Source organism: Oncorhynchus nerka, linkage group LG27 (genome assembly GCF_034236695.1).
Source record: "Oncorhynchus nerka isolate Pitt River linkage group LG27, Oner_Uvic_2.0, whole genome shotgun sequence".
NCBI classification, from domain to species: Eukaryota; Metazoa; Chordata; class Actinopteri; order Salmoniformes; family Salmonidae; genus Oncorhynchus; species Oncorhynchus nerka.
The window spans coordinates 82,332,693-82,400,618 of NC_088422.1; positions in this window are offsets into that span (position 1 = coordinate 82,332,693).

The window sequence follows — 67,926 nt, forward strand, 5'->3', positions numbered from 1 at the left end:
TGGCTTCTGGAAGGAGAGGTTAGTGTTGTTGTGTTTATCAGTCTAGTCATGGCTTCTGGAAGGAGAGGTTAGTGTTGTTGTGTTTATCAGTCTAGTCATGGCTTCTGGAAGGAGAGGTTAGTGTTGTTGTGTTTATCAGTCTAGTCATGGCTTCTGGAAGGAGAGGTTAGTGTTGTTGTGTTTATCAGTCTAGTCATGGCTTCTGGAAGGAGAGGTTAGTGTTGTTGTGTTTATCAGTCTAGTCATGGCTTCTGGAAGGAGAGGTTAGTGTTGTTGTGTTTATCAGTCTAGTCATGGCTTCTGGAAGGAGAGGTTAGTGTTGTTGTGTTTATCAGTCTAGTCATGGCTTCTGGAAGGAGAGGTTAGTGTTGTTGTGTTTATCAGTCTAGTCATGGCTTCTGGAAGGAGAGGTTTGTCTTGTTGTGTTTATCAGTCTAGTCATGGCTTCTGGAAGGAGAGGTTAGTCTTGTTGTGTTTATCAGTCTAGGCATGGCTTCTGGAAGGAGAGGTTAGTGTTGTTGTGTTTATCAGTCTAGTCATTTCTGGAAGGAAAGGTTAGTGTTGTTGTGTTTATCAGTCATGGCTTCTGGAAGGAGAGGTTAGTGTTGATGTGTTTATCAGTCTAGTCATGGCTTCTGGAAGGAGAGGTTAGTGTTGTTGTGTTTATCAGTCTAGTCATGGCTTCTGGAAGGAGAGGTTAGTGTTGTTATGTTTATCAGTCTAGTCATGGTTTCTGGAAGGAGAGGTTAGTGTTGTTGTGTTTATCAGTCTAGTCATGGCTTCTGGAAGGAGAGGTTAGTGTTGATGTGTTTATCAGTCTAGTCATGGCTTCTGGAAGGAGAGGTAAGTGTTTTGTGTTATATCAGTCTAGTCATGGCTTCTGGAAGGAGAGGTTAGTGTTGTTGTGTTTATCAGTCATGTCATGGCTTCTGGAAGAAGAGGTTAGTGTTGTTGTGTTTATCAGTCTAGTCATGGCTTCTGGAAGGAGAGGTTACTGTTGTTGTGTTTATCAGTCTAGTCATGGCTTCTGGAAGGAGAGGTTAGTGTTGTTGTGTTTATCAGTCTAGTCATGGCTTCTGGAAGGAGAGGTTAGTGTTGTTGTGTTTATCAGTCTAGTCATGGCTTCTGGAAGGAGAGGTTAGTGTTGTTGTGTTTATCAGTCTAGTCATGGCTTCTGGGAGGAGAGGTTAGTGTTGTTGTGTTTATCAGTCTTGTCATGGCTTCTGGAAGGAGAGGTTAGTGTTGTTGTGTTTATCAGTCTAGTCATGGTTTCTGGAAGGAGAGGTTAGTGTTGTTGTGTTTATCAGTCTAGTCATGACCTCTGGAAGGAGAGATTAGTGTTGTTGTGTTTATCAGTCTAGTCATGGTTTCTGGAAGGAGAGGTTAGTGTTGTTGTGTTTATCAGTCTAGTCTTGGCTTCTGGAAGGAGAGGTTGGTGTTGTTGTGTTTATCAGTCATCATGGCTTCTGGAAGGAGAGGTTAGTGTTGTTGTGTTTATCAGTCTAGTCATGGCTTCTGGAAGGAGAGGTTAGTGTTGTTGTGTTTATGTTTATCAGTCTAGTCATGGCTTCTGGAAGGAGAGGTTAGTGTTGTTGTGTTTATCAGTCTAGTCATGGCTTCTGGAAGGAGAGGTTAGTGTTGTTATGTTTATCAGTCTAGTCATGGTTTCTGGAAGGAGAGGTTAGTGTTGTTGTGTTTATCAGTCTAGTCATGGCTTCTGGAAGGAGAGGTTAGTGTTGTTGTGTTTATCAGTCATGGCTTCTGGAAGGAGAGGTTAGTGTTGATGTGTTTATCAGTCTAGTCATGGCTTCTGGAAGGAGAGGTTAGTGTTGTTGTGTTTATCAGTCTAGTCATGGCTTCTGGAAGGAGAGGTTAGTGTTGTTGTGTTTATCAGTCTTGTCATGGCTTCTGGAAGGAGAGGTTAGTGTTGTTGTGTTTATCAGTCTTGTCATGGCTTCTGGAAGGAGAGGTTAGTGTTGTTATGTTTATCAGTCTAGTCATGGCTTCTGGAAGGAGAGGTTAGTGTTAGTGTTTTATCAGTCTAGTGTTTATCAGTTTATCTCTAGTCATGGCTTCTGGAAGGAGAGGTTAGTGTTGTTGTGTTTATCAGTCTAGTCATGGCTTCTGGAAGGAGAGGTTAGTGTTGTTGTGTTTATCAGTCTAGTCATGGCTTCTGGAAGGAGAGGTTAGTGTTGTTGTGTTTATCAGTCTAGTCATGGCTTCTGGAAGGAGAGGTTAGTGTTGTTGTGTTTATCAGTCTAGTCATGGCTTCTGGAAGGAGAGGTTAGTGTTGTTGTGTTTATCAGTCTAGTCATGGCTTCTGGAAGGAGAGGTTAGTGTTGTTGTGTTTATCAGTCTAGTCATGGCTTCTGGAAGGAGAGGTTAGTGTTGTTGTGTTTATCAGTCTAGTCATGGCTTCTGGAAGGAGAGGTTAGTGTTGTTGTGTTTATCAGTCTAGTCATGGCTTCTGGAAGGAGAGGTTAGTGTTGTTGTGTTTATCAGTCTAGTCATGGCTTCTGGAAGGAGAGGTTAGTGTTGTTGTGTTTATCAGTCTAGTCATGGCTTCTGGAAGGAGAGGTTAGTGTTGTTGTGTTTATCAGTCTAGTCATGGCTTCTGGAAGGAGAGGTTAGTGTTGTTGTGTTTATCAGTCTAGTCATGGCTTCTGGAAGGAGAGGTTAGTTTTGCAGTCTAGTCATGGCTTCTGGAAGGAGAGGTTAGTGTTGTTGTGTTTATCAGTCTAGTCATGGCTTCTGGAAGGAGAGGTTAGTGTTGTTGTGTTTATCAGTCTAGTCATGGCTTCTGGAAGGAGAGGTTAGTGTTGTTGTGTTTATCAGTCTAGTCATGGCTTCTGGAAGGAGAGGTTAGTGTTGTTGTGTTTATCAGTCTAGTCATGGCTTCTGGAAGGAGAGGTTAGTGTTGTTGTGTTTATCAGTCTAGTCATGGCTTCTGGAAGGAGAGGTTAGTGTTGTTGTGTTTATCAGTCTAGTCATGGCTTCTGGAAGGAGAGGTTAGTGTTGTTGTGTTTATCAGTCTAGTCATGGCTTCTGGAAGGAGAGGTTTGTGTTGTTGTGTTTATCAGTCTAGTCATGGCTTCTGGAAGGAGAGGTTAGTGTTGTTGTGTTTATCAGTCTAGTCATGGCTTCTGGAAGGAGAGGTTAGTGTTGTTGTGTTTATCAGTCTAGTCATGGCTTCTGGAAGGAGAGGTTAGTGTTGTTGTGTTTATCAGTCTAGTCATGGCTTCTGGAAGGAGAGGTTAGTGTTGTTGTGTTTATCAGTCTAGTCATGGCTTCTGGAAGGAGAGGTTAGTGTTGTTGTGTTTATCAGTCTAGTCATGGCTTCTGGAAGGAGAGGTTAGTGTTGTTGTGTTTATCAGTCTAGTCATGGCTTCTGGAAGTTAGTGTTGTTGTGTTTATCATCATGGCTTCTGGAAGGAGAGGTTAGTGTTGTTGTGTTTATCAGTCTAGTCATGGCTTCTGGAAGGAGAGGTTAGTGTTGTTGTGTTTATCAGTCTAGTCATGGCTTCTGGAAGGAGAGGTTAGTGTTGTTGTGTTTATCAGTCTAGTCATGGCTTCTGGAAGGAGAGGTTAGTGTTGTTGTGTTTATCAGTCTAGTCATGGCTTCTGGAAGGAGAGGTTAGTTTTGATTGATTTATCAGTCTAGTCATGGCTTCTGGAAGTTAGTGTTGTTGTGTTTATCAGTCTAGTCATGGCTTCTGGAAGGAGATTAGTGTTGTTGTGTTTATCAGTCTAGTCATGGCTTCTGGAAGGAGAGGTTAGTGTTGTTGTGTTTATCAGTCTAGTCATGGCTTCTGGAAGGAGAGGTTAGTGTTGTTGTGTTTATCAGTCTAGTCATGGCTTCTGGAAGGAGAGGTTAGTGTTGTTTGTTTATCAGTCTAGTCATGGCTTCTGGAAGGAGAGGTTAGTGTTGTTGTGTTTATCAGTCTAGTCATGGCTTCTGGAAGGAGAGGTTAGTGTTGTTGTGTTTATCAGTCTAGTCATGGCTTCTGGAAGGAGAGGTTAGTGTTGTTGTGTTTATCAGTCTAGTCATGGCTTCTGGAAGGAGAGGTTAGTGTTGTTGTGTTTATCAGTCTAGTCATGGCTTCTGGAAGGAGAGGTTAGTGTTGTTGTGTTTATCAGTCTAGTCATGGCTTCTGGAAGGAGAGGTTAGTGTTGTTGTGTTTATCAGTCTAGTCATGGCTTCTGGAAGGAGAGGTTAGTGTTGTTGTGTTTATCAGTCATGGCTTCTGGAAGGAGAGGTTAGTGTTGTTGTGTTTATCAGTCTAGTCATGGCTTCTGGAAGGAGAGGTTAGTGTTGTTGTGTTTATCAGTCTAGTCATGGCTTCTGGAAGGAGAGGTTAGTGTTGTTGTGTTTATCAGTCTAGTCATGGCTTCTGGAAGGAGAGGTTAGTGTTGTTGTGTTTATCAGTCTAGTCATGGCTTCTGGAAGGAGAGGTTAGTGTTGTTGTGTTTATCAGTCTAGTCATGGCTTCTGGAAGGAGAGGTTAGTGTTGTTGTGTTTATCAGTCTAGTCATGGCTTCTGGAAGGAGAGGTTAGTGTTGTTGTGTTTATCAGTCATGGCTTCTGGAAGGAGAGGTTAGTGTTGTTGTGTTTATCAGTCTAGTCATGGCTTCTGGAAGGAGAGGTTAGTGTTGTTGTGTTTATCAGTCTTGTCATGGCTTCTGGAAGGAGAGGTTAGTGTTGTTGTGTTTATCAGTCTTCATGGCTTCTGGAAGGAGATGTTAGTGTTGTTATGTTTATCAGTCTAGTCATGGCTTCTGGAAGGAGAGGTTAGTGTTGTTGTGTTTATCAGTCTAGTCATGGCTTCTGGAAGGAGAGGTTAGTTGTTGTTTTATCAGTCATGGCTTCTGTTTATCAGTCTTGTCATGGCTTCTGGAAGGAGAGGTTAGTGTTGTTGTGTTTATCAGTCTAGTCATGGCTTCTGGAAGGAGAGGTTAGTGTTGTTGTGTTTATCAGTCTAGTCATGGCTTCTGGAAGGAAGGTTAGTGTTGTTGTGTTTATCAGTCATGGCTTCTGGAAGGAGAGGTTAGTGTTGTTGTGTTTATCAGTCTAGTCATGGCTTCTGGAAGGAGAGGTTAGTGTTGTTGTGTTTATCAGTCTAGTCATGGCTTCTGGAAGGAGAGGTTAGTGTTGTTGTGTTTATCAGTCTAGTCATGGCTTCTGGAAGGAGAGGTTAGTGTTGTTGTGTTTATCAGTCTAGTCATGGCTTCTGGAAGGAGAGGTTAGTGTTGTTGTGTTTATCAGTCTAGTCATGGCTTCTGGAAGGAGAGGTTAGTGTTGTTGTGTTTATCAGTCTAGTCATGGCTTCTGGAAGGAGAGGTTAGTGTTGTTGTGTTTATCAGTCTAGTCATGGCTTCTGGAAGGAGAGGTTAGTGTTGTTGTGTTTATCAGTCTAGTCATGGCTTCTGGAAGGAGAGGTTAGTGTTGTTGTGTTTATCAGTCTAGTCATGGCTTCTGGAAGGAGAGGTTAGTGTTGTTGTGTTTATCAGTCTAGTCATGGCTTCTGGAAGGAGAGGTTAGTGTTGTTGTGTTTATCAGTCTAGTCATGGCTTCTGGAAGGAGAGGTTAGTGTTGTTGTGTTTATCAGTCTAGTCATGGCTTCTGGAAGGAGAGGTTAGTGTTGTTGTGTTTATCAGTCTAGTCATGGCTTCTGAAGGAGAGGTTAGTGTTGTTGTGTTTATCAGTCTAGTCATGGCTTCTGGAAGGAGAGGTTAGTGTTGTTGTGTTTATCAGTCATGGCTTCTGGAAGGAGAGGTTAGTGTTGTTGTGTTTATCAGTCTAGTCATGGCTTCTGGAAGGAGAGGTTAGTGTTGTTGTGTTTATCAGTCTAGTCATGGCTTCTGGAAGGAGAGGTTAGTGTTGTTGTGTTTATCAGTCTTGTCATGGCTTCTGGAAGGAGAGGTTAGTGTTGTTGTGTTTATCAGTCTTGTCATGGCTTCTGGAAGGAGATGTTAGTGTTGTTATGTTTATCAGTCTAGTCATGGCTTCTGGAAGGAGAGGTTAGTGTTGTTGTGTTTATCAGTCTAGTCATGGCTTCTGGAAGGAGAGGTTGGTGTTGTTGTTTTATCAGTCATGGCTTCTGTTAGTGTTTTGTGTTTATCAGTCTTGTCATGGCTTCTGGAAGGAGAGGTTAGTGTTGTTGTGTTTATCAGTCTAGTTGGCTTCTGGAAGGAGAGGTTAGTGTTGTTGTGTTTATCAGTCTAGTCATGGCTTCTGGAAGGAGAGGTTAGTGTTGTTGTGTTTATCAGTCTAGTCATGGCTTCTGGAAGGAGAGGTTAGTGTTGTTGTGTTTATCAGTCTAGTCATGGCTTCTGGAAGGAGAGGTTAGTGTTGTTGTGTTTATCAGTCTAGTCATGGCTTCTGGAAGGAGAGGTTAGTGTTGTTGTGTTTATCAGTCTAGTCATGGCTTCTGGAAGGAGAGGTTAGTGTTGTTGTGTTTATCAGTCTAGTCATGGCTTCTGGAAGGAGAGGTTAGTGTTGTTGTGTTTATCAGTCTAGTCATGGCTTCTGGAAGGAGAGGTTAGTGTTGTTGTGTTTATCAGTCATGGCTTCTGGAAGGAGAGGTTAGTGTTGTTGTGTTTATCAGTCTAGTCATGGCTTCTGGAAGGAGAGGTTAGTGTTGTTGTGTTTATCAGTCTTGTCATGGCTTCTGGAAGGAGAGGTTAGTGTTGTTGTGTTTATCAGTCTAGTCATGGCTTCTGGAAGGAGAGATTAGTGTTGTTGTGTTTATCAGTCTAGTCATGGCTTCTGGAAGGAGAGGTTAGTGTTGTTGTGTTTATCAGTCTAGTCATGGCTTCTGGAAGGAGAGGTTAGTGTTGTTGTGTTTATCAGTCTAGTCATGGCTTCTGGAAGGAGAGGTTAGTGTTGTTGTGTTTATCAGTCTAGTCATGGCTTCTGGAAGGAGAGGTTAGTGTTGTTGTGTTTATCAGTCTAGTCATGGCTTCTGGAAGGAGAGGTTAGTGTTGTTGTGTTTATCAGTCTTGTCATGGCTTCTGGAAGGAGAGGTTAGTGTTGTTGTGTTTATCAGTCTTGTCATGGCTTCTGGAAGGAGACGTTAGTGTTGTTATGTTTATCAGTCTAGTCATGGCTTCTGGAAGGAGAGGTTAGTGTTGTTGTGTTTATCAGTCTAGTCATGGCTTCTGGAAGGAGAGGTTGGTGTTGTTGTGTTTATCAGTCATGGCTTCTGGAAGGAGAGGTTAGTGTTGTTGTGTTTATCAGTCTTGTCATGGCTTCTGGAAGGAGAGGTTAGTGTTGTTGTGTTTATCAGTCTAGTCATGGCTTCTGGAAGGAGAGGTTAGTGTTGTTGTGTTTATCAGTCTAGTCATGGCTTCTGGAAGGAGAGGTTAGTGTTGTTGTGTTTATCAGTCATCATGGCTTCTGGAAGGAGAGGTTAGTGTTGTTGTGTTTATCAGTCTAGTCATGGCTTCTGGAAGGAGAGGTTAGTGTTGTTGTGTTTATCAGTCTAGTCATGGCTTCTGGAAGGAGAGGTTAGTGTTGTTGTGTTTATCAGTCTAGTCATGGCTTCTGGAAGGAGAGGTTAGTGTTGTTGTGTTTATCAGTCTAGTCATGGCTTCTGGAAGGAGAGGTTAGTGTTGTTGTGTTTATCAGTCATGGCTTCTGGAAGGAGAGGTTAGTGTTGTTGTGTTTATCAGTCTAGTCATGGCTTCTGGAAGGAGAGGTTAGTGTTGTTGTGTTTATCAGTCTAGTCATGGCTTCTGGAAGGAGAGGTTAGTGTTGTTGTGTTTATCAGTCTAGTCATGGCTTCTGGAAGGAGAGGTTAGTGTTGTTGTGTTTATCAGTCTAGTCATGGCTTCTGGAAGGAGAGGTTACTGTTGTTGTGTTTATCAGTCTAGTCATGGCTTCTGGAAGGAGAGGTTAGTGTTGTTGTGTTTATCAGTCTAGTCATGGCTTCTGGAAGGAGAGGTTAGTGTTGTTGTGTTTATCAGTCTAGTCATGGCTTCTGGAAGGAGAGGTTAGTGTTGTTGTGTTTATCAGTCTAGTCATGGCTTCTGGAAGGAGAGGTTAGTGTTGTTGTGTTTATCAGTCTAGTCATGGCTTCTGGAAGGAGAGGTTAGTGTTGTTGTGTTTATCAGTCTAGTCATGGCTTCTGGAAGGAGAGGTTAGTGTTGTTGTGTTTATCAGTCTAGTCATGGCTTCTGGAAGGAGAGGTTAGTGTTGTTGTGTTTATCAGTCTAGTCATGGCTTCTGGAAGGAGAGGTTAGTGTTGTTGTGTTTATCAGTCATCATGGCTTCTGGAAGGAGAGGTTAGTGTTGTTGTGTTTATCAGTCTAGTCATGGCTTCTGGAAGGAGAGGTTAGTGTTGTTGTGTTTATCAGTCTTGTCATGGCTTCTGGAAGGAGAGGTTAGTGTTGTTGTGTTTATCAGTCTAGTCATGGCTTCTGGAAGGAGAGGTTAGTGTTGTTGTGTTTATCAGTCTAGTCATGGCTTCTGGAAGGAGAGGTTAGTGTTGTTGTGTTTATCAGTCTAGTCATGGCTTCTGGAAGGAGAGGTTAGTGTTGTTGTGTTTATCAGTCTAGTCATGGCTTCTGGAAGGAGAGGTTAGTGTTGTTGTGTTTATCAGTCTAGTCATGGCTTCTGGAAGGAGAGGTTAGTGTTGTTGTGTTTATCAGTCTATCAAGTAGTGTTGTTGTGTTTATCAGTCTTGTCATGGCTTCTGGAAGGAGAGGTTAGTGTTGTTGTGTTTATCAGTCTAGTCATGGCTTCTGGAAGGAGAGGTTAGTGTTGTTGTGTTTATCAGTCTAGTCATGGCTTCTGGAAGGAGAGGTTAGTGTTGTTGTGTTTATCAGTCATGGCTTCTGGAAGGAGAGGTTAGTGTTGTTGTGTTTATCAGTCTTGTCATGGCTTCTGGAAGGAGAGGTTAGTGTTGTTGTGTTTATCAGTCTAGTCATGGCTTCTGGAAGGAGAGGTTAGTGTTGTTGTGTTTATCAGTCTAGTCATGGCTTCTGGAAGGAGAGGTTAGTGTTGTTGTGTTTATCAGTCATCATGGCTTCTGGAAGGAGAGGTTAGTGTTGTTGTGTTTATCAGTCTAGTCATGGCTTCTGGAAGGAGAGGTTAGTGTTGTTGTGTTTATCAGTCTAGTCATGGCTTCTGGAAGGAGAGGTTAGTGTTGTTGTGTTTATCAGTCTAGTCATGGCTTCTGGAAGGAGAGGTTAGTGTTGTTGTGTTTATCAGTCTAGTCATGGCTTCTGGAAGGAGAGGTTAGTGTTGTTGTGTTTATCAGTCTAGTCATGGCTTCTGGAAGGAGAGGTTAGTGTTGTTGTGTTTATCAGTCTAGTCATGGCTTCTGGAAGGAGAGGTTAGTGTTGTTGTGTTTATCAGTCTAGTCATGGCTTCTGGAAGGAGAGGTTAGTGTTGTTGTGTTTATCAGTCTAGTCATGGCTTCTGGAAGGAGAGGTTAGTGTTGTTGTGTTTATCAGTCTAGTCATGGCTTCTGGAAGGAGAGGTTAGTGTTGTTGTGTTTATCAGTCTAGTCATGGCTTCTGGAAGGAGAGGTTAGTGTTGTTGTGTTTATCAGTCTAGTCATGGCTTCTGGAAGGAGAGGTTAGTGTTGTTGTGTTTATCAGTCTAGTCATGGCTTCTGGAAGGAGAGGTTAGTGTTGTTGTGTTTATCAGTCTTGTCATGGCTTCTGGAAGGAGAGGTTAGTGTTGTTGTGTTTATCAGTCTAGTCATGGCTTCTGGAAGGAGAGATTAGTGTTGTTGTGTTTATCAGTCTAGTCATGGCTTCTGGAAGGAGAGGTTAGTGTTGTTGTGTTTATCAGTCTAGTCATGGCTTCTGGAAGGAGAGGTTAGTGTTGTTGTGTTTATCAGTCTAGTCATGGCTTCTGGAAGGAGAGGTTAGTGTTGTTGTGTTTATCAGTCATGGCTTCTGGAAGGAGAGGTTAGTGTTGTTGTGTTTATCAGTCTAGTCATGGCTTCTGGAAGGAGAGGTTAGTGTTGTTGTGTTTATCAGTCTTGTCATGGCTTCTGGAAGGAGAGGATAGTGTTGTTGTGTTTATCAGTCTTGTCATGGCTTCTGGAAGGAGATGTTAGTGTTGTTATGTTTATCAGTCTAGTCATGGCTTCTGGAAGGAGAGGTTAGTGTTGTTGTGTTTATCAGTCTAGTCATGGCTTCTGGAAGGAGAGGTTGGTGTTGTTGTGTTTATCAGTCATGGCTTCTGGAAGGAGAGGTTAGTGTTGTTGTGTTTATCAGTCTTGTCATGGCTTCTGGAAGGAGAGGTTAGTGTTGTTGTGTTTATCAGTCTAGTCATGGCTTCTGGAAGGAGAGGTTAGTGTTGTTGTGTTTATCAGTCTAGTCATGGCTTCTGGAAGGAGAGGTTAGTGTTGTTGTGTTTATCAGTCATGGCTTCTGGAAGTTAGTGTTGTTGTGTTTATCAGTCTAGTCATGGCTTCTGGAAGGAGAGGTTAGTGTTGTTGTGTTTATCAGTCTAGTCATGGCTTCTGGAAGGAGAGGTTAGTGTTGTTGTGTTTATCAGTCTAGTCATGGCTTCTGGAAGGAGAGGTTAGTGTTGTTGTGTTTATCAGTCTAGTCATGGCTTCTGGAAGGAGAGGTTAGTGTTGTTGTGTTTATCAGTCATGGCTTCTGGAAGGAGAGGTTAGTGTTGTTGTGTTTATCAGTCTAGTCATGGCTTCTGGAAGGAGAGGTTAGTGTTGTTGTGTTTATCAGTCTAGTCATGGCTTCTGGAAGGAGAGGTTAGTGTTGTTGTGTTTATCAGTCTAGTCATGGCTTCTGGAAGGAGAGGTTAGTGTTGTTGTGTTTATCAGTCTTGTCATGGCTTCTGGAAGGAGAGGTTAGTGTTGTTGTGTTTATCAGTCTAGTCATGGCTTCTGGAAGGAGAGGTTAGTGTTGTTGTGTTTATCAGTCTAGTCATGGCTTCTGGAAGGAGAGGTTAGTGTTGTTGTGTTTATCAGTCATGTTGTTAGTGTTTTGTGTTTATCAGTCTAGTCATGGCTTCTGGAAGGAGAGGTTAGTGTTGTTGTGTTTATCAGTCTAGTCATGGCTTCTGGAAGGAGAGGTTAGTGTTGTTGTGTTTATCAGTCTAGTCATGGCTTCTGGAAGGAGAGGTTAGTGTTGTTGTGTTTATCAGTCTAGTCATGGCTTCTGGAAGGAGAGGTTAGTGTTGTTGTGTTTATCAGTCTAGTCATGGCTTCTGGAAGGAGAGGTTAGTGTTGTTGTGTTTATCAGTCTAGTCATGGCTTCTGGAAGGAGAGGTTAGTGTTGTTGTGTTTATCAGTCTAGTCATGGCTTCTGGAAGGAGAGGTTAGTGTTGTTGTGTTTATCAGTCATGGCTTCTGGAAGGAGAGGTTAGTCATGGCTTCTGGAAGGAGAGGTTAGTGTTGTTGTGTTTATCAGTCTAGTCATGGCTTCTGGAAGGAGAGGTTAGTGTTGTTGTGTTTATCAGTCTTGTCATGGCTTCTGGAAGGAGAGGTTAGTGTTGTTGTGTTTATCAGTCTTGTCATGGCTTCTGGAAGGAGATCAGTCTAGTCATGGCTTCTGGAAGGAGAGGTTAGTGTTGTTGTGTTTATCAGTCTAGTCATGGCTTCTGGAAGGAGAGGTTAGTGTTGTTGTGTTTATCAGTCATCATGGCTTCTGGAAGGAGAGGTTAGTGTTGTTGTGTTTATCAGTCTTGTCATGGCTTCTGGAAGGAGAGGTTAGTGTTGTTGTGTTTATCAGTCTAGTCATGGCTTCTGGAAGGAGAGGTTAGTGTTGTTGTGTTTATCAGTCTAGTCATGGCTTCTGGAAGGAGAGGTTAGTGTTGTTGTGTTTATCAGTCTAGTCATGGCTTCTGGAAGGAGAGGTTAGTGTTGTTGTGTTTATCAGTCTAGTCATGGCTTCTGGAAGGAGAGGTTAGTGTTGTTGTGTTTATCAGTCTAGTCATGGCTTCTGGAAGGAGAGGTTAGTGTTGTTGTGTTTATCAGTCTAGTCATGGCTTCTGGAAGGAGAGGTTAGTGTTGTTGTGTTTATCAGTCTAGTCATGGCTTCTGGAAGGAGAGTTAGTGTTGTTGTGTTTATCAGTCATGGCTTCTGGAAGGAGAGGTTAGTGTTGTTGTGTTTATCAGTCTAGTCATGGCTTCTGGAAGGAGAGGTTAGTGTTGTTGTGTTTATCAGTCTAGTCATGGCTTCTGGAAGGAGAGGTTAGTGTTGTTGTGTTTATCAGTCTAGTCATGGCTTCTGGAAGGAGAGGTTAGTGTTGTTGTGTTTATCAGTCTAGTCATGGCTTCTGGAAGGAGAGGTTAGTGTTGTTGTGTTTATCAGTCTAGTCATGGCTTCTGGAAGGAGAGGTTAGTGTTGTTGTGTTTATCAGTCTAGTCATGGCTTCTGGAAGGAGAGGTTAGTGTTGTTGTGTTTATCAGTCTAGTCATGGCTTCTGGAAGGAGAGGTTAGTGTTGTTGTGTTTATCAGTCTAGTCATGGCTTCTGGAAGGAGAGGTTAGTGTTGTTGTGTTTATCAGTCTAGTCATGGCTTCTGGAAGGAGAGGTTAGTGTTGTTGTGTTTATCAGTCTAGTCATGGCTTCTGGAAGGAGAGGTTAGTGTTGTTGTGTTTATCAGTCTAGTCATGGCTTCTGGAAGGAGAGGTTAGTGTTGTTGTGTTTATCAGTCTAGTCATGGCTTCTGGAAGGAGAGGTTAGTGTTGTTGTGTTTATCAGTCATGGCTTCTGGAAGGAGAGGTTAGTGTTGTTGTTTTATCAGTCTAGTCATGGCTTCTGGAAGGAGAGGTTAGTGTTGTTGTGTTTATCAGTCTAGTCATGGCTTCTGGAAGGAGAGGTTAGTGTTGTTGTGTTTATCAGTCTAGTCATGGCTTCTGGAAGGAGAGGTTAGTGTTGTTGTGTTTATCAGTCTAGTCATGGCTTCTGGAAGGAGAGGTTAGTGTTGTTGTGTTTATCAGTCTAGTCATGGCTTCTGGAAGGAGAGGTTAGTGTTGTTGTGTTTATCAGTCTAGTCATGGCTTCTGGAAGGAGAGGTTAGTGTTGTTGTGTTTATCAGTCTAGTCATGGCTTCTGGAAGGAGAGGTTAGTGTTGTTGTGTTTATCAGTCTAGTCATGGCTTCTGGAAGGAGAGGTTAGTGTTGTTGTGTTTATCAGTCTAGTCATGGCTTCTGGAAGGAGAGGTTAGTGTTGTTGTGTTTATCAGTCTAGTCATGGCTTCTGGAAGGAGAGGTTAGTGTTGTTGTGTTTATCAGTCTAGTCATGGCTTCTGGAAGGAGAGGTTAGTGTTGTTGTGTTTATCAGTCTAGTCATGGCTTCTGGAAGGAGAGGTTAGTGTTGTTGTGTTTATCAGTCTAGTCATGGCTTCTGGAAGGAGAGGTTAGTGTTGTTGTGTTTATCAGTCAGTCAGTGTTGTTGTGTTTATCAGTCTAGTCATGGCTTCTGGAAGGAGAGGTTAGTGTTGTTGTGTTTATCAGTCTAGTCATGGCTTCTGGAAGGAGAGGTTAGTGTTGTTGTGTTTATCAGTCTAGTCATGGCTTCTGGAAGGAGAGGTTAGTGTTGATGTGTTTAGCAGTCTAGTCATGAGCTCTGGAAGGAGAGATTAGTGTTGTTGTGTTTATCAGTCTAGTCATGGTTTCTGGAAGGAGAGGTTAGTGTTGTTGTGTTTATCAGTCTAGTCATGGCTTCTGGAAGGAGAGGTTACTGTTGTTGTGTTTATCAGGCTAGTCATGGCTTCTGGAAGGAGACGTTAGTTTTGATTGATTTATCAGTCTAGTCATGGCTTCTGGAAGGAGAGGTTAGTGTTGTTGTGTTTATCAGTCTTGTCATGGCTTCTGGAAGGAGAGGTTAGTGTTGTTGTGTTTATCAGTCTAGTCATGGCTTCTGGAAGGAGAGATTAGTGTTGTTGTGTTTATCAGGCTAGTCATGGCTTCTGGAAGGAGAGGTTAGTGTTGTTGTGTTTATCAGTCTAGTCATGGCTTCTGGAAGGAGAGGTTAGTGTTGTTGTGTTTATCAGTCTAGTCATGGCTTCTGGAAGGAGAGGTTAGTTTTGATTGATTTATCAGTCTAGTCATGGCTTCTGGAAGGAGAGGTTAGTGTTGTTGTGTTTATCAGTCTAGTCATGGCTTCTGGAAGGAGAGGTTAGTGTTGTTGTGTTTATCAGTCTAGTCATGGCTTCTGGAAGGAGAGGTTAGTGTTGTTGTGTTTATCAGTCTAGTCATGGCTTCTGGAAGGAGAGGTTAGTGTTGTTGTGTTTATCAGTCTAGTCATGGCTTCTGGAAGGAGAGGTTAGTGTTGTTGTGTTTATCAGTCTAGTCATGGCTTCTGGAAGGAGAGGTTAGTGTTGTTGTGTTTATCAGTCTAGTCATGGCTTCTGGAAGGAGAGGTTAGTGTTGTTGTGTTTATCAGTCTAGTCATGGCTTCTGGAAGGAGAGGTTAGTGTTGTTGTGTTTATCAGTCTAGTCATGGCTTCTGGAAGGAGAGGTTAGTGTTGTTGTGTTTATCAGTCTAGTCATGGCTTCTGGAAGGAGAGGTTAGTGTTGTTGTGTTTATCAGTCTAGTCATGGCTTCTGGAAGGAGAGGTTAGTGTTGTTGTGTTTATCAGTCTAGTCATGGCTTCTGGAAGGAGAGGTTAGTGTTGTTGTGTTTATCAGTCTAGTCATGGCTTCTGGAAGGAGAGGTTAGTGTTGTTGTGTTTATCAGTCTAGTCATGGCTTCTGGAAGGAGAGGTTAGTGTTGTTGTGTTTATCAGTCATCATGGCTTCTGGAAGGAGAGGTTAGTGTTGTTGTGTTTATCAGTCTAGTCATGGCTTCTGGAAGGAGAGGTTAGTGTTGTTGTGTTTATCAGTCTTGTCATGGCTTCTGGAAGGAGAGGTTAGTGTTGTTGTGTTTATCAGTCTAGTCATGGCTTCTGGAAGGAGAGGTTAGTGTTGTTGTGTTTATCAGTCTAGTCATGGCTTCTGGAAGGAGAGGTTAGTGTTGTTGTGTTTATCAGTCTAGTCATGGCTTCTGGAAGGAAGGTTGGTGTTGTTGTGTTTAGTCAGGGAGAGGTTAGTGTTGTTGTGTTTATCAGTCTTGTCATGGCTTCTGGAAGGAGAGGTTAGTGTTGTTGTGTTTATCAGTCTAGTCATGGCTTCTGGAAGGAGAGGTTAGTGTTGTTGTGTTTATCAGTCTAGTCATGGCTTCTGGAAGGAGAGGTTAGTGTTGTTGTGTTTATCAGTCTAGTCATGGCTTCTGGAAGGAGAGGTTAGTGTTGTTGTGTTTATCAGTCTAGTCATGGCTTCTGGAAGGAGAGGTTAGTGTTGTTGTGTTTATCAGTCTAGTCATGGCTTCTGGAAGGAGAGGTTAGTGTTGTTGTGTTTATCAGTCTAGTCATGGCTTCTGGAAGGAGAGGTTAGTGTTGTTGTGTTTATCAGTCTAGTCATGGCTTCTGGAAGGAGAGGTTAGTGTTGTTGTGTTTATCAGTCATGTTCTGTTAGTGTTGTTGTGTTTATCAGTCTAGTCATGGCTTCTGGAAGGAGAGGTTAGTGTTGTTGTGTTTATCAGTCTAGTCATGGCTTCTGGAAGGAGAGGTTAGTGTTGTTGTGTTTATCAGTCTAGTCATGGCTTCTGGAAGGAGAGGTTAGTGTTGTTGTGTTTATCAGTCTAGTCATGGCTTCTGGAAGGAGAGGTTAGTGTTGTTGTGTTTATCAGTCTAGTCATGGCTTCTGGAAGGAGAGGTTAGTGTTGTTGTGTTTATCAGTCTAGTCATGGCTTCTGGAAGGAGAGGTTAGTGTTGTTGTGTTTATCAGTCTAGTCATGGCTTCTGGAAGGAGAGGTTAGTGTTGTTGTGTTTATCAGTCTAGTCATGGCTTCTGGAAGGAGAGGTTAGTGTTGTTGTGTTTATCAGTCTAGTCATGGCTTCTGGAAGGAGAGGTTAGTTTTGATTGATTTATCAGTCTAGTCATGGCTTCTGGAAGGAGAGGTTAGTGTTGTTGTGTTTATCAGTCTAGTCATGGCTTCTGGAAGGAGAGGTTAGTGTTGTTGTGTTTATCAGTCTAGTCATGGCTTCTGGAAGGAGAGGTTAGTGTTGTTGTGTTTATCAGTCTAGTCATGGCTTCTGGAAGGAGAGGTTAGTGTTGTTGTGTTTATCAGTCTAGTCATGGCTTCTGGAAGGAGAGGTTAGTGTTGTTGTGTTTATCAGTCTTGTCATGGCTTCTGGAAGGAGAGGTTAGTGTTGTTGTGTTTATCAGTCTAGTCATGGCTTCTGGAAGGAGAGGTTAGTGTTGTTGTGTTTATCAGTCTAGTCATGGCTTCTGGAAGGAGAGGTTAGTGTTGTTGTGTTTATCAGTCTAGTCATGGCTTCTGGAAGGAGAGGTTAGTGTTGTTGTGTTTATCAGTCTAGTCATGGCTTCTGGAAGGAGAGGTTAGTGTTGTTGTGTTTATCAGTCTAGTCATGGCTTCTGGAAGGAGAGGTTAGTGTTGATGTGTTTAGCAGTCTAGTCATGAGCTCTGGAAGGAGAGATTAGTGTTGTTGTGTTTATCAGTCTAGTCATGGCTTCTGGAAGGAGAGGTTACTGTTGTTGTGTTTATCAGGCTAGTCATGGCTTCTGGAAGGAGAGGTTAGTTTTGATTGATTTATCAGTCTAGTCATGGCTTCTGGAAGGAGAGGTTAGTGTTGTTGTGTTTATCAGTCTAGTCATGGCTTCTGGAAGGAGAGGTTAGTGTTGTTGTGTTTATCAGTCTAGTCATGGCTTCTGGAAGGAGAGGTTAGTGTTGTTGTGTTTATCAGTCTAGTCATGGCTTCTGGAAGGAGAGGTTAGTGTTGTTGTGTTTATCAGTCTAGTCATGGCTTCTGGAAGGAGAGGTTAGTGTTGTTGTGTTTATCAGTCTAGTCATGGCTTCTGGAAGGAGAGGTTAGTGTTGTGTTCATCAGTCTAGTCATGGCTTCTGGAAGGAGAGGTTAGTGTTGTTGTGTTTATCAGTCTAGTCATGGCTTCTGGAAGGAGAGGTTAGTGTTGTTGTGTTTATCAGTCTAGTCATGGCTTCTGGAAGGAGAGGTTAGTGTTGTTGTGTTTATCAGTCTAGTCATGGCTTCTGGAAGGAGAGGTTAGTGTTGTTGTGTTTATCAGTCTAGTCATGGCTTCTGGAAGGAGAGGTTAGTGTTGTTGTGTTTATCAGTCTAGTCATGGCTTCTGGAAGGAGAGGTTAGGTTAGTCATGTTTAGTTTGTGTTTATCAGTCTAGTCATGGCTTCTGGAAGGAGAGGTTAGTGTTGTTGTGTTTATCAGTCTAGTCATGGCTTCTGGAAGGAGAGGTTAGTGTTGTTGTGTTTATCAGTCTAGTCATGGCTTCTGGAAGGAGAGGTTAGTGTTGTTGTGTTTATCAGTCTAGTCATGGCTTCTGGAAGGAGAGGTTAGTGTTGTTGTGTTTATCAGTCTAGTCATGGCTTCTGGAAGGAGAGGTTAGTGTTGTTGTGTTTATCAGTCTAGTCATGGCTTCTGGAAGGAGAGATTAGTGTTGTTGTGTTTATCAGTCTAGTCATGGCTTCTGGAAGGAGAGGTTAGTGTTGTTGTGTTTATCAGTCTAGTCATGGCTTCTGGAAGGAGAGGTTAGTGTTGTTGTGTTTATCAGTCTAGTCATGGCTTCTGGAAGGAGAGGTTAGTGTTGTTGTGTTTATCAGTCTTGTCATGGCTTCTGGAAGGAGAGGTTAGTGTTGTTGTGTTTATCAGTCTTGTCATGGCTTCTGGAAGGAGATGTTTGTTGTTATGTTTATCAGTCTAGTCATGGCTTCTGGAAGGAGAGGTTAGTGTTGTTGTGTTTATCAGTCTAGTCATGGCTTCTGGAAGGAGAGGTTGGTGTTGTTGTGTTTATCAGTCATGGCTTCTGGAAGTTAGTGTTGTTGTGTTTATCAGTCTTGTCATGGCTTCTGGAAGGAGAGGTTACTGTTGTTGTGTTTATCAGTCTAGTCATGGCTTCTGGAAGGAGAGGTTAGTGTTGTTGTGTTTATCAGTCTAGTCATGGCTTCTGGAAGGAGAGGTTAGTGTTGTTGTGTTTATCAGTCATGGCTTCTGGAAGGAGAGGTTAGTGTTGTTGTGTTTATCAGTCTAGTCATGGCTTCTGGAAGGAGAGGTTAGTGTTGTTGTGTTTATCAGTCTAGTCATGGCTTCTGGAAGGAGAGGTTAGTGTTGTTGTGTTTATCAGTCTAGTCATGGCTTCTGGAAGGAGAGGTTAGTGTTGTTGTGTTTATCAGTCTAGTCATGGCTTCTGGAAGGAGAGGTTAGTGGAAGGGCTTCTGGAAGGAGAGGTTAGTGTTGTTGTGTTTATCAGTCTAGTCATGGCTTCTGGAAGGAGAGGTTAGTGTTGTTGTGTTTATCAGTCTAGTCATGGCTTCTGGAAGGAGAGGTTAGTGTTGTTGTGTTTATCAGTCTAGTCATGGCTTCTGGAAGGAGAGGTTAGTGTTGTTGTGTTTATCAGTCTAGTCATGGCTTCTGGAAGGAGAGGTTAGTGTTGTTGTGTTTATCAGTCTAGTCATGGCTTCTGGAAGGAGAGGTTAGTGTTGTTGTGTTTATCAGTCTAGTCATGGCTTCTGGAAGGAGAGGTTAGTGTTGTTGTGTTTATCAGTCTAGTCATGGCTTCTGGAAGGAGAGGTTAGTGTTGTTGTGTTTATCAGTCTAGTCATGGCTTCTGGAAGGAGAGGTTAGTGTTGTTGTGTTTATCAGTCTAGTCATATTCTGGAGTCAGTCATGGCTTCTGGAAGGAGAGGTTAGTGTTGTTGTGTTTATCAGTCTAGTCATGGCTTCTGGAAGGAGAGGTTAGTGTTGTTGTGTTTATCAGTCTAGTCATGGCTTCTGGAAGGAGAGGTTAGTGTTGTTGTGTTTATCAGTCTTGTCATGGCTTCTGGAAGGAGAGGATAGTGTTGTTGTGTTTATCAGTCTTGTCATGGCTTCTGGAAGGAGATGTTAGTGTTGTTATGTTTATCAGTCTAGTCATGGCTTCTGGAAGGAGAGGTTAGTGTTGTTGTGTTTATCAGTCTAGTCATGGCTTCTGGAAGGAGAGGTTGGTGTTGTTGTGTTTATCAGTCATGGCTTCTGGAAGGAGAGGTTAGTGTTGTTGTGTTTATCAGTCTTGTCATGGCTTCTGGAAGGAGAGGTTACTGTTGTTGTGTTTATCAGTCTAGTCATGGCTTCTGGAAGGAGAGGTTAGTGTTGTTGTGTTTATCAGTCTAGTCATGGCTTCTGGAAGGAGAGGTTAGTGTTGTTGTGTTTATCAGTCTAGTCATGGCTTCTGGAAGGAGAGGTTAGTGTTGTTGTGTTTATCAGTCTAGTCATGGCTTCTGGAAGGAGAGGTTAGTGTTGTTGTGTTTATCAGTCTAGTCATGGCTTCTGGAAGGAGAGGTTAGTGTTGTTGTGTTTATCAGTCTAGTCATGGCTTCTGGAAGGAGAGGTTAGTGTTGTTGTGTTTATCAGTCTAGTCATGGCTTCTGGAAGGAGAGGTTAGTGTTGTTGTGTTTATCAGTCTAGTCATGGCTTCTGGAAGGAGAGGTTAGTGTTGTTGTGTTTATCAGTCTAGTCATGGCTTCTGGAAGGAGAGGTTAGTGTTGTTGTGTTTATCAGTCTAGTCATGGCTTCTGGAAGGAGAGGTTAGTGTTGTTGTGTTTATCAGTCTAGTCATGGCTTCTGGAAGGAGAGGTTACTGTTGTTGTGTTTATCAGTCTAGTCATGGCTTCTGGAAGGAGAGGTTACTGTTGTTGTGTTTATCAGTCTAGTCATGGCTTCTGGAAGGAGAGGTTAGTGTTGTTGTGTTTATCAGTCTAGTCATGGCTTCTGGAAGGAGAGGTTAGTGTTGTTGTGTTTATCAGTCTAGTCATGGCTTCTGGAAGGAGAGGTTAGTGTTGTTGTGTTTATCAGTCTAGTCATGGCTTCTGGAAGGAGAGGTTAGTGTTGTTGTGTTTATCAGTCTAGTCATGGCTTCTGGAAGGAGAGGTTAGTGTTGTTGTGTTTATCAGTCTAGTCATGGCTTCTGGAAGGAGAGGTTAGTGTTGTTGTGTTTATCAGTCTAGTCATGGCTTCTGGAAGGAGAGGTTAGTGTTGTTGTGTTTATCAGTCTAGTCATGGCTTCTGGAAGGAGAGGTTAGTGTTGTTGTGTTTATCAGTCTAGTCATGGCTTCTGGAAGGAGAGGTTAGTGTTGTTGTGTTTATCAGTCTAGTCATGGCTTCTGGAAGGAGAGGTTAGTGTTGTTGTGTTTATCAGTCTAGTCATGGCTTCTGGAAGGAGAGGTTAGTGTTGTTGTGTTTATCAGTCTTGTCATGGCTTCTGGAAGGAGAGGTTAGTGTTGTTGTGTTTATCAGTCTAGTCATGGCTTCTGGAAGGAGAGGTTAGTGTTGTTGTGTTTATCAGTCTAGTCATGGCTTCTGGAAGGAGAGGTTAGTGTTGTTGTGTTTATCAGTCTAGTCATGGCTTCTGGAAGGAGAGGTTAGTGTTGTTGTGTTTATCAGTCTAGTCATGGCTTCTGGAAGGAGAGGTTAGTGTTGTTGTGTTTATCAGTCTAGTCATGGCTTCTGGAAGGAGAGGTTAGTGTTGTTGTGTTTATCAGTCTAGTCATGGCTTCTGGAAGGAGAGGTTAGTGTTGTTGTGTTTATCAGTCTAGTCATGGCTTCTGGAAGGAGAGGTTAGTGTTGTTGTGTTTATCAGTCTAGTCATGGCTTCTGGAAGGAGAGGTTAGTGTTGTTGTGTTTATCAGTCTAGTCATGGCTTCTGGAAGGAGAGGTTAGTGTTGTTGTGTTTATCAGTCTAGTCATGGCTTCTGGAAGGAGAGGTTAGTGTTGTTGTGTTTATCAGTCTAGTCATGGCTTCTGGAAGGAGAGGTTAGTGTTGTTGTGTTTATCAGTCTAGTCATGGCTTCTGGAAGGAGAGGTTAGTGTTGTTGTGTTTATCAGTCTAGTCATGGCTTCTGGAAGGAGAGGTTAGTGTTGTTGTGTTTATCAGTCATGGCTTCTGGAAGGAGAGGTTAGTGTTGTTGTGTTTATCAGTCTAGTCATGGCTTCTGGAAGGAGAGGTTAGTGTTGTTGTGTTTATCAGTCTAGTCATGGCTTCTGGAAGGAGAGGTTAGTGTTGTTGTGTTTATCAGTCTAGTCATGGCTTCTGGAAGGAGAGGTTAGTGTTGTTGTGTTTATCAGTCTAGTCATGGCTTCTGGAAGGAGAGATTAGTGTTGTTGTGTTTATCAGTCTAGTCATGGTTTCTGGAAGGAGAGGTTAGTGTTGTTGTGTTTATCAGTCTAGTCATGGCTTCTGGAAGGAGAGGTTAGTGTTGTTGTGTTTATCAGTCTAGTCATGGCTTCTGGAAGGAGAGGTTAGTTTTGATTGATTTATCAGTCTAGTCATGGCTTCTGGAAGGAGAGGTTAGTGTTGTTGTGTTTATCAGTCTAGTCATGGCTTCTGGAAGGAGAGGTTAGTGTTGTTGTGTTTATCAGTCTAGTCATGGCTTCTGGAAGGAGAGGTTAGTGTTGTTGTGTTTATCAGTCTAGTCATGGCTTCTGGAAGGAGAGGTTAGTGTTGTTGTGTTTATCAGTCTTGTCATGGCTTCTGGAAGGAGAGGTTAGTGTTGTTGTGTTTATCAGTCTAGTCATGGCTTCTGGAAGGAGAGGTTAGTGTTGTTGTGTTTATCAGTCTAGTCATGGCTTCTGGAAGGAGAGGTTAGTGTTGTTGTGTTTATCAGTCTAGTCATGGCTTCTGGAAGGAGAGATTAGTGTTGTTGTGTTTATCAGTCTAGTCATGGCTTCTGGAAGGAGAGGTTAGTGTTGTTGTGTTTATCAGTCTAGTCATGGCTTCTGGAAGGAGAGGTTAGTGTTGTTGTGTTTATCAGTCTAGTCATGGCTTCTGGAAGGAGAGGTTAGTGTTGTTGTGTTTATCAGTCTTGTCATGGCTTCTGGAAGGAGAGGTTAGTGTTGTTGTGTTTATCAGTCTTGTCATGGCTTCTGGAAGGAGATGTTAGTGTTGTTATGTTTATCAGTCTAGTCATGGCTTCTGGAAGGAGAGGTTAGTGTTGTTGTGTTTATCAGTCTAGTCATGGCTTCTGGAAGGAGAGGTTGGTGTTGTTGTGTTTATCAGTCATGGCTTCTGGAAGGAGAGGTTAGTGTTGTTGTGTTTATCAGTCTAGTCATGGCTTCTGGAAGGAGAGGTTAGTGTTGTTGTGTTTATCAGTCTAGTCATGGCTTCTGGAAGGAGAGGTTAGTGTTGTTGTGTTTATCAGTCTAGTCATGGCTTCTGGAAGGAGAGGTTAGTGTTGTTGTGTTTATCAGTCTAGTCATGGCTTCTGGAAGGAGAGGTTAGTGTTGTTGTGTTTATCAGTCTAGTCATGGCTTCTGGAAGGAGAGGTTAGTGTTGTTGTGTTTATCAGTCTAGTCATGGCTTCTGGAAGGAGAGGTTAGTGTTGTTGTGTTTATCAGTCTAGTCATGGCTTCTGGAAGGAGAGGTTAGTGTTGTTGTGTTTATCAGTCTAGTCATGGCTTCTGGAAGGAGAGGTTAGTGTTGTTGTGTTTATCAGTCTATGGCTTCTGGAAGGAGAGGTTAGTGTTGTTGTGTTTATCAGTCTAGTCATGGCTTCTGGAAGGAGAGGTTAGTGTTGTTGTGTTTATCAGTCTAGTCATGGCTTCTGGAAGGAGAGGTTAGTGTTGTTGTGTTTATCAGTCTAGTCATGGCTTCTGGAAGGAGAGGTTAGTGTTGTTGTGTTTATCAGTCTAGTCATGGCTTCTGGAAGGAGAGGTTACTGTTGTTGTGTTTATCAGTCTAGTCATGGCTTCTGGAAGGAGAGGTTAGTGTTGTTGTGTTTATCAGTCTAGTCATGGCTTCTGGAAGGAGAGGTTAGTGTTGTTGTGTTTATCAGTCTAGTCATGGCTTCTGGAAGGAGAGGTTAGTGTTGTTGTGTTTATCAGTCTAGTCATGGCTTCTGGAAGGAGAGGTTAGTGTTGTTGTGTTTATCAGTCTAGTCATGGCTTCTGGAAGGAGAGGTTAGTGTTGTTGTGTTTATCAGTCTAGTCATGGCTTCTGGAAGGAGAGGTTAGTGTTGTTGTGTTTATCAGTCTAGTCATGGCTTCTGGAAGGAGAGGTTAGTGTTGTTGTGTTTATCAGTCTAGTCATGGCTTCTGGAAGGAGAGGTTAGTGTTGTTGTGTTTATCAGTCTTGTCATGGCTTCTGGAAGGAGAGGTTAGTGTTGTTGTGTTTATCAGTCTTGTCATGGCTTCTGGAAGGAGATGTTAGTGTTGTTGTGTTTATCAGTCTAGTCATGGCTTCTGGAAGGAGAGGTTAGTGTTGTTGTGTTTATCAGTCTAGTCATGGCTTCTGGAAGGAGAGGTTAGGTGTTGTTGTGTTTATCAGTCATGGCTTCTGGAAGGAGAGGTTAGTGTTGTTGTGTTTATCAGTCTTGTCATGGCTTCTGGAAGGAGAGGTTAGTGTTGTTGTGTTTATCAGTCTAGTCATGGCTTCTGGAAGGAGAGGTTAGTGTTGTTGTGTTTATCAGTCTAGTCATGGCTTCTGGAAGGAGAGGTTAGTGTTGTTGTGTTTATCAGTCTAGTCATGGCTTCTGGAAGGAGAGGTTAGTGTTGTTGTGTTTATCAGTCTAGTCATGGCTTCTGGAAGGAGAGGTTAGTGTTGTTGTGTTTATCAGTCTAGTCATGGCTTCTGGAAGGAGAGGTTAGTGTTGTTGTGTTTATCAGTCTAGTCATGGCTTCTGGAAGGAGAGGTTAGTGTTGTTGTGTTTATCAGTCTAGTCATGGCTTCTGGAAGGAGAGGTTAGTGTTGTTGTGTTTATCAGTCTAGTCATGGCTTCTGGAAGGAGAGGTTAGTGTTGTTGTGTTTATCAGTCTAGTCATGGCTTCTGGAAGGAGAGGTTAGTGTTGTTGTGTTTATCAGTCTAGTCATGGCTTCTGGAAGGAGAGGTTAGTGTTGTTGTGTTTATCAGTCTAGTCATGGCTTCTGGAAGGAGAGGTTAGTGTTGTTGTGTTTATCAGTCTAGTCATGGCTTCTGGAAGGAGAGGTTAGTGTTGTTGTGTTTATCAGTCTAGTCATGGCTTCTGGAAGGAGAGGTTAGTGTTGTTGTGTTTATCAGTCTAGTCATGGCTTCTGGAAGGAGAGGTTAGTGTTGTTGTGTTTATCAGTCTAGTCATGGCTTCTGGAAGGAGAGGTTAGTGTTGTTGTGTTTATCAGTCTAGTCATGGCTTCTGGAAGGAGAGGTTAGTGTTGTTGTGTTTATCAGTCTAGTCATGGCTTCTGGAAGGAGAGGTTAGTGTTGTGGTTTATCAGTCATGGCTTCTGGAAGGAGAGGTTAGTGTTGTTGTGTTTATCAGTCTAGTCATGGCTTCTGGAAGGAGAGGTTAGTGTTGTTGTGTTTATCAGTCTTGTCATGGCTTCTGGAAGGAGAGGTTAGTGTTGTTGTGTTTATCAGTCTTGTCATGGCTTCTGGAAGGAGAGGTTAGTGTTGTTGTGTTTATCAGTCTAGTCATGGCTTCTGGAAGGAGAGGTTAGTGTTGTTGTGTTTATCAGTCTAGTCATGGCTTCTGGAAGGAGAGGTTGGTGTTGTTGTGTTTATCAGTGTTCTGGAAGGAGAGGTTAGTGTTGTTGTGTTTATCAGTCTAGTCATGGCTTCTGGAAGGAGAGGTTAGTGTTGTTGTGTTTATCAGTCTAGTCATGGCTTCTGGAAGGAGAGGTTAGTGTTGTTGTTTTATCAGTCTAGTCATGGCTTCTGGAAGGAGAGGTTAGTGTTGTTGTGTTTATCAGTCATGGCTTCTGGAAGGAGAGGTTAGTGTTGTTGTGTTTATCAGTCTAGTCATGGCTTCTGGAAGGAGAGGTTAGTGTTGTTGTGTTTATCAGTCTAGTCATGGCTTCTGGAAGGAGAGGTTAGTGTTGTTGTGTTTATCAGTCTAGTCATGGCTTCTGGAAGGAGAGGTTAGTGTTGTTGTGTTTATCAGTCTAGTCATGGCTTCTGGAAGGAGAGGTTAGTGTTGTTGTGTTTATCAGTCATGGCTTCTGGAAGGAGAGGTTAGTGTTGTTGTGTTTATCAGTCTAGTCATGGCTTCTGGAAGGAGAGGTTAGTGTTGTTGTGTTTATCAGTCTAGTCATGGCTTCTGGAAGGAGAGGTTAGTGTTGTTGTGTTTATCAGTCTAGTCATGGCTTCTGGAAGGAGAGGTTAGTGTTGTTGTGTTTATCAGTCTAGTCATGGCTTCTGGAAGGAGAGGTTAGTGTTGTTGTGTTTATCAGTCTAGTCATGGCTTCTGGAAGGAGGGTTAGTGTTGTTGTGTTTATCAGTCTAGTCATGGCTTCTGGAAGGAGAGGTTAGTGTTGTTGTGTTTATCAGTCTAGTCATGGCTTCTGGAAGGAGAGGTTAGTGTTGTTGTGTTTATCAGTCTAGTCATGGCTTCTGGAAGGAGAGGTTAGTGTTGTTGTGTTTATCAGTCTAGTCATGGCTTCTGGAAGGAGAGGTTAGTGTTGTTGTGTTTATCAGTCTAGTCATGGCTTCTGGAAGGAGAGGTTAGTGTTGTTGTGTTTATCAGTCTAGTCATGGCTTCTGGAAGGAGAGGTTAGTGTTGTTGTGTTTATCAGTCTAGTCATGGCTTCTGGAAGGAGAGGTTAGTGTTGTTGTGTTTATCAGTCTAGTCATGGCTTCTGGAAGGAGAGGTAGTGTTGTTGTGTTTATCAGTCTAGTCATGGCTTCTGGAAGGAGAGGTTAGTGTTGTTATGTTTATCAGTCTAGTCATGGCTTCTGGAAGGAGAGGTTAGTGTTGTTGTGTTTATCAGTCTAGTCATGGCTTCTGGAAGGAGAGGTTAGTGTTGTTGTGTTTATCAGTCTAGTCATGGCTTCTGGAAGGAGAGGTTAGTGTTGTTGTGTTTATCAGTCTAGTCATGGCTTCTGGAAGGAGAGGTTAGTGTTGTTGTGTTTATCAGTCTAGTCATGGCTTCTGGAAGGAGAGGTTAGTGTTGTTGTGTTTATCAGTCTAGTCATGGCTTCTGGAAGGAGAGGTTAGTGTTGTTGTGTTTATCAGTCTAGTCATGGCTTCTGGAAGGAGAGGTTAGTGTTGTTGTGTTTATCAGTCTAGTCATGGCTTCTGGAAGGAGAGGTTAGTGTTGTTGTGTTTATCAGTCTAGTCATGGCTTCTGGAAGGAGAGGTTAGTGTTGTTGTGTTTATCAGTCTAGTCATGGCTTCTGGAAGGAGAGGTTAGTGTTGTTGTGTTTATCAGTCTAGTCATGGCTTCTGGAAGGAGAGGTTAGTGTTGTTGTGTTTATCAGTCATGGCTTCTGGAAGGAGAGGTTAGTGTTGTTGTGTTTATCAGTCTAGTCATGGCTTCTGGAAGGAGAGGTTAGTGTTGTTGTGTTTATCAGTCTAGTCATGGCTTCTGGAAGGAGAGGTTAGTGTTGTTGTGTTTATCAGTCTAGTCATGGCTTCTGGAAGGAGAGGTTAGTGTTGTTGTGTTTATCAGTCTAGTCATGGCTTCTGGAAGGAGAGGTTAGTGTTGTTGTGTTTATCAGTCTAGTCATGGCTTCTGGAAGGAGAGGTTAGTGTTGTTGTGTTTATCAGTCTAGTCATGGCTTCTGGAAGGAGAGGTTAGTGTTGTTGTGTTTATCAGTCTAGTCATGGCTTCTGGAAGGAGAGGTTAGTGTTGTTGTGTTTATCAGTCTAGTCATGGCTTCTGGAAGGAGAGGTTAGTGTTGTTGTGTTTATCAGTCTAGTCATGGCTTCTGGAAGGAGAGGTTAGTGTTGTTGTGTTTATCAGTCTAGTCATGGCTTCTGGAAGGAGAGGTTAGTGTTGTTGTGTTTATCAGTCTAGTCATGGCTTCTGGAAGGAGAGGTTAGTGTTGTTGTGTTTATCAGTCTAGTCATGGCTTCTGGAAGGAGAGGTTAGTGTTGTTGTGTTTATCAGTCTAGTCATGGCTTCTGGAAGGAGAGGTTAGTGTTGTTGTGTTTATCAGTCTAGTCATGGCTTCTGGAAGGAGAGGTTAGTGTTGTTGTGTTTATCAGTCTAGTCATGGCTTCTGGAAGGAGAGGTTAGTGTTGTTGTGTTTATCAGTCTTGTCATGGCTTCTGGAAGGAGAGGTTAGTGTTGTTGTGTTTATCAGTCTAGTCATGGCTTCTGGAAGGAGAGGTTAGTGTTGTTGTGTTTATCAGTCTAGTCATGGCTTCTGGAAGGAGAGGTTAGTGTTGTTGTGTTTATCAGTCTAGTCATTGCTTCTGGAAGGAGAGGTTAGTGTTGTTGTGTTTATCAGTCTAGTCATGGCTTCTGGAAGGAGAGGTTAGTGTTGTTGTGTTTATCAGTCTAGTCATGGCTTCTGGAAGGAGAGGTTAGTGTTGTTGTGTTTATCAGTCTAGTCATGGCTTCTGGAAGGAGAGGTTAGTGTTGTTGTGTTTATCAGTCTAGTCATGGCTTCTGGAAGGAGAGGTTAGTGTTGTTGTGTTTATCAGTCTAGTCATGGCTTCTGGAAGGAGAGGTTAGTGTTGTTGTGTTTATCAGTCTAGTCATGGCTTCTGGAAGGAGAGGTTAGTGTTGTTGTGTTTATCAGTCTTGTCATGGCTTCTGGAAGGAGAGGTTAGTGTTGTTGTGTTTATCAGTCTAGTCATGGCTTCTGGAAGGAGAGGTTAGTGTTGTTGTGTTTATCAGTCTAGTCATGGCTTCTGGAAGGAGAGGTTAGTGTTGTTGTGTTTATCAGTCTAGTCATGGCTTCTGGAAGGAGAGGTTAGTGTTGTTGTGTTTATCAGTCATGGCTTCTGGAAGGAGAGGTTAGTGTTGTTGTGTTTATCAGTCTAGTCATGGCTTCTGGAAGGAGAGGTTAGTGTTGTTGTGTTTATCAGTCTAGTCATGGCTTCTGGAAGGAGAGGTTAGTGTTGTTGTGTTTATCAGTCTAGTCATGGCTTCTGGAAGGAGAGGTTAGTGTTGATGTGTTTATCAGTCTAGTCATGGCTTCTGGAAGGAGAGGTTAGTGTTGTTGTGTTTTATCAGTCTAGTCATGGCTTCTGGAAGGAGAGGTTAGTGTTGTTGTGTTTATCAGTCTTGTCATGGCTTCTGGAAGGAGAGGTTAGTGTTGTTGTGTTTATCAGTCTAGTCATGGCTTCTGGAAGGAGAGGTTAGTGTTGTTGTGTTTATCAGTCTAGTCATGGCTTCTGGAAGGAGAGGTTAGTGTTGTTGTGTTTATCAGTCTAGTCATGGCTTCTGGAAGGAGAGGTTAGTGTTGTTGTGTTTATCAGTCTAGTCATGGCTTCTGGAAGGAGAGGTTAGTGTTGTTGTGTTTATCAGTCTAGTCATGGCTTCTGGAAGGAGAGGTTAGTGTTGTTGTGTTTATCAGTCTAGTCATGGCTTCTGGAAGGAGAGGTTAGTGTTGTTGTGTTTATCAGTCTAGTCATGGCTTCTGGAAGGAGAGGTTAGTGTTGTTGTGTTTATCAGTCTAGTCATGGCTTCTGGAAGGAGAGGTTAGTGTTGTTGTGTTTATCAGTCTAGTCATGGCTTCTGGAAGGAGAGGTTAGTGTTGTTGTGTTTATCAGTCTAGTCATGGCTTCTGGAAGGAGAGGTTAGTGTTGTTGTGTTTATCAGTCTAGTCATGGCTTCTGGAAGGAGAGGTTAGTGTTGTTGTGTTTATCAGTCTAGTCATGGCTTCTGGAAGGAGAGGTTAGTGTTGTTGTGTTTATCAGTCTAGTCATGGCTTCTGGAAGGAGAGGTTAGTGTTGTTGTGTTTATCAGTCTAGTCATGGCTTCTGGAAGGAGAGGTTAGTGTTGTTGTGTTTATCAGTCTAGTCATGGCTTCTGGAAGGAGAGGTTAGTGTTGTTGTGTTTATCAGTCTAGTCATGGCTTCTGGAAGGAGAGGTTAGTGTTGTTGTGTTTATCAGTCTAGTCATGGCTTCTGGAAGGAGAGGTTAGTGTTGTTGTGTTTATCAGTCTAGTCATGGCTTCTGGAAGGAGAGGTTAGTGTTGTTGTGTTTATCAGTCTAGTCATGGCTTCTGGAAGGAGAGGTTAGTGTTGTTGTGTTTATCAGTCTAGTCATGGCTTCTGGAAGGAGAGGTTAGTGTTGTTGTGTTTATCAGTCTAGTCATGGCTTCTGGAAGGAGAGGTTAGTGTTGTTGTGTTTATCAGTCTAGTCATGGCTTCTGGAAGGAGAGGTTAGTGTTGTTGTGTTTATCAGTCTAGTCATGGCTTCTGGAAGGAGAGGTTAGTGTTGTTGTGTTTATCAGTCTAGTCATGGCTTCTGGAAGGAGAGGTTAGTGTTGTTGTGTTTATCAGTCTAGTCATGGCTTCTGGAAGGAGAGGTTAGTGTTGTTGTGTTTATCAGTCTAGTCATGGCTTCTGGAAGGAGAGGTTAGTGTTGTTGTGTTTATCAGTCTAGTCATGGCTTCTGGAAGGAGAGGTTAGTGTTGATTGTGTTTATCAGTCTAGTCATGGCTTCTGGAAGGAGAGGTTAGTGTTGTTGTGTTTATCAGTCTAGTCATGGCTTCTGGAAGGAGAGGTTAGTGTTGTTGTGTTTATCAGTCTAGTCATGGCTTCTGGAAGGAGAGGTTAGTGTTGTTGTGTTTATCAGTCTAGTCATGGCTTCTGGAAGGAGAGGTTAGTGTTGTTGTGTTTATCAGTCTAGTCATGGCTTCTGGAAGGAGAGGTTAGTGTTGTTGTGTTTATCAGTCTAGTCATGGCTTCTGGAAGGAGAGGTTAGTGTTGTTGTGTTTATCAGTCTAGTCATGGCTTCTGGAAGGAGAGGTTAGTGTTGTTGTGTTTATCAGTCTAGTCATGGCTTCTGGAAGGAGAGGTTAGTGTTGTTGTGTTTATCAGTCTAGTCATGGCTTCTGGAAGGAGAGGTTAGTGTTGTTGTGTTTATCAGTCTTGTCATGGCTTCTGGAAGGAGAGGTTAGTGTTGTTGTGTTTATCAGTCTAGTCATGGCTTCTGGAAGGAGAGGTTAGTGTTGTTGTGTTTATCAGTCTAGTCATGGCTTCTGGAAGGAGAGGTTAGTGTTGTTGTGTTTATCAGTCTAGTCATGGCTTCTGGAAGGAGAGGTTAGTGTTGTTGTGTTTATCAGTCTAGTCATGGCTTCTGGAAGGAGAGGTTAGTGTTGTTGTGTTTATCAGTCTAGTCATGGCTTCTGGAAGGAGAGGTTAGTGTTGTTGTGTTTATCAGTCTAGTCATGGCTTCTGGAAGGAGAGGTTAGTGTTGTTGTGTTTATCAGTCTAGTCATGGCTTCTGGAAGGAGAGGTTAGTGTTGTTGTGTTTATCAGTCTAGTCATGGCTTCTGGAAGGAGAGGTTAGTGTTGTTGTGTTTATCAGTCTAGTCATGGCTTCTGGAAGGAGAGGTTAGTGTTGTTGTGTTTATCAGTCTAGTCATGGCTTCTGGAAGGAGAGGTTAGTGTTGTTGTGTTTATCAGTCTAGTCATGGCTTCTGGAAGGAGAGGTTAGTGTTGTTGTGTTTATCAGTCTTGTCATGGCTTCTGGAAGGAGAGGTTAGTGTTGTTGTGTTTATCAGTCTAGTCATGGCTTCTGGAAGGAGAGGTTAGTGTTGTTGTGTTTATCAGTCTAGTCATGGCTTCTGGAAGGAGAGGTTAGTGTTGTTGTGTTTATCAGTCTAGTCATGGCTTCTGGAAGGAGAGGTTAGTGTTGTTGTGTTTATCAGTCTAGTCATGGCTTCTGGAAGGAGAGGTTAGTGTTGTTGTGTTTATCAGTCTAGTCATGGCTTCTGGAAGGAGAGGTTAGTGTTGTTGTGTTTATCAGTCTAGTCATGGCTTCTGGAAGGAGAGGTTAGTGTTGTTGTGTTTATCAGTCTAGTCATGGCTTCTGGAAGGAGAGGTTAGTGTTGTTGTGTTTATCAGTCTAGTCATGGCTTCTGGAAGGAGAGGTTAGTGTTGTTGTGTTTATCAGTCTAGTCATGGCTTCTGGAAGGAGAGGTTAGTGTTGTTGTGTTTATCAGTCTAGTCATGGCTTCTGGAAGGAGAGGTTAGTGTTGTTGTGTTTATCAGTCTAGTCATGGCTTCTGGAAGGAGAGGTTAGTGTTGTTGTGTTTATCAGTCTAGTCATGGCTTCTGGAAGGAGAGGTTAGTGTTGTTGTGTTTATCAGTCTAGTCATGGCTTCTGGAAGGAGAGGTTAGTGTTGTTGTGTTTATCAGTCTAGTCATGGCTTCTGGAAGGAGAGGTTAGTGTTGTTGTGTTTATCAGTCTAGTCATGGCAGTTCTGGAAGGAGAGGTTAGTGTTGTTGTGTTTATCAGTCTAGTCATGGCTTCTGGAAGGAGAGGTTAGTGTTGTTGTGTTTATCAGTCTAGTCATGGCTTCTGGAAGGAGGTTAGTGTTGTTGTGTTTATCAGTCTAGTCATGGCTTCTGGAAGGAGAGGTTAGTGTTGTTGTGTTTATCAGTCTTGTCATGGCTTCTGGAAGGAGAGGTTAGTGTTGTTGTGTTTATCAGTCTTGTCATGGCTTCTGGAAGGAGAGTTAGTGTTGTTGTGTTTATCAGTCTAGTCATGGCTTCTGGAAGGAGAGGTTAGTGTTGTTGTGTTTATCAGTCTAGTCATGGCTTCTGGAAGAGAGGTTAGTGTTGTTGTGTTTATCAGTCTAGTCATGGCTTCTGGAAGGAGAGGTTAGTGTTGTTGTGTTTATCAGTCTAGTCATGGCTTCTGGAAGGAGAGGTTAGTGTTGTTGTGTTTATCAGTCTAGTCATGGCTTCTGGAAGGAGAGGTTAGTGTTGTTGTGTTTATCAGTCTAGTCATGGCTTCTGGAAGGAGAGGTTAGTGTTGTTGTGTTTATCAGTCTAGTCATGGCTTCTGGAAGGAGAGGTTAGTGTTGTTGTGTTTATCAGTCTAGTCATGGCTTCTGGAAGGAGAGGTTAGTGTTGTTGTGTTTATCAGTCTAGTCATGGCTTCTGGAAGGAGAGGTTAGTGTTGTTGTGTTTATCAGTCTAGTCATGGCTTCTGGAAGGAGAGGTTAGTGTTGTTGTGTTTATCAGTCTAGTCATGGCTTCTGGAAGGAGAGGTTAGTGTTGTTGTGTTTATCAGTCTAGTCATGGCTTCTGGAAGCAGAGGTTAGTGTTGTTGTGTTTATCAGTCTAGTCATGGCTTCTGGAAGGAGAGTTTGTGTTGTTGTGTTTATCAGTCTTGTCATGGCTTCTGGAAGGAGAGGTTAGTGTTGTTGTGTTCAACAGTCTAGTCAAGGCTGCTGGAAGGACAGGTTAGTGTTGCTGTGTTTATCAGTCTAGTCATGGCTTCTGGAAGGAGAGGTTAGTGTTGTTGTGTTTATCAGTCTAGTCATGGCTTCTGGAAGGAGAGGTTAGTGTTGTTGTGTTTATCAGTCTAGTCATGGCTTCTGGAAGGAGAGGTTAGTGTTGTTGTGTTTATCAGTCTAGTCATGGCTTCTGGAAGGAGAGGTTAGTGTTGTTGTGTTTATCAGTCTAGTCATGGCTTCTGGAAGGAGAGGTTAGTGTTGTTGTGTTTATCAGTCTAGTCATGGCTTCTGGAAGGAGAGGTTAGTGTTGTTGTGTTTATCAGTCTAGTCATGGCTTCTGGAAGGAGAGGTTAGTGTTGTTGTGTTTATCAGTCTAGTCATGGCTTCTGGAAGGAGAGGTTAGTGTTGTTGTGTTTATCAGTCTAGTCATGGCTTCTGGAAGGAGAGGTTAGTGTTGTTGTGTTTATCAGTCTAGTCATGGCTTCTGGAAGGAGAGGTTAGTGTTGTTGTGTTTATCAGTCTAGTCATGGCTTCTGGAAGGAGAGGTTAGTGTTGTTGTGTTTATCAGTCTAGTCATGGCTTCTGGAAGGAGAGGTTAGTGTTGTTGTGTTTATCAGTCTAGTCATGGCTTCTGGAAGGAGAGGTTAGTGTTGTTGTGTTTATCAGTCTTGTCATGGCTTCTGGAAGGAGAGTTAGTGTTGTTGTGTTTATCAGTCTAGTCATGGCTTCTGGAAGGAGAGGTTAGTGTTGTTGTGTTTATCAGTCTAGTCATGGCTTCTGGAAGGAGAGGTTAGTGTTGTTGTGTTTATCAGTCTAGTCATGGCTTCTGGAAGGAGAGGTTAGTGTTGTTGTGTTTATCAGTCTAGTCATGGCTTCTGGAAGGAGAGGTTAGTGTTGTTGTGTTTATCAGTCTAGTCATGGCTTCTGGAAGGAGAGGTTAGTGTTGTTGTGTTTATCAGTCTAGTCATGGCTTCTGGAAGGAGAGGTTAGTGTTGTTGTGTTTATCAGTCTAGTCATGGCTTCTGGAAGGAGAGGTTAGTGTTGTTGTGTTTATCAGTCTAGTCATGGCTTCTGGAAGGAGAGGTTAGTGTTGTTGTGTTTATCAGTCTAGTCATGGCTTCTGGAAGGAGAGGTTAGTGTTGTTGTGTTTATCAGTCTAGTCATGGCTTCTGGAAGGAGAGGTTAGTGTTGTTGTGTTTATCAGTCTAGTCATGGCTTCTGGAAGGAGAGGTTAGTGTTGTTGTGTTTATCAGTCTAGTCATGGCTTCTGGAAGGAGAGGTTAGTGTTGTTGTGTTTATCAGTCTAGTCATGGCTTCTGGAAGGAGAGGTTAGTGTTGTTGTGTTTATCAGTCTAGTCATGGCTTCTGGAAGGAGAGGTTAGTGTTGTTGTGTTTATCAGTCTAGTCATGGCTTCTGGAAGGAGAGGTTAGTGTTGTTGTGTTTATCAGTCTAGTCATGGCTTCTGGAAGGAGAGGTTAGTGTTGTTGTGTTTATCAGTCTAGTCATGGCTTCTGGAAGGAGAGGTTAGTGTTGTTGTGTTTATCAGTCTAGTCATGGCTTCTGGAAGGAGAGGTTAGTGTTGTTGTGTTTATCAGTCTAGTCATGGCTTCTGGAAGGAGAGGTTAGTGTTGTTGTGTTTATCAGTCTAGTCATGGCTTCTGGAAGGAGAGGTTAGTGTTGTTGTGTTTATCAGTCTAGTCATGGCTTCTGGAAGGAGAGGTTAGTGTTGTTGTGTTTATCAGTCTAGTCATGGCTTCTGGAAGGAGAGGTTAGTGTTGTTGTGTTTATCAGTCTAGTCATGGCTTCTGGAAGGAGAGGTTAGTGTTGTTGTGTTTATCAGTCTAGTCATGGCTTCTGGAAGGAGAGGGTTGTGTTGTTGTGTTTATCAGTCTAGTCATGGCTTCTGGAAGGAGAGGTTAGTGTTGTTGTGTTTATCAGTCTAGTCATGGCTTCTGGAAGGAGAGGTTAGTGTTGTTGTGTTTATCAGTCTAGTCATGGCTTCTGGAAGGAGAGGTTAGTGTTGTTGTGTTTATCAGTCATGGCTTCTGGAAGGAGAGGTTAGTGTTGTTGTGTTTATCAGTCTAGTCATGGCTTCTGGAAGGAGAGGTTAGTGTTGTTGTGTTTATCAGTCTAGTCATGGCTTCTGGAAGGAGGTTAGTGTTGTTGTGTTTATCAGTCTAGTCATGGCTTCTGGAAGGAGAGGTTAGTGTTGATGTGTTTATCAGTCTAGTCATGGCTTCTGGAAGGAGAGGTTAGTGTTGTTGTGTTTATCAGTCTAGTCATGGTTTCTGGAAGGAGAGGTTAGTGTTGTTGTGTTTATCAGTCTAGTCATGGCTTCTGGAAGGAGAGGTTAGTGTTGTTGTGTTTATCAGTCTAGTCATGGCTTCTGGAAGGAGAGGTTAGTGTTGTTATGTTTTATCAGTCTAGTCATGGCTTCTGGAAGGAGAGGTTAGTGTTGTTGTGTTTATCAGTCTTGTCATGGCTTCTGGAAGGAGAGGTTAGTGTTGTTGTGTTTATCAGTCTAGTCATGGCTTCTGGAAGGAGAGGTTAGTGTTGTTGTGTTTATCAGTCTAGTCATGGCTTCTGGAAGGAGAGGTTAGTGTTGTTGTGTTTATCAGTCTAGTCATGGCTTCTGGAAGGAGAGGTTAGTGTTGTTGTGTTTATCAGTCTAGTCATGGCTTCTGGAAGGAGAGGTTAGTGTTGTTGTGTTTATCAGTCTAGTCATGGCTTCTGGAAGGAGAGGTTAGTGTTGTTGTGTTTATCAGTCTAGTCATGGCTTCTGGAAGGAGAGGTTAGTGTTGTTGTGTTTATCAGTCTAGTCATGGCTTCTGGAAGGAGAGGTTAGTGTTGTTGTGTTTATCAGTCTAGTCATGGCTTCTGGAAGGAGAGGTTAGTGTTGTTGTGTTTATCAGTCTATCATGGCTTCTGGAAGGAGAGGTTAGTGTTGTTGTGTTTATCAGTCTAGTCATGGCTTCTGGAAGGAGAGGTTAGTGTTGTTGTGTTTATCAGTCTAGTCATGGCTTCTGGAAGGAGAGGTTAGTGTTGTTGTGTTTATCAGTCTAGTCATGGCTTCTGGAAGGAGAGGTTAGTGTTGTTGTGTTTATCAGTCTAGTCATGGCTTCTGGAAGGAGAGGTTAGTGTTGTTGTGTTTATCAGTCTAGTCATGGCTTCTGGAAGGAGAGGTTAGTGTTGTTGTGTTTATCAGTCTAGTCATGGCTTCTGGAAGGAGAGGTTAGTGTTGTTGTGTTTATCAGTCTAGTCATGGCTTCTGGAAGGAGAGGTTAGTGTTGTTGTGTTTATCAGTCTAGTCATGGCTTCTGGAAGGAGAGGTTAGTGTTGTTGTGTTTATCAGTCTAGTCATGGCTTCTGGAAGGAGAGGTTAGTGTTGTTGTGTTTATCAGTCTAGTCATGGCTTCTGGAAGGAGAGGTTAGTGTTGTTGTGTTTATCAGTCTAGTCATGGCTTCTGGAAGGAGAGGTTAGTGTTGTTGTGTTTATCAGTCAGTCATGGCTTCTGGAAGGAGAGGTTAGTGTTGTTGTGTTTATCAGTCTAGTCATGGCTTCTGGAAGGAGAGGTTAGTGTTGTTGTGTTTATCAGTCTAGTCATGGCTTCTGGAAGGAGAGGTTAGTGTTGTTGTGTTTATCAGTCTAGTCATGGCTTCTGGAAGGAGAGGTTAGTGTTGTTGTGTTTATCAGTCTAGTCATGGCTTCTGGAAGGAGAGGTTAGTGTTGTTGTGTTTATCAGTCTTGTCATGGCTTCTGGAAGGAGAGGTTAGTGTTGTTGTGTTTATCAGTCTAGTCATGGCTTCTGGAAGGAGAGGTTAGTGTTGTTGTGTTTATCAGTCTAGTCATGGCTTCTGGAAGGAGAGGTTAGTGTTGTTGTGTTTATCAGTCTTGTCATGGCTTCTGGAAGGAGATGTTAGTGTTGTTATGTTTATCAGTCTAGTCATGGCTTCTGGAAGGAGAGGTTAGTGTTGTTGTGTTTATCAGTCTAGTCATGGCTTCTGGAAGGAGAGGTTATCAGTGTCATGTTCTGGAAGGAGAGGTTAGTGTTGTTGTGTTTATCAGTCTAGTCATGGCTTCTGGAAGGAGAGGTTAGTGTTGTTGTGTTTATCAGTCTAGTCATGGCTTCTGGAAGGAGAGGTTAGTGTTGTTGTGTTTATCAGTCTAGTCATGGCTTCTGGAAGGAGAGGTTAGTGTTGTTCTGTTTATCAGTCTAGTCATGGCTTCTGGAAGGAGAGGTTAGTGTTGTTGTGTTTATCAGTCTAGTCATGGCTTCTGGAAGGAGAGGTTAGTGTTGTTGTGTTTATCAGTCTAGTCATGGCTTCTGGAAGGAGAGGTTAGTGTTGTTGTGTTTATCAGTCTAGTCATGGCTTCTGGAAGGAGAGGTTAGTGTTGTTGTGTTTATCAGTCTAGTCATGGCTTCTGGAAGGAGAGGTTAGTGTTGTTGTGTTTATCAGTCTAGTCATGGCTTCTGGAAGGAGAGGTTAGTGTTGTTGTGTTTATCAGTCTAGTCATGGCTTCTGGAAGGAGAGGTTAGTGTTGTTGTGTTTATCAGTCTAGTCATGGCTTCTGGAAGGAGAGGTTAGTGTTGTTGTGTTTATCAGTCTAGTCATGGCTTCTGGAAGGAGAGGTTAGTGTTGTTGTGTTTATCAGTCTAGTCATGGCTTCTGGAAGGAGAGGTTAGTGTTGTTGTGTTTATCAGTCTAGTCATGGCTTCTGGAAGGAGAGGTTAGTGTTGTTGTGTTTATCAGTCTAGTCATGGCTTCTGGAAGGAGAGGTTAGTGTTGTTGTGTTTATCAGTCTAGTCATGGCTTCTGGAAGGAGAGGTTAGTGTTGTTGTGTTTATCAGTCTAGTCATGGCTTCTGGAAGGAGAGGTTAGTGTTGTTGTGTTTATCAGTCTAGTCATGGCTTCTGGAAGGAGAGGTTAGTGTTGTTGTGTTTATCAGTCTAGTCATGGCTTCTGGAAGGAGAGGTTAGTGTTGTTGTGTTTATCAGTCTAGTCATGGCTTCTGGAAGGAGAGGTTAGTGTTGTTGTGTTTATCAGTCTAGTCATGGCTTCTGGAAGGAGAGGTTAGTGTTGTTGTGTTTATCAGTCTAGTCATGGCTTCTGGAAGGAGAGGTTAGTGTTGTTGTGTTTATCAGTCTAGTCATGGCTTCTGGAAGGAGAGGTTAGTGTTGTTGTGTTTATCAGTCTTGTCATGGCTTCTGGAAGGAGAGGTTAGTGTTGTTGTGTTTATCAGTCTAGTCATGGCTTCTGGAAGGAGAGGTTAGTGTTGTTGTGTTTATCAGTCATGGCTTCTGGAAGGAGAGGTTAGTGTTGTTGTGTTTATCAGTCTAGTCATGGCTTCTGGAAGGAGAGGTTAGTGTTGTTGTGTTTATCAGTCTAGTCATGGCTTCTGGAAGGAGAGGTTAGTGTTGTTGTGTTTATCAGTCTAGTCATGGCTTCTGGAAGGAGAGGTTAGTGTTGTTGTGTTTATCAGTCTAGTCATGGCTTCTGGAAGGAGAGGTTAGTGTTGTTGTGTTTATCAGTCTAGTCATGGCTTCTGGAAGGAGAGGTTAGTGTTGTTGTGTTTATCAGTCTAGTCATGGCTTCTGGAAGGAGAGGTTAGTGTTGTTGTGTTTATCAGTCTAGTCATGGCTTCTGGAAGGAGAGGTTAGTGTTGTTGTGTTTATCAGTCTAGTCATGGCTTCTGGAAGGAGAGGTTAGTGTTGTTGTGTTTATCAGTCTAGTCATGGCTTCTGGAAGGAGAGGTTAGTGTTGTTGTGTTTATCAGTCATGGCTTCTGGAAGGAGAGGTTAGTGTTGTTGTGTTTATCAGTCTAGTCATGGCTTCTGGAAGGAGAGGTTAGTGTTGTTGTGTTTATCAGTCTAGTCATGGCTTCTGGAAGGAGAGGTTAGTGTTGTTGTGTTTATCAGTCTAGTCATGGCTTCTGGAAGGAGAGGTTAGTGTTGTTGTGTTTATCAGTCTAGTCATGGCTTCTGGAAGGAGAGGTTAGTGTTGTTGTGTTTATCAGTCTAGTCATGGCTTCTGGAAGGAGAGGTTAGTGTTGTTGTGTTTATCAGTCTAGTCATGGCTTCTGGAAGGAGAGGTTAGTGTTGTTGTGTTTATCAGTCTAGTCATGGCTTCTGGAAGGAGAGGTTAGTGTTGTTGTGTTTATCAGTCTAGTCATGGCTTCTGGAAGGAGAGGTTAGTGTTGTTGTGTTTATCAGTCTTGTCATGGCTTCTGGAAGGAGAGGTTAGTGTTGTTGTGTTTATCAGTCTTGTCATGGCTTCTGGAAGGAGATGTTAGTGTTGTTGTGTTTATCAGTCTAGTCATGGCTTCTGGAAGGAGAGGGTTAGTGTTGTTGTGTTTATCAGTCTAGTCATGGCTTCTGGAAGGAGAGGTTGGTGTTGTTGTGTTTATCAGTCATCATGGCTTCTGGAAGGAGAGGTTAGTGTTGTTGTGTTTATCAGTCTAGTCATGGCTTCTGGAAGGAGAGGTTAGTGTTGTTGTGTTTATCAGTCTAGTCATGGCTTCTGGAAGGAGAGGTTAGTGTTGTTGTGTTTATCAGTCTAGTCATGGCTTCTGGAAGGAGAGGTTAGTGTTGTTGTGTTTATCAGTCTAGTCATGGCTTCTGGAAGGAGAGGTTAGTGTTGTTGTGTTTATCAGTCTAGTCATGGCTTCTGGAAGGAGAGGTTAGTGTTGTTGTGTTTATCAGTCTAGTCATGGCTTCTGGAAGGAGAGGTTAGTGTTGTTGTGTTTATCAGTCTAGTCATGGCTTCTGGAAGGAGAGGTTAGTGTTGTTGTGTTTATCAGTCTAGTCATGGCTTCTGGAAGGAGAGGTTAGTGTTGTTGTGTTTATCAGTCATCATGGCTTCTGGAAGGAGAGGTTAGTGTTGTTGTGTTTATCAGTCTAGTCATGGCTTCTGGAAGGAGAGGTTAGTGTTGTTGTGTTTATCAGTCTAGTCATGGCTTCTGGAAGGAGAGGTTAGTGTTGTTGTGTTTATCAGTCTAGTCATGGCTTCTGGAAGGAGAGGTTAGTGTTGTTGTGTTTATCAGTCTAGTCATGGCTTCTGGAAGGAGAGGTTAGTGTTGTTGTGTTTATCAGTCTAGTCATGGCTTCTGGAAGGAGAGGTTAGTGTTGTTGTGTTTATCAGTCTAGTCATGGCTTCTGGAAGGAGAGGTTAGTGTTGTTGTGTTTATCAGTCTAGTCATGGCTTCTGGAAGGAGAGGTTAGTGTTGTTGTGTTTATCAGTCTAGTCATGGCTTCTGGAAGGAGAGGTTAGTGTTGTTGTGTTTATCAGTCTAGTCATGGCTTCTGGAAGGAGAGGTTAGTGTTGTTGTGTTTATCAGTCTAGTCATGGCTTCTGGAAGGAGAGGTTAGTGTTGTTGTGTTTATCAGTCTAGTCATGGCTTCTGGAAGGAGAGGTTAGTGTTGTTGTGTTTATCAGTCTAGTCATGGCTTCTGGAAGGAGAGGTTAGTGTTGTTGTGTTTATCAGTCTTGTCATGGCTTCTGGAAGGAGAGGTTAGTGTTGTTGTGTTTATCAGTCTAGTCATGGCTTCTGGAAGCAGAGGTTAGTGTTGTTGTGTTTATCAGTCTAGTCATGGCTTCTGGAAGGAGAGTTTGTGTTGTTGTGTTTATCAGTCTAGTCATGGCTTCTGGAAGGAGAGGTTAGTGTTGTTGTGTTTATCAGTCTAGTCATGGCTTCTGGAAGGAGGTTAGTGTTGTTGTGTTTATCAGTCTAGTCATGGCTTCTGGAAGGAGAGGTTAGTGTTGTTGTGTTTATCAGTCTAGTCATGGCTTCTGGAAGGAGAGGTTAGTGTTGTTGTGTTTATCAGTCTAGTCATGGCTTCTGGAAGGAGAGGTTAGTGTTGTTGTGTTTATCAGTCTAGTCATGGCTTCTGGAAGGAGAGGTTAGTGTTGTTGTGTTTATCAGTCTAGTCATGGCTTCTGGAAGGAGAGGTTAGTGTTGTTGTGTTTATCAGTCTAGTCATGGCTTCTGGAAGGAGAGGTTAGTGTTGTTGTGTTTATCAGTCTAGTCATGGCTTCTGGAAGGAGAGGTTAGTGTTGTTGTGTTTATCAGTCTAGTCATGGCTTCTGGAAGGAGAGGTTAGTGTTGTTGTGTTTATCAGTCTAGTCATGGCTTCTGGAAGGAGAGGTTAGTGTTGTTGTGTTTATCAGTCTAGTCATGGCTTCTGGAAGGAGAGGTTAGTGTTGTTGTGTTTATCAGTCTAGTCATGGCTTCTGGAAGGAGAGGTTAGTGTTGTTGTGTTTATCAGTCTAGTCATAGCTTCTGGAAGGAGAGGTTAGTGTTGTTGTGTTTATCAGTCTAGTCATGGCTTCTGGAAGGAGAGGTTAGTGTTGTTGTGTTTATCAGTCTAGTCATGGCTTCTGGAAGGAGAGGTTAGTGTTGTTGTGTTTATCAGTCTAGTCATGGCTTCTGGAAGGAGAGGTTAGTGTTGTTGTGTTTATCAGTCTAGTCATGGCTTCTGGAAGGAGAGGTTAGTGTTGTTGTGTTTATCAGTCTAGTCATGGCTTCTGGAAGGAGAGGTTAGTGTTGTTGTGTTTATCAGTCTTGTCATGGCTTCTGGAAGGAGAGGTTAGTGTTGTTGTGTTTATCAGTCTAGTCATGGCTTCTGGAAGGAGAGGTTAGTGTTGTTGTGTTTATCAGTCTAGTCATGGCTTCTGGAAGGAGAGGTTAGTGTTGTTGTGTTTATCAGTCTAGTCATGGCTTCTGGAAGGAGAGGTTAGTGTTGTTGTGTTTATCAGTCTAGTCATGGCTTCTGGAAGGAGAGGTTAGTGTTGTTGTGTTTATCAGTCTAGTCATGGCTTCTGGAAGGAGAGGTTAGTGTTGTTGTGTTTATCAGTCTAGTCATGGCTTCTGGAAGGAGAGGTTAGTGTTGTTGTGTTTATCAGTCTAGTCATGGCTTCTGGAAGGAGAGGTTAGTGTTGTTGTGTTTATCAGTCTGGTCATGGCTTCTGGAAGGAGAGGTTAGTGTTGTTGTGTTTATCAGTCTAGTCATGGCTTCTGGAAGGAGAGGTTAGTGTTGTTGTGTTTATCAGTCTAGTCATGGCTTCTGGAAGGAGAGGTTAGTGTTGTTGTGTTTATCAGTCTAGTCATGGCTTCTGGAAGGAGAGGTTAGTGTTGTTGTGTTTATCAGTCTAGTCATGGCTTCTGGAAGGAGAGGTTAGTGTTGTTGTGTTTATCAGTCTAGTCATGGCTTCTGGAAGGAGAGGTTAGTGTTGTTGTGTTTATCAGTCTAGTCATGGCTTCTGGAAGGAGAGGTTAGTGTTGTTGTGTTTATCAGTCTAGTCATGGCTTCTGGAAGGAGAGGTTAGTGTTGTTGTGTTTATCAGTCTAGTCATGGCTTCTGGAAGGAGAGGTTAGTGTTGTTGTGTTTATCAGTCTAGTCATGGCTTCTGGAAGGAGAGGTTAGTGTTGTTGTGTTTATCAGTCTAGTCATGGCTTCTGGAAGGAGAGGTTAGTGTTGTTGTGTTTATCAGTCTAGTCATGGCTTCTGGAAGGAGAGGTTAGTGTTGTTGTGTTTATCAGTCTAGTCATGGCTTCTGGAAGGAGAGGTTAGTGTTGTTGTGTTTATCAGTCTAGTCATGGCTTCTGGAAGGAGAGGTTAGTGTTGTTGTGTTTATCAGTCTAGTCATGGCTTCTGGAAGGAGAGGTTAGTGTTGTTGTGTTTATCAGTCTTGTCATGGCTTCTGGAAGGAGAGGTTAGTGTTGTTGTGTTTATCAGTCTAGTCATGGCTTCTGGAAGGAGAGGTTAGTGTTGTTGTGTTTATCAGTCTTGTCATGGCTTCTGGAAGGAGATGTTAGTGTTGTTATGTTTATCAGTCTAGTCATGGCTTCTGGAAGGAGAGGTTAGTGTTGTTGTGTTTATCAGTCTAGTCATGGCTTCTGGAAGGAGAGGTTAGTGTTGTTGTGTTTATCAGTCTAGTCATGGCTTCTGAAGGAGAGGTTAGTGTTGTTGTGTTTATCAGTCTAGTCATGGCTTCTGGAAGGAGAGGTTAGTGTTGTTGTGTTTATCAGTCTAGTCATGGCTTCTGGAAGGAGAGGTTAGTGTTGTTGTGTTTATCAGTCTAGTCATGGCTTCTGGAAGGAGAGGTTAGTGTTGTTGTGTTTATCAGTCTAGTCATGGCTTCTGGAAGGAGAGGTTAGTGTTGTTGTGTTTATCAGTCTAGTCATGGCTTCTGGAAGGAGAGGTTAGTGTTGTTGTGTTTATCAGTCTAGTCATGGCTTCTGGAAGGAGAGGTTAGTGTTGATTGTGTTTATCAGTCTAGTCATGGCTTCTGGAAGGAGAGGTTAGTGTTGTTGTGTTTATCAGTCTAGTCATGGCTTCTGGAAGGAGAGGTTAGTGTTGTTGTGTTTATCAGTCTAGTCATGGCTTCTGGAAGGAGAGGTTAGTGTTGTTGTGTTTATCAGTCTAGTCATGGCTTCTGGAAGGAGAGGTTAGTGTTGTTGTGTTTATCAGTCTAGTCATGGCTTCTGGAAGGAGAGGTTAGTGTTGTTGTGTTTATCAGTCTTGTCATGGCTTCTGGAAGGAGAGGTTAGTGTTGTTGTGTTTATCAGTCTAGTCATGGCTTCTGGAAGGAGAGGTTAGTGTTGTTGTGTTTATCAGTCTAGTCATGGCTTCTGGAAGGAGAGGTTAGTGTTGTTGTGTTTATCAGTCTAGTCATGGCTTCTGGAAGGAGAGGTTAGTGTTGTTGTGTTTATCAGTCTAGTCATGGCTTCTGGAAGGAGAGGTTAGTGTTGTTGTGTTTATCAGTCTAGTCATGGCTTCTGGAAGGAGAGGTTAGTGTTGTTGTGTTTATCAGTCTAGTCATGGCTTCTGGAAGGAGAGGTTAGTGTTGTTGTGTTTATCAGTCTAGTCATGGCTTCTGGAAGGAGAGGTTAGTGTTGTTGTGTTTATCAGTCTAGTCATGGCTTCTGGAAGGAGAGGTTAGTGTTGTTGTGTTTATCAGTCTAGTCATGGCTTCTGGAAGGAGAGGTTAGTGTTGTTGTGTTTATCAGTCTAGTCATGGCTTCTGGAAGGAGAGGTTAGTGTTGTTGTGTTTATCAGTCTAGTCATGGCTTCTGGAAGGAGAGGTTAGTGTTGTTGTGTTTATCAGTCTAGTCATGGCTTCTGGAAGGAGAGGTTAGTGTTGTTGTGTTTATCAGTCTTGTCATGGCTTCTGGAAGGAGAGGTTAGTGTTGTTGTGTTTATCAGTCTAGTCATGGCTTCTGGAAGGAGAGGTTAGTGTTGTTGTGTTTATCAGTCTAGTCATGGCTTCTGGAAGGAGAGGTTAGTGTTGTTGTGTTTATCAGTCTAGTCATGGCTTCTGGAAGGAGAGGTTAGTGTTGTTGTGTTTATCAGTCTAGTCATGGCTTCTGGAAGGAGAGGTTAGTGTTGTTGTGTTTATCAGTCTAGTCATGGCTTCTGGAAGGAGAGGTTAGTGTTGTTGTGTTTATCAGTCTAGTCATGGCTTCTGGAAGGAGAGGTTAGTGTTGTTGTGTTTATCAGTCTAGTCATGGCTTCTGGAAGGAGAGGTTAGTGTTGTTGTGTTTATCAGTCTTGTCATGGCTTCTGGAAGGAGAGGTTAGTGTTGTTGTGTTTATCAGTCTAGTCATGGCTTCTGGAAGGAGAGGTTAGTGTTGTTGTGTTTATCAGTCTTGTCATGGCTTCTGGAAGGAGAGGTTAGTGTTGTTGTGTTTATCAGTCTAGTCATGGCTTCTGGAAGGAGAGGTTAGTGTTGTTGTGTTTATCAGTCTAGTCATGGCTTCTGGAAGGAGAGGTTAGTGTTGTTGTGTTTATCAGTCTAGTCATGGCTTCTGGAAGGAGAGGTTAGTGTTGTTGTGTTTATCAGTCATGGCTTCTGGAAGGAGAGGTTAGTGTTGTTGTGTTTATCAGTCTAGTCATGGCTTCTGGAAGGAGAGGTTAGTGTTGTTGTGTTTATCAGTCTAGTCATGGCTTCTGGAAGGAGAGGTTAGTGTTGTTGTGTTTATCAGTCTAGTCATGGCTTCTGGAAGGAGAGGTTAGTGTTGTTGTGTTTATCAGTCTAGTCATGGCTTCTGGAAGGAGAGGTTAGTGTTGTTGTGTTTATCAGTCTAGTCATGGCTTCTGGAAGGAGAGGTTAGTGTTGTTGTGTTTATCAGTCTAGTCATGGCTTCTGGAAGGAGAGGTTAGTGTTGTTGTGTTTATCAGTCTAGTCATGGCTTCTGGAAGGAGAGGTTAGTGTTGTTGTGTTTATCAGTCTAGTCATGGCTTCTGGAAGGAGAGGTTAGTGTTGTTGTGTTTATCAGTCTAGTCATGGCTTCTGGAAGGAGAGGTTAGTGTTGTTGTGTTTATCAGTCTAGTCATGGCTTCTGGAAGGAGAGGTTTGTTGTTGTGTTTATCAGTCTAGTCATGGCTTCTGGAAGGAGAGGTTAGTGTTGTTGTGTTTATCAGTCTAGTCATGGCTTCTGGAAGGAGAGGTTAGTGTTGTTGTGTTTATCAGTCTAGTCATGGCTTCTGGAAGGAGAGGTTAGTGTTGTTGTGTTTATCAGTCTAGTCATGGCTTCTGGAAGGAGAGGTTAGTGTTGTTGTGTTTATCAGTCTAGTCATGGCTTCTGGAAGGAGAGGTTAGTGTTGTTGTGTTTATCAGTCTAGTCATGGCTTCTGGAAGGAGAGGTTAGTGTTGTTGTGTTTATCAGTCTAGTCATGGCTTCTGGAAGGAGAGGTTAGTGTTGTTGTGTTTATCAGTCTTGTCATGGCTTCTGGAAGGAGAGGTTAGTGTTGTTGTGTTTATCAGTCTAGTCATGGCTTCTGGAAGGAGAGGTTAGTGTTGTTGTGTTTATCAGTCTAGTCATGGCTTCTGGAAGGAGAGGTTAGTGTTGTTGTGTTTATCAGTCATGGTCATGGCTTCTGGAAGAAGAGGTTAGTGTTGTTGTGTTTATCAGTCTTGTCATGGCTTCTGGAAGGAGAGGTTAGTGTTGTTGTGTTTATCAGTCTAGTCATGGCTTCTGGAAGGAGAGGTTAGTGTTGTTGTGTTTATCAGTCTAGTCATGGCTTCTGGAAGGAGAGGTTAGTGTTGTTGTGTTTATCAGTCTAGTCATGGCTTCTGGAAGGAGAGGTTAGTGTTGTTGTGTTTATCAGTCTAGTCATGGCTTCTGGAAGGAGAGGTTAGTGTTGTTGTGTTTATCAGTCTAGTCATGGCTTCTGGAAGGAGAGGTTAGTGTTGTTGTGTTTATCAGTCTAGTCATGGCTTCTGGAAGGAGAGTTAGTGTTGTTGTGTTTATCAGTCTAGTCATGGCTTCTGGAAGGAGAGGTTAGTGTTGTTGTGTTTATCTCATGGCTTCTGGAAGGAGAGGTTAGTGTTGTTGTGTTTATCAGTCTAGTCATGGCTTCTGGAAGGAGAGGTTAGTGTTGTTGTGTTTATCAGTCTAGTCATGGCTTCTGGAAGGAGAGGTTAGTGTTGTTGTGTTTATCAGTCTAGTCATGGCTTCTGGAAGGAGAGGTTAGTGTTGTTGTGTTTATCAGTCTAGTCATGGCTTCTGGAAGGAGAGGTTAGTGTTGTTGTGTTTATCAGTCTAGTCATGGCTTCTGGAAGGAGAGGTTAGTGTTGTTGTGTTTATCAGTCTAGTCATGGCTTCTGGAAGGAGAGGTTAGTGTTGTTGTGTTTATCAGTCTAGTCATGGCTTCTGGAAGGAGAGGTTAGTGTTGTTGTGTTTATCAGTCTAGTCATGGCTTCTGGAAGGAGAGGTTAGTGTTGTTGTGTTTATCAGTCTTGTCATGGCTTCTGGAAGGAGAGGTTAGTGTTGTTGTGTTTATCAGTCTAGTCATGGCTTCTGGAAGGAGAGGTTAGTGTTGTTGTGTTTATCAGTCTAGTCATGGCTTCTGGAAGGAGAGGTTAGTGTTGTTGTGTTTATCAGTCTAGTCATGGCTTCTGGAAGGAGAGGTTAGTGTTGTTGTGTTTATCAGTCTAGTCATGGCTTCTGGAAGGAGAGGTTAGTGTTGTTGTGTTTATCAGTCTAGTCATGGCTTCTGGAAGGAGAGGTTAGTGTTGTTGTGTTTATCAGTCTAGTCATGGCTTCTGGAAGGAGAGGTTAGTGTTGTTGTGTTTATCAGTCTAGTCATGGCTTCTGGAAGGAGAGGTTAGTGTTGTTGTGTTTATCAGTCTAGTCATGGCTTCTGGAAGGAGAGGTTAGTGTTGTTGTGTTTATCAGTCTAGTCATGGCTTCTGGAAGGAGAGGTTAGTGTTGTTGTGTTTATCAGTCTAGTCATGGCTTCTGGAAGGAGAGGTTAGTGTTGTTGTGTTTATCAGTCTAGTCATGGCTTCTGGAAGGAGAGGTTAGTGTTGTTGTGTTTATCAGTCTAGTCATGGCTTCTGGAAGGAGAGGTTAGTGTTGTTGTGTTTATCAGTCTAGTCATGGCTTCTGGAAGGAGAGGTTAGTGTTGTTGTGTTTATCAGTCTAGTCATGGCTTCTGGAAGGAGAGGTTAGTGTTGTTGTGTTTATCAGTCTAGTCATGGCTTCTGGAAGGAGAGGTTAGTGTTGTTGTGTTTATCAGTCTAGTCATGGCTTCTGGAAGGAGAGGTTAGTGTTGTTGTGTTTATCAGTCTAGTCATGGCTTCTGGAAGGAGAGGTTAGTGTTGATGTGTTTATCAGTCTAGTCATGAGCTCTGGAAGGAGAGATTAGTGTTGTTGTGTTTATCAGTCTAGTCATGGTTTCTGGAAGGAGAGGTTAGTGTTGTTGTGTTTATCAGTCTAGTCATGGCTTCTGGAAGGAGAGGTTACTGTTGTTGTGTTTATCAGGCTAGTCATGGCTTCTGGAAGGAGAGGTTAGTGTTGTTGTGTTTATCAGTCTTGTCATGGCTTCTGGAAGGAGAGGTTAGTGTTGTTGTGTTTATCAGTCTAGTCATGGCTTCTGGAAGGAGAGGTTAGTGTTGTTGTGTTTATCAGTCTAGTCATGGCTTCTGGAAGGAGAGGTTAGTGTTGTTGTGTTTATCAGTCTAGTCATGGCTTCTGGAAGGAGAGGTTAGTGTTGTTGTGTTTATCAGTCTAGTCATGGCTTCTGGAAGGAGAGGTTAGTGTTGTTGTGTTTATCAGTCTAGTCATGGCTTCTGGAAGGAGAGGTTAGTGTTGTTGTGTTTATCAGTCTAGTCATGGCTTCTGGAAGGAGAGGTTAGTGTTGTTGTGTTTATCAGTCTAGTCATGGCTTCTGGAAGGAGAGGTTAGTGTTGTTGTGTTTATCAGTCTAGTCATGGCTTCTGGAAGGAGAGGTTAGTGTTGTTGTGTTTATCAGTCTAGTCATGGCTTCTGGAAGGAGAGGTTAGTGTTGTTGTGTTTATCAGTCTAGTCATGGCTTCTGGAAGGAGAGGTTAGTGTTGTTGAGTCTAGTCATGGCTTCTGGAAGGAGAGGTTAGTGTTGTTGTGTTTATCAGTCTAGTCATGGCTTCTGGAAGGAGAGGTTAGTGTTGTTGTGTTTATCAGTCTAGTCATGGCTTCTGGAAGGAGAGGTTAGTGTTGTTGTGTTTATCAGTCTAGTCATGGCTTCTGGAAGGAGAGGTTAGTGTTGTTGTGTTTATCAGTCTAGTCATGGCTTCTGGAAGGAGAGGTTAGTGTTGTTGTGTTTATCAGTCTAGTCATGGCTTCTGGAAGGAGAGGTTAGTGTTGTTGTGTTTATCAGTCTAGTCATGGCTTCTGGAAGGAGAGGTTAGTGTTGTTGTGTTTATCAGTCTAGTCATGGCTTCTGGAAGGAGAGGTTAGTGTTGTTGTGTTTATCAGTCTAGTCATGGCTTCTGGAAGGAGAGGTTAGTGTTGTTGTGTTTATCAGTCTAGTCATGGCTTCTGGAAGGAGAGGTTAGTGTTGTTGTGTTTATCAGTCTAGTCATGGCTTCTGGAAGGAGAGGTTAGTGTTGTTGTGTTTATCAGTCTAGTCATGGCTTCTGGAAGGAGAGGTTAGTGTTGTTGTGTTTATCAGTCTAGTCATGGCTTCTGGAAGGAGAGGTTAGTGTTGTTGTGTTTATCAGTCTAGTCATGGCTTCTGGAAGGAGAGGTTAGTGTTGTTGTGTTTATCAGTCTAGTCATGGCTTCTGGAAGGAGAGGTTAGTGTTGTTGTGTTTATCAGTCTAGTCATGGCTTCTGGAAGGAGAGGTTAGTGTTGTTGTTTTATCAGTCTAGTCATGGCTTCTGGAAGGAGAGGTTAGTGTTGTTGTGTTTATCAGTCTAGTCATGGCTTCTGGAAGGAGAGGTTAGTGTTGTTGTGTTTATCAGTCTAGTCATGGCTTCTGGAAGGAGAGGTTAGTGTTGTTGTGTTTATCAGTCTAGTCATGGCTTCTGGAAGGAGAGGTTAGTGTTGTTGTGTTTATCAGTCTAGTCATGGCTTCTGGAAGGAGAGGTTAGTGTTGTTGTGTTTATCAGTCTAGTCATGGCTTCTGGAAGGAGAGGTTAGTGTTGTTGTGTTTATCAGTCTAGTCATGGCTTCTGGAAGGAGAGGTTAGTGTTGTTGTGTTTATCAGTCTAGTCATGGCTTCTGGAAGGAGAGGTTAGTGTTGTTGTGTTTATCAGTCTAGTCATGGCTTCTGGAAGGAGAGGTTAGTGTTGTTATGTTTATCAGTCTAGTCATGGCTTCTGGAAGGAGAGGTTAGTGTTGTTGTGTTTATCAGTCTAGTCATGGCTTCTGGAAGGAGAGGTTAGTGTTGTTGTGTTTATCAGTCATGGCTTCTGGAAGGAGAGGTTAGTGTTGTTGTGTTTATCAGTCTAGTCATGGCTTCTGGAAGGAGAGGTTAGTGTTGTTGTGTTTATCAGTCTAGTCATGGCTTCTGGAAGGAGAGGTTAGTGTTGTTGTGTTTATCAGTCTAGTCATGGCTTCTGGAAGGAGAGGTTAGTGTTGTTGTGTTTATCAGTCTAGTCATGGCTTCTGGAAGGAGAGGTTAGTGTTGTTGTGTTTATCAGTCTAGTCATGGCTTCTGGAAGGAGAGGTTAGTGTTGTTGTGTTTATCAGTCTAGTCATGGCTTCTGGAAGGAGAGGTTAGTGTTGTTGTGTTTATCAGTCTAGTCATGGCTTCTGGAAGGAGAGGTTAGTGTTGTTGTGTTTATCAGTCTAGTCATGGCTTCTGGAAGGAGAGGTTAGTGTTGTTGTGTTTATCAGTCTAGTCATGGCTTCTGGAAGGAGAGGTTAGTGTTGTTGTGTTTATCAGTCTAGTCATGGCTTCTGGAAGGAGAGGTTAGTGTTGTTGTGTTTATCAGTCTAGTCATGGCTTCTGGAAGGAGAGGTTAGTGTTGTTGTGTTTATCAGTCTAGTCATGGCTTCTGGAAGGAGAGGTTAGTGTTGTTGTGTTTATCAGTCTAGTCATGGCTTCTGGAAGGAGAGGTTAGTGTTGTTGTGTTTATCAGTCTAGTCATGGCTTCTGGAAGGAGAGGTTAGTGTTGTTGTGTTTATCAGTCTAGTCATGGCTTCTGGAAGGAGAGGTTAGTGTTGTTGTGTTTATCAGTCTAGTCATGGCTTCTGGAAGGAGAGGTTAGTGTTGTTGTGTTTATCAGTCTAGTCATGGCTTCTGGAAGGAGAGGTTAGTGTTGTTGTGTTTATCAGTCTTGTCATGGCTTCTGGAAGGAGAGGTTAGTGTTGTTGTGTTTATCAGTCTAGTCATGGCTTCTGGAAGGAGAGGTTAGTGTTGTTGTGTTTATCAGTCTAGTCATGGCTTCTGGAAGGAGAGGTTAGTGTTGTTGTGTTTATCAGTCTTGTCATGGCTTCTGGAAGGAGAGGTTAGTGTTGTTGTGTTTATCAGTCTTGTCATGGCTTCTGGAAGGAGAGGTTAGTGTTGTTGTGTTTATCAGTCTAGTCATGGCTTCTGGAAGGAGAGGTTAGTGTTGTTGTGTTTATCAGTCTAGTCATGGCTTCTGGAAGGAGAGAGTTAGTGTTGTTGTGTTTATCAGTCTAGTCATGGCTTCTGGAAGGAGAGGTTAGTGTTGTTGTGTTTATCAGTCTAGTCATGGCTTCTGGAAGGAGAGGTTAGTGTTGTTGTGTTTATCAGTCTAGTCATGGCTTCTGGAAGGAGAGGTTAGTGTTGTTGTGTTTATCAGTCTAGTCATGGCTTCTGGAAGGAGAGGTTAGTGTTGTTGTGTTTATCAGTCTAGTCATGGCTTCTGGAAGGAGAGGTTAGTGTTGTTGTGTTTATCAGTCTAGTCATGGCTTCTGGAAGGAGAGGTTAGTGTTGTTGTGTTTATCAGTCTTGTCATGGCTTCTGGAAGGAGAGGTTAGTGTTGTTGTGTTTATCAGTCTAGTCATGGCTTCTGGAAGGAGAGTTAGTGTTGTTGTGTTTATCAGTCTAGTCATGGCTTCTGGAAGGAGAGGTTAGTGTTGTTGTGTTTATCAGTCTAGTCATGGCTTCTGGAAGGAGAGGTTAGTGTTGTTGTGTTTATCAGTCTAGTCATGGCTTCTGGAAGGAGAGGTTAGTGTTGTTGTGTTTATCAGTCTAGTCATGGCTTCTGGAAGGAGAGGTTAGTGTTGTTGTGTTTATCAGTCTTGTCATGGCTTCTGGAAGGAGAGTTAGTGTTGTTGTGTTTATCAGTCTAGTCATGGCTTCTGGAAGGAGAGGTTAGTGTTGTTGTGTTTATCAGTCTAGTCATGGCTTCTGGAAGGAGAGGTTAGTGTTGTTGTGTTTATCAGTCTAGTCATGGCTTCTGGAAGGAGAGGTTAGTGTTGTTGTGTTTATCAGTCTAGTCATGGCTTCTGGAAGGAGAGGTTAGTGTTGATTGTGTTTATCAGTCTAGTCATGGCTTCTGGAAGGAGAGGTTAGTGTTGTTGTGTTTATCAGTCTAGTCATGGCTTCTGGAAGGAGAGGTTAGTGTTGTTGTGTTTATCAGTCTAGTCATGGCTTCTGGAAGGAGAGGTTAGTGTTGTTGTGTTTATCAGTCTAGTCATGGCTTCTGGAAGGAGAGGTTAGTGTTGTTGTGTTTATCAGTCTAGTCATGGCTTCTGGAAGGAGAGGTTAGTGTTGTTGTGTTTATCAGTCTAGTCATGGCTTCTGGAAGGAGAGGTTAGTGTTGTTGTGTTTATCAGTCTAGTCATGGCTTCTGGAAGGAGAGGTTAGTGTTGTTGTGTTTATCAGTCTAGTCATGGCTTCTGGAAGGAGAGGTTAGTGTTGTTGTGTTTATCAGTCTTGTCATGGCTTCTGGAAGGAGAGGTTAGTGTTGTTGTGTTTATCAGTCTAGTCATGGCTTCTGGAAGGAGAGGTTAGTGTTGTTGTGTTTATCAGTCTAGTCATGGCTTCTGGAAGGAGAGGTTAGTGTTGTTGTGTTTATCAGTCTAGTCATGGCTTCTGGAAGGAGAGGTTAGTGTTGTTGTGTTTATCAGTCTAGTCATGGCTTCTGGAAGGAGAGGTTAGTGTTGTTGTGTTTATCAGTCTAGTCATGGCTTCTGGAAGGAGAGGTTAGTGTTGTTGTGTTTATCAGTCTAGTCATGGCTTCTGGAAGGAGAGGTTAGTGTTGTTGTGTTTATCAGTCTAGTCATGGCTTCTGGAAGGAGAGGTTAGTGTTGTTGTGTTTATCAGTCTAGTCATGGCTTCTGGAAGGAGAGGTTAGTGTTGTTGTGTTTATCAGTCTAGTCATGGCTTCTGGAAGGAGAGGTTAGTGTTGTTGTGTTTATCAGTCTAGTCATGGCTTCTGGAAGGAGAGGTTAGTGTTGTTGTGTTTATCAGTCTAGTCATGGCTTCTGGAAGGAGAGGTTAGTGTTGATGTGTTTATCAGTCTAGTCATGGCTTCTGGAAGGAGAGAGGTTAGTGTTGTTGTGTTTATCAGTCTAGTCATGGCTTCTGGAAGGAGAGGTTAGTGTTGTTGTGTTTATCAGTCTAGTCATGGCTTCTGGAAGGAGAGGTTAGTGTTGTTGTGTTTATCAGTCTAGTCATGGCTTCTGGAAGGAGAGGTTAGTGTTGTTGTGTTTATCAGTCTAGTCATGGCTTCTGGAAGGAGAGGTTAGTGTTGTTGTGTTTATCAGTCTAGTCATGGCTTCTGGAAGGAGAGGTTAGTGTTGTTGTGTTTATCAGTCTAGTCATGGCTTCTGGAAGGAGAGGTTAGTGTTGTTGTGTTTATCAGTCTAGTCATGGCTTCTGGAAGGAGAGGTTAGTGTTGTTGTGTTTATCAGTCTTGTCATGGCTTCTGGAAGGAGAGGTTAGTGTTGTTGTGTTTATCAGTCTAGTCATGGCTTCTGGAAGGAGAGGTTAGTGTTGTTGTGTTTATCAGTCTAGTCATGGCTTCTGGAAGGAGAGGTTAGTGTTGTTGTGTTTATCAGTCTAGTCATGGCTTCTGGAAGGAGAGGTTAGTGTTGTTGTGTTTATCAGTCTAGTCATGGCTTCTGGAAGGAGAGGTTAGTGTTGTTGTGTTTATCAGTCTAGTCATGGCTTCTGGAAGGAGAGGTTAGTGTTGTTGTGTTTATCAGTCTAGTCATGGCTTCTGGAAGGAGAGGTTAGTGTTGTTGTGTTTATCAGTCTAGTCATGGCTTCTGGAAGGAGAGGTTAGTGTTGTTGTGTTTATCAGTCTAGTCATGGCTTCTGGAAGGAGAGGTTAGTGTTGTTGTGTTTATCAGTCTAGTCATGGCTTCTGGAAGGAGAGGTTAGTGTTGTTGTGTTTATCAGTCTAGTCATGGCTTCTGGAAGGAGAGGTTAGTGTTGTTGTGTTTATCAGTCTAGTCATGGCTTCTGGAAGGAGAGGTTAGTGTTGTTGTGTTTATCAGTCTAGTCATGGCTTCTGGAAGGAGAGGTTAGTGTTGTTGTGTTTATCAGTCTAGTCATGGCTTCTGGAAGGAGAGGTTAGTGTTGTTGTGTTTATCAGTCTAGTCATGGCTTCTGGAAGGAGAGGTTAGTGTTGTTGTGTTTATCAGTCTAGTCATGGCTTCTGGAAGGAGAGGTTAGTGTTGTTGTGTTTATCAGTCTAGTCATGGCTTCTGGAAGGAGAGGTTAGTGTTGTTGTGTTTATCAGTCTAGTCATGGCTTCTGGAAGGAGAGGTTAGTGTTGTTGTGTTTATCAGTCTAGTCATGGCTTCTGGAAGGAGAGGTTAGTGTTGTTGTGTTTATCAGTCTAGTCATGGCTTCTGGAAGGAGAGGTTAGTGTTGTTGTGTTTATCAGTCTAGTCATGGCTTCTGGAAGGAGAGGTTAGTGTTGTTGTGTTTATCAGTCTAGTCATGGCTTCTGGAAGGAGAGGTTAGTGTTGTTGTGTTTATCAGTCTAGTCATGGCTTCTGGAAGGAGAGGTTAGTGTTGTTGTGTTTATCAGTCTAGTCATGGCTTCTGGAAGGAGAGGTTAGTGTTGTTGTGTTTATCAGTCTAGTCATGGCTTCTGGAAGGAGAGATTAGTGTTGTTGTGTTTATCAGTCTAGTCATGGCTTCTGGAAGGAGAGGTTAGTGTTGTTGTGTTTATCAGTCTAGTCATGGCTTCTGGAAGGAGAGGTTAGTGTTGTTGTGTTTATCAGTCTAGTCATGGCTTCTGGAAGGAGAGGTTAGTGTTGTTGTGTTTATCAGTCTAGTCATGGCTTCTGGAAGGAGAGGTTAGTGTTGTTGTGTTTATCAGTCTAGTCATGGCTTCTGGAAGGAGAGGTTAGTGTTGTTGTGTTTATCAGTCTAGTCATGGCTTCTGGAAGGAGAGGTTAGTGTTGTTGTGTTTATCAGTCTAGTCATGGCTTCTGGAAGGAGAGGTTAGTGTTGTTGTGTTTATCAGTCTAGTCATGGCTTCTGGAAGGAGAGGTTAGTGTTGTTGTGTTTATCAGTCTTGTCATGGCTTCTGGAAGGAGAGGTTAGTGTTGTTGTGTTTATCAGTCTAGTCATGGCTTCTGGAAGGAGAGGTTAGTGTTGTTGTGTTTATCAGTCTAGTCATGGCTTCTGGAAGGAGAGGTTAGTGTTGTTGTGTTTATCAGTCTAGTCATGGCTTCTGGAAGGAGAGGTTAGTGTTGTTGTGTTTATCAGTCTAGTCATGGCTTCTGGAAGGAGAGGTTAGTGTTGTTGTGTTTATCAGTCTAGTCATGGCTTCTGGAAGGAGAGCTTAGTGTTGATGGATTTTTCAGTCTAGTCATGGCATCTGGAAGGAGAGGTTAGTTTTGATTGATTTATCAGTCTAGTCATGGCTTCTGGAAGGAGAGGTTTGTGTTGTTGTGTTTATCAGTCTAGTCATGGCTTCTGGAAGGAGAGGTTAGTGTTGTTGTGTTTATCAGTCTAGTCATGGCTTCTGGAAGGAGAGGTTAGTGTTGTTGTGTTTATCAGTCTAGTCATGGCTTCTGGAAGGAGAGGTTAGTGTTGTTGTGTTTATCAGTCTAGTCATGGCTTCTGGAAGGAGAGGTTAGTGTTGTTGTGTTTATCAGTCTAGTCATGGCTTCTGGAAGGAGAGGTTAGTGTTGTTGTGTTTATCAGTCTAGTCATGGCTTCTGGAAGGAGAGGTTAGTGTTGTTGTGTTTATCAGTCTAGTCATGGCTTCTGGAAGGAGAGGTTAGTGTTGTTGTGTTTATCAGTCTTGTCATGGCTTCTGGAAGGAGAGGTTAGTGTTGTTGTGTTTATCAGTCTAGTCATGGCTTCTGGAAGGAGAGGTTAGTGTTGTTGTGTTTATCAGTCTAGTCATGGCTTCTGGAAGGAGAGGTTAGTGTTGTTGTGTTTATCAGTCTAGTCATGGCTTCTGGAAGGAGAGGTTAGTGTTGTTGTGTTTATCAGTCTAGTCATGGCTTCTGGAAGGAGAGGTTAGTGTTGTTGTGTTTATCAGTCTAGTCATGGCTTCTGGAAGGAGAGGTTAGTGTTGTTGTGTTTATCAGTCTAGTCATGGCTTCTGGAAGGAGAGGTTAGTGTTGTTGTGTTTATCAGTCTAGTCATGGCTTCTGGAAGGAGAGGTTAGTGTTGTTGTGTTTATCAGTCTAGTCATGGCTTCTGGAAGGAGAGGTTAGTGTTGTTGTGTTTATCAGTCTAGTCATGGCTTCTGGAAGGAGAGGTTAGTGTTGTTGTGTTTATCAGTCTAGTCATGGCTTCTGGAAGGAGAGGTTAGTGTTGATGTGTTTATCAGTCTAGTCATGGCTTCTGGAAGGAGAGGTTAGTGTTGTTGTGTTTATCAGTCTAGTCATGGCTTCTGGAAGGAGAGGTTAGTGTTGTTGTGTTTATCAGTCTAGTCATGGCTTCTGGAAGGAGAGGTTAGTGTTGTTGTGTTTATCAGTCTAGTCATGGCTTCTGGAAGGAGAGATTAGTGTTGTTGTGTTTATCAGTCTAGTCATGGCTTCTGGAAGGAGAGGTTAGTGTTGTTGTGTTTATCAGTCTAGTCATGGCTTCTGGAAGGAGAGGTTAGTGTTGTTGTGTTTATCAGTCTAGTCATGGCTTCTGGAAGGAGAGGTTAGTGTTGTTGTGTTTATCAGTCTAGTCATGGCTTCTGGAAGGAGAGGTTAGTGTTGTTGTGTTTATCAGTCTTGTCATGGCTTCTGGAAGGAGAGGTTAGTGTTGTTGTGTTTATCAGTCTAGTCATGGCTTCTGGAAGGAGAGGTTAGTGTTGTTGTGTTTATCAGTCTAGTCATGGCTTCTGGAAGGAGAGGTTAGTGTTGTTGTGTTTATCAGTCTAGTCATGGCTTCTGGAAGGAGAGGTTAGTGTTGTTGTGTTTATCAGTCTAGTCATGGCTTCTGGAAGGAGAGGTTAGTGTTGTTGTGTTTATCAGTCTAGTCATGGCTTCTGGAAGGAGAGGTTAGTGTTGTTGTGTTTATCAGTCTAGTCATGGCTTCTGGAAGGAGAGGTTAGTGTTGTTGTGTTTATCAGTCTAGTCATGGCTTCTGGAAGGAGAGGTTAGTGTTGTTGTGTTTATCAGTCTAGTCATGGCTTCTGGAAGGAGAGGTTAGTGTTGTTGTGTTTATCAGTCTAGTCATGGCTTCTGGAAGGAGAGGTTAGTGTTGTTGTGTTTATCAGTCTAGTCATGGCTTCTGGAAGGAGAGGTTAGTGTTGTTGTGTTTATCAGTCTAGTCATGGCTTCTGGAAGGAGAGGTTAGTGTTGTTGTGTTTATCAGTCTAGTCATGGCTTCTGGAAGGAGAGGTTAGTGTTGTTGTGTTTATCAGTCTAGTCATGGCTTCTGGAAGGAGAGGTTAGTGTTGTTGTGTTTATCAGTCTTGTCATGGCTTCTGGAAGGAGAGGTTAGTGTTGTTGTGTTTATCAGTCTTGTCATGGCTTCTGGAAGGAGAGGTTAGTGTTGTTGTGTTTATCAGTCTAGTCATGGCTTCTGGAAGGAGAGGTTAGTGTTGTTGTGTTTATCAGTCTAGTCATGGCTTCTGGAAGGAGAGGTTAGTGTTGTTGTGTTTATCAGTCTAGTCATGGCTTCTGGAAGGAGAGGTTAGTGTTGTTGTGTTTATCAGTCTAGTCATGGCTTCTGGAAGGAGAGGTTAGTGTTGTTGTGTTTATCAGTCTAGTCATGGCTTCTGGAAGGAGAGGTTAGTGTTGTTGTGTTTATCAGTCTAGTCATGGCTTCTGGAAGGAGAGGTTAGTGTTGTTGTGTTTATCAGTCTAGTCATGGCTTCTGGAAGGAGAGGTTAGTGTTGTTGTGTTTATCAGTCTAGTCATGGCTTCTGGAAGGAGAGGTTAGTGTTGTTGTGTTTATCAGTCTAGTCATGGCTTCTGGAAGGAGAGGTTAGTGTTGTTGTGTTTATCAGTCTTGTCATGGCTTCTGGAAGGAGAGGTTAGTGTTGTTGTGTTTAACAGTCTAGTCAAGGCTGCTGGAAGGAGAGGTTAGTGTTGCTGTGTTTATCAGTCTAGTCATGGCTTCTGGAAGGAGAGGTTAGTGTTGTTGTGTTTATCAGTCTAGTCATGGCTTCTGGAAGGAGAGGTTAGTGTTGTTGTGTTTATCAGTCTAGTCATGGCTTCTGGAAGGAGAGGTTAGTGTTGTTGTGTTTATCAGTCTAGTCATGGCTTCTGGAAGGAGAGGTTAGTGTTGTTGTGTTTATCAGTCTAGTCATGGCTTCTGGAAGGAGAGGTTAGTGTTGTTGTGTTTATCAGTCTAGTCATGGCTTCTGGAAGGAGAGGTTAGTGTTGTTGTGTTTATCAGTCTAGTCATGGCTTCTGGAAGGAGAGGTTAGTGTTGTTGTGTTTATCAGTCTAGTCATGGCTTCTGGAAGGAGAGGTTAGTGTTGTTGTGTTTATCAGTCTAGTCATGGCTTCTGGAAGGAGAGGTTAGTGTTGTTGTGTTTATCAGTCTAGTCATGGCTTCTGGAAGGAGAGGTTAGTGTTGTTGTGTTTATCAGTCTAGTCATGGCTTCTGGAAGGAGAGGTTAGTGTTGTTGTGTTTATCAGTCTAGTCATGGCTTCTGGAAGGAGAGGTTAGTGTTGTTGTGTTTATCAGTCTAGTCATGGCTTCTGGAAGGAGAGGTTAGTGTTGTTGTGTTTATCAGTCTAGTCATGGCTTCTGGAAGGAGAGGTTAGTGTTGTTGTGTTTATCAGTCTAGTCATGGCTTCTGGAAGGAGAGGTTAGTGTTGTTGTGTTTATCAGTCTAGTCATGGCTTCTGGAAGGAGAGGTTAGTGTTGTTGTGTTTATCAGTCTAGTCATGGCTTCTGGAAGGAGAGGTTAGTGTTGTTGTGTTTATCAGTCTAGTCATGGCTTCTGGAAGGAGAGGTTAGTGTTGTTGTGTTTATCAGTCTAGTCATGGCTTCTGGAAGGAGAGGTTAGTGTTGTTGTGTTTATCAGTCTAGTCATGGCTTCTGGAAGGAGAGGTTAGTGTTGTTGTGTTTATCAGTCTAGTCATGGCTTCTGGAAGGAGAGGTTAGTGTTGTTGTGTTTATCAGTCTAGTCATGGCTTCTGGAAGGAGAGGTTAGTGTTGTTGTGTTTATCAGTCTAGTCATGGCTTCTGGAAGGAGAGGTTAGTGTTGTTGTGTTTATCAGTCTAGTCATGGCTTCTGGAAGGAGAGGTTAGTGTTGTTGTGTTTATCAGTCTAGTCATGGCTTCTGGAAGGAGAGGTTAGTGTTGTTGTGTTTATCAGTCTAGTCATGGCTTCTGGAAGGAGAGGTTAGTGTTGTTGTGTTTATCAGTCTAGTCATGGCTTCTGGAAGGAGAGGTTAGTGTTGTTGTGTTTATCAGTCTAGTCATGGCTTCTGGAAGGAGAGGTTAGTGTTGTTGTGTTTATCAGTCTAGTCATGGCTTCTGGAAGGAGAGGTTAGTGTTGTTGTGTTTATCAGTCTAGTCATGGCTTCTGGAAGGAGAGGTTAGTGTTGTTGTGTTTATCAGTCTAGTCATGGCTTCTGGAAGGAGAGGTTAGTGTTGTTGTGTTTATCAGTCTAGTCATGGCTTCTGGAAGGAGAGGTTAGTGTTGTTGTGTTTATCAGTCTAGTCATGGCTTCTGGAAGGAGAGGTTAGTGTTGTTGTGTTTATCAGTCTAGTCATGGCTTCTGGAAGGAGAGGTTAGTGTTGTTGTGTTTATCAGTCTAGTCATGGCTTCTGGAAGGAGAGGTTAGTGTTGTTGTGTTTATCAGTCTTGTCATGGCTTCTGGAAGGAGAGGTTAGTGTTGTTGTGTTTATCAGTCTAGTCATGGCTTCTGGAAGGAGAGGTTAGTGTTGATGTGTTTATCAGTCTAGTCATGGCTTCTGGAAGGAGAGGTTAGTGTTGTTGTGTTTATCAGTCTAGTCATGGCTTCTGGAAGGAGAGGTTAGTGTTGATTGTGTTTATCAGTCTAGTCATGGCTTCTGGAAGGAGAGGTTAGTGTTGTTGTGTTTATCAGTCTAGTCATGGCTTCTGGAAGGAGAGGTTAGTGTTGTTGTGTTTATCAGTCTAGTCATGGCTTCTGGAAGGAGAGGTTAGTGTTGTTGTGTTTATCAGTCTAGTCATGGCTTCTGGAAGGAGAGGTTAGTGTTGTTGTGTTTATCAGTCTAGTCATGGCTTCTGGAAGGAGAGGTTAGTGTTGTTGTGTTTATCAGTCTAGTCATGGCTTCTGGAAGGAGAGGTTAGTGTTGTTGTGTTTATCAGTCTAGTCATGGCTTCTGGAAGCAGAGGTTAGTGTTGTTGTGTTTATCAGTCTAGTCATGGCTTCTGGAAGGAGAGTTTGTGTTGTTGTGTTTATCAGTCTTGTCATGGCTTCTGGAAGGAGAGGTTAGTGTTGTTGTGTTCAACAGTCTAGTCAAGGCTGCTGGAAGGACAGGTTAGTGTTGCTGTGTTTATCAGTCTAGTCATGGCTTCTGGAAGGAGAGGTTAGTGTTGTTGTGTTTATCAGTCTAGTCATGGCTTCTGGAAGGAGAGGTTAGTGTTGTTGTGTTTATCAGTCTAGTCATGGCTTCTGGAAGGAGAGGTTAGTGTTGTTGTGTTTATCAGTCTAGTCATGGCTTCTGGAAGGAGAGGTTAGTGTTGTTGTGTTTATCAGTCTAGTCATGGCTTCTGGAAGGAGAGGTTAGTGTTGTTGTGTTTATCAGTCTAGTCATGGCTTCTGGAAGGAGAGGTTAGTGTTGTTGTGTTTATCAGTCTAGTCATGGCTTCTGGAAGGAGAGGTTAGTGTTGTTGTGTTTATCAGTCTTGTCATGGCTTCTGGAAGGAGAGGTTAGTGTTGTTGTGTTTAACAGTCTAGTCAAGGCTGCTGGAAGGAGAGGTTAGTGTTGCTGTGTTTATCAGTCTAGTCATGGCTTCTGGAAGGAGAGGTTAGTGTTGTTGTGTTTATCAGTCTAGTCATGGCTTCTGGAAGGAGAGGTTAGTGTTGTTGTGTTTATCAGTCTAGTCATGGCTTCTGGAAGGAGAGGTTAGTGTTGTTGTGTTTATCAGTCTAGTCATGGCTTCTGGAAGGAGAGGTTAGTGTTGTTGTGTTTATCAGTCTTGTCATGGCTTCTGGAAGGAGAGGTTAGTGTTGTTGTGTTTATCAGTCTTGTCATGGCTTCTGGAAGGAGAGGTTAGGTTGTTGTGTTTATCAGTCTAGATTGCTTCTGGAAGGAGAGGTTTGTTGTTGTGTTTATCAGTCTAGTCATGGCTTCTGGAAGGAGAGCTTAGTGTTGTTGTGTTTATCAGTCTAGTCATGGCTTCTGGAAGGAGAGGTTAGTTTTGATTGATTTATCAGTCTAGTCATGGCTTCTGGAAGGAGAGGTTAGTGTTGTTGTGTTTATCAGTCTAGTCATGGCTTCTGGAAGGAGAGGTTAGTGTTGTTGTGTTTATCAGTCTAGTCCTGGCTTCTGGAAGGAGAGGTTAGTGTTGTTGTGTTTATCAGTCTTGTCATGGCTTCTGGAAGGAGAGGTTAGAGGTTGATTGATTTATCAGTCTAGTCATGGCTTCTGGAAGGAGAGGTTAGTGTTGTTGTGTTTATCAGTCTAGTCATGGCTTCTGGAAGGAGAGGTTAGTGTTGTTGTGTTTATCAGTCTAGTCATGGCTTCTGGAAGGAGAGGTTAGTGTTGTTGTGTTTATCAGTCTTGTCATGGCTTCTGGAAGGAGAGGTTAGTGTTGTTGTGTTTATCAGTCTTGTCATGGCTTCTGGAAGGAGAGGTTAGTGTTGTTGTGTTTATCAGTCTTGTCATGGCTTCTGGAAGGAGAGGTTAGTGTTGTTGTGTTTATCAGTCTAGTCATGGCTTCTGGAAGGAGAGGTTAGTGTTGTTGTGTTTATCAGTCTAGTCATGGCTTCTGGAAGGAGAGGTTAGTGTTGTTGTGTTTATCAGTCTAGTCATGGCTTCTGGAAGGAGAGGTTAGTGTTGTTGTGTTTATCAGTCTAGTCATGGCTTCTGGAAGGAGAGGTTAGTGTTGTTGTGTTTATCAGTCTTGTCATGGCTTCTGGAAGGAGAGGTTAGTGTTGTTGTGTTTATCAGTCTTGTCATGGCTTCTGGAAGGAGAGGTTAGAGGTGTGATTGATTTATCAGTCTAGTCATGGCTTCTGGAAGGAGAGGTTAGTGTTGATGGATTTTTCAGTCTAGTCATGGCTTCTGGAAGGAGAGGTTTGTGTTGTTGTGTTTTTATCAGTCTAGTCATGGCTTCTGGAAGGAGAGGTTAGTGTTGTTGTGTTTATCAGTCTAGTCATGGCTTCTGGAAGGAGAGGTTAGTGTTGTTGTGTTTATCAGTCTAGTCATGGCTTCTGGAAGGAGAGGTTAGTGTTGTTGTGTTTATCAGTCTAGTCATGGCTTCTGGAAGGAGAGGTTAGTGTTGTTGTGTTTATCAGTCTAGTCATGGCTTCTGGATGGAGAGGTTAGTGTTGTTGTGTTTATCAGTCTAGTCATGGCTTCTGGAAGGAGAGGTTAGTGTTGTTGTGTTTATCAGTCTAGTCATGGTTGTGTTGTTATATTGATGTTTGTTTTAGGTCAAATATGGTTCATAATGTTTGTTTATTTAACCTCTATGTAACGATGAAGATTACTTTGTGATTAGTAATGTTTGTTTATTTAACCTCTATGTAACGATGAAGATTACTTTGTGATTTAAAAAGTTGATCTTCTGTCTTGTGTCTCCAGTGAGTTAACTGACTCATACCTAATTTAAATGTATCTGTTTGCTGCTGCCAAACCTATACGCATGTTACGCAAGAATGGGCCAATGCTTAACTCTCTTCAGAGCATGTCTCTAACTAATGGAAATATATTGGCTCTTATTAGAAGAAAAATAACATTGAGTTGGATGTGTTGTTGATGTCACATTTTGGAGGTTTTGACACTGTTCTATTTTATTCCTGATCTGACCAGTAGGTGGTGAGCAGTAGCCATGTACAGAGCCATCACCCTTTCCCCCCTCTCCCATAGAGAGAGAGAGAGAGAGAGAGAGAGAGAGAGATGGGGGGTGGATGGAGAGAGAGAGAGATGGGGGTGGATGGAGAAAGAGAGAGAGAGATATGGGGGTGGATGGAGAGAGAGAGAGAGAGAGAGAGAGAGAGAGAGAGAGAGAGAGAGAGAGAGAGAGAGAGAGATATGGGGGGTGGATGGAGAGAGAGAGAGAGATATGGGGGGTGGATGGAGAGAGAAAGAGAGAGAGATATGGGGGTGGATGGAGAGAGAAAGAGAGTTAGAGAGATATGGGGGTGGATGGAGAGAGAGAGGTATGGGGGTGGATGGAGAAAGAGAGAGAGAAATATGGGGGGTGTGAGAGAGGGAGATGAGGGGTGGATGGAGAGAAAGAGAGAGAGAGAGAGAGAGAGAGAGAGAGAGAGAGAGAGATATGGGGGGTGGATGGAGAGAGAGATATGGGTTGTGGATGGAGAGAGAAAGAGAGTTAGAGAGATATGGGGTGGATGGAGAGAGAGAGGTATGGGGGTGGATGGAGAGAGAGAGGTATGGGGGTGGATGGAGAGAAAGAGAGAGAGAGAGAGAGAGAGAGAGAGAGAGAGATATGGGGGTGGATGGAGAGAGAGATATGGGTTGTGGATGGAGAGAGAACGAGAGAGAGAGATATGGGGGTGGATGGAGAGAGAACGAGAGAGAGAGATATGACGGGGTGGATGGAGAGGAGAGAGAGAGAGAGAGAGAGAGAGAGAGAGAGAGAGAGAGAGAGAGAGATATGGGGGTGGATGGAGAGAGAGAGAGAGATATGGGGGTGGATGGAGAGAGAAAGAGAGAGAGATATGGGGGGTGGATGGAGAGAGAAAGAGAGTTAGAGAGATATGGGGGTGGATGGAGAGAGAGAGGTATGGGGGGTGGATGGAGAAAGAGAGAGAAAATATGGGGGGTGTGAGAGAGGGAGATGAGGGGTGGATGGAGAGAAAGAGAGAGAGAGAGAGAGAGAGAGAGAGAGAGAGAGAGAGAGAGAGATATGGGGGGTGGATGGAGAGAGAGATATGGGTTGTGGATGGAGAGAGAAAGAGAGTTAGAGAGATATGGGGGTGGATGGAGAGAGAGAGGTATGGGGGGTGGATGGAGAGAGAGAGGTATGGGGGTGGATGGAGAGAAAGAGAGAGAGAGAGAGAGAGAGAGAGAGAGAGAGAGATATGGGGGTGGATGGAGAGAGAGATATGGGTTGTGGATGGAGAGAGAACGAGAGAGAGAGATATGGGGGTGGATGGAGAGAGAACGAGAGAGAGAGAGATATGACGGGGTGGATGGAGAGAGAAAGAGAGAGAGATATGGGGGTGGATGGAGAGAGAAAGAGAGAGATATGGGGGTGGATGGAGAGAGAGAGAGAGAGAGAGAGAGAGAGAGAGAGAGAGAGAGAGAGAGAGAGAGAGAGAGAGAGAGATATGGGGGTGGATGGAGAGAGACCAGTATGGTGGGTGGATGGAGAGAGAGATATGGGGGTGGATGGAGAGAGAAAGAGAGAGAGAGAGATATGGGGGTGGATGGAGAAAGAGAGAGAGAGAGAGAGAGAGAGAGAGAGAGAGAGAGAGATATGGGGGTGGATGGAGAGAGAAAGAGAGAGAGAGAGAGATGGGGGGTTGATGGAGAGAGAGAGAGAGAGAGAGAGAGAGAGAGAGAGAGAGAGAGAGAGAGAGAGAGAGAGAGAGAGAGATATGGGGGGTGGATGGAGAGAGAGATATGGGGGTGGATGGAGAGAGAAAGAGAGAGAGAGAGATATGGGGAGTGGATGGAGAAAGAGAGAGAGAGAGAGAGAGAGAGAGAGAGAGAGAGAGAGAGAGAGATATGGGGGTTGGATGGAGAGAGAGAGATATGGGGGGTGGATGGAGAGAGAGATATGGGGGGTGGATGGAGAAAGAGTGAGAGAGAGAAATATGGGGGGTGGATGGAGAGAGAGAGAGAGAGACTGACTGACTGTAGTAATGCTAGTGTTAGTGGGTGTGATTATAGTGATGGTAAGTGGGTGGGGCTGAGGTATGTGTCCCTGTCGTCACATGTGAGCCGTGGCTATGAGCTCATTACTGTCAGTGCAGTGAGCAGGGAGAGAGACACTGCTGCTCCCTCATCTCCTCTCTGGTCCATCTGAGGGGCTCTAACAGCCCAGCAGGAGATACCAAATCTGGGCAGGAGCCTTACCACCTCCCCCTTTCTGTCTGCTGGATCCCCTGGGCCAGGCACTGCGTGCTTAGGGCGTGTGCGTTTGCACGTGTGTGTGAGAGAGGAGCCAAGTCGGTCACACAGACAGCAGGAAAACAAGCCTAGACAGCATCCATCTACCATCTACCACATCAGAACGAGAGGAGAGCGGGAGGAAGGAAGAATAGACTGATTGCTGGTGCTGCAGACGGAGGCATGGAGGAGAGGTGTGTGTCAGCCATGTGTGTGTGGAGCTGAGGCGTCAGTCACGGGCTCTGGCGGACGGACAGTCGGAGGGAAGGAGGACTGGAATGTGGATGTTGCCTGCCTGTCAGAGGGAAACGATGCTGTGAGCTGGGGCTTAGCAGGCAGATCTCTGTGTCTCTGTGTCTCTTTCTCTCCTCCCTGCACACAGAGGAAAGAAACATTAGCTGCTAGCTCCATCTCTCCGCTGCTCTGCTCAGCCGACACTCTATCTCTCTCTCCCTCTCCTCTCGCATCCCTTCATCTCTCTGCTCCAACCACAGTCTCCCTGGAAATGATCTCACACTGGATGTTGCAGTCAGACACTGCTCTGCTCGCTGAATAGCATCGACTTGCACTAGGAATTTACTAATCAGGTATTTATGCATTATGTATGTGTTTATAGTGTGTGTGGGCATGTGTGTATGTATATATGTGTATACAACGGTATGTATGTGAATGTGCCTGTTTGAATTGAGAGTGTATCCTTCTTGTTGCTTCCTCCCCTCCCCCTCCCTCTCGCGGCTCGCAGGCTCACATTCATGTGGACTTTTATGGTTCTATGATGGAATCATCACCCGGTATTCTAGAATTGTACATATCTGTGGAGGATGCAGTCAGATGGCATGTTGATTTCATCAGGATTCTCAATCTAGTTATTCTTTTAGACAAATACTGAGGCAAATATCTGCAGATAGCGCACATCTGTTTTTCCCTCTCGCCAGTTTGCAATTTCACACGCTATCTTTTCAGCATCAGTGAGACATGTGAGCTGCTCTTTTGCTGTGTGTTTCACACTAGGAATATCAGATGAAATATTGTGTGTGTCAGGCTGGGCAAAAGGCATGGAGATGTTCTGATTCATTAAGAAAAATAGGCTGCTGAGAGAGAGAGATGGAGAAGAGAGAGAGAGGGAGAAGAGAGAGAGGGAGAAGAGAGAGAGAAGAGGGAGAAGAAAGAGCGAGAGGGAGAAGAAAGAGCGAGAGGGAGAAGAAAGAGAGAGAGGGAGAAGAGAGAGAGGGAGAAGAGAGAGAGGGAGAAGAGAGAGAGGGGGAGAAGAGAGAGAGGGAGAAGAGAGAGAGGGGAGAAGAGAGAGAGGGAGAAGAAAGAGCGAGAGGGAGAAGAAAGAGCGAGAGGGAGAAGAAAGAGCGAGAGGGAGAAGAAAGAGCGAGAGGGAGAAGAAAGAGAGAGAGGGAGAAAAGAGAGAGGGAGAAGAGAGAGAGAGGGGGAAGAGAGAGAGGGAGAAGAGAGAGAGGGAGAAGAAAGAGAGAGAGTGAGAAGAAAGAGAGAGAGGGAGAAAGGAGAGAGGGAGAAGAGAGAGAGAGGGAGAAGAGAGAGAGCGAGAAGAGAGAGAGGGAGAGCTGGGAGGGTCTGGTGGGTTGAGCGTTATGACAACGTTTTGGTTGGATATGTCAACATTGTTTGGTTATGTGAACGTTACATGAACATTATAGCAGTGTTCCTCAGTGCATTCTGTCTCGAGGTAATCCAGTGTAATCTAGGTTAGCAGCTGGTAGATAGTACAGCATATAAATGTAATTACTAGAGACAGTATAGACTACACTGTCAGAGACAGTATAAAGGTTAGATTACTAGAGAAAATGTATAGGTTAGATTAGTAGATGTAGTATATAGGTTATATTACTATAGACATTATATAGGCTAGATTACTGTTTATAGGTTAGATTAGTAGAGACGATATATAGATTAGATTACCACAGCAGTATATAGGTTAGATTAGTAGAGACAGTATATAGGTTAGATTACTACAGACAGTATACCGGTTAGATTAGTAGAGACAGTATATAAATTAGATTAGTAGAGACAGTATATAGGTTAGATTACTACAGACAGTATATAGGTTAGATTACTACAGACAGCATACAGGTTAGATTAGTAGAGACTGTATATCAATTAGATTAGTAGAGACAGTATACAGGTTAGATTACTACAGACAGTATATAGGTTAGATTACTACAGACAGCATACAGGTTAGATTAGTAGAGACTGTATATCAATTAGATTAGTAGACAGTATACAGGTTAGATTGTTAGAGACAGTATATAGGTTAGATTACTACAGACAGTATATAGGTTAGATTACTACAGACAGTATATAGGTTAGATTACTACAGACAGCATACAGGTTAGATTAGTAGAGACTGTATATCAATTAGATTAGTAGACAGTATACAGGTTAGATTGTTAGAGACAGTATATAGGTTAGATTACTACAGACAGTAGAGATTAGTAGATTAGTAGATTAGATAGGTTAGATTAGTAGAGACAGTATACAGGTTAGATTAGTAGAGACAATATATAGGTTAGATTAGTAGTGACAGTATATAGGTTAAATTAGGAGAGACAGTATATAGGTTAAATTAGGAGAGACAGTATATAGGTTAAATTAGTAGTGACAGTATATAGGTTAAATTAGTAGTGACAGCATATAGGTTAAATTAGTAGAGACAATATATAGGTTAAATTAGTAGTGACAGCATATAGGTTAAATTTGTAGAGACAATATATAGGTTAAATTAGTAGAGACAATATATAGGTTAAATTAGTAGAGACAGTATATAGGTTAGACTAGTAGTGACAGTATATAGGTTAAATTAGTAGAGACAATATATAGGTTAAATTAGTAGAGACAATATATAGGTTACATTACTAGTGACAGTATATAGGTTAGACTAGTAGTGACAGTATATAGGTTAAATTAGTAGAGGCAGTATATATCTCATTTACTGTAATACTGGGCCAGTACATATGCCTCCTACCTACACAAAGGACTCATCATACACAAGACATAAACTAGCAACCTCCTCTAATTACCTGGAACCATCTGCACCTTTGTTTAAGAAACTCAATATCTTGTCTATTTACAACATTAATATACGCCAATTATGCACTTTCATCTACAAGTACTTCCCAGACAGTTTAACCAAACCCTTCAATGGATTATTCCAGGTTCATTCTGAAATCCATCTATATAATACAAGACACTGTGATAACCTTCACCCTACCCACTGCCACACCTCACATAGTCAATTCTCTATCAGATACAGAGGTACCATACTCTGGAATTCTTACATTGCCAAAACATCATCATCCCTCAATAACTCCAAGCGAAGACTGGAGGTCAGCCTGATGAACCAAACTACTCCGTAATCTCCTCCAAAAAGCATAACTCTCACACACTCAAGTGCACACACACATTTAAACAAAACATTTTGGGGGGTATTTTTTTTCGTCTTTACAGATCAATTAAGTTATACATTTTTAATTAGTAGGTTTGTTATCTGTTTTATCAAACCTTTTTTATTTTGGTACTTATGTGTTGTATATATTATTTTGGTACTTATGTGTTGTACATATTATTTTGGTACTTATGTGTTGTATAGTGTTTGTTGTGATGTGGTTTTCATAAAAACACTTTCATTAAAAAAAAACTATTTCCAACCACACTTAAAAAAAAAAAATCTGTATATATTTATTTATTTTAATCTTTATTTAACTAGGCAAGTCAGTTAAGAACAAATTCTTATTTTCAATGACAGCCTAGGAACAGTGGGTTAACTGCCTGCTCAGGGGCAGAACGGCAGATTTGTTCCTTGTCAGCTCGGGGATTTGAACTTGCAACCTTCTGGTTACTAGTCCAACGCAATGCCTTGTCATATATGGTCTGATATACCACGACTGTCAGCCATTCAGCATTCAGGGCTCGAACCACCCAGTTTGTAATAATAGATATTCG